At 42.5% G+C, this 72,089-nt stretch overlaps 2 protein-coding genes across 2 annotated transcripts; both read left to right on the forward strand.

Moving 5' to 3' along the window:
• Positions 1 to 39,419: 39,419 nt before the first annotated feature.
• Positions 39,420 to 42,194, forward strand: LOC122319761. The gene is made up of 4 exons (XM_043207476.1): positions 39,420 to 40,633; positions 40,730 to 41,178; positions 41,231 to 41,553; positions 42,018 to 42,194. The coding sequence occupies exons 1-4, from the start codon at positions 39,420 to 39,422 to the stop codon at positions 42,192 to 42,194; spliced, it is 2,163 nt and encodes a 720-aa protein (XP_043063411.1).
• Positions 42,195 to 47,616: 5,422 nt separating this feature from the next.
• Positions 47,617 to 52,136, forward strand: LOC122319762. Its single transcript, XM_043207477.1, has 3 exons — positions 47,617 to 47,698; positions 49,862 to 50,416; positions 50,488 to 52,136. The coding sequence occupies exons 1-3, from the start codon at positions 47,617 to 47,619 to the stop codon at positions 52,134 to 52,136; spliced, it is 2,286 nt and encodes a 761-aa protein (XP_043063412.1).
• Positions 52,137 to 72,089: the final 19,953 nt, after the last annotated feature.

Consider the following 72,089-nt stretch of genomic DNA (forward strand, 5'->3'; position numbering starts at 1 on the left):
CGGACATAAAGCACCGTGTGTACCACGTGCGGTAAATACGAGACCACACTCCTGTAACTTCACACGAGTGTAATCTCGTTCTTACCGCACTAGATACACAAGGTACTATTATCGGGTCTAAGGTGTCTCCTTCACTGCGTTGCAAACTTCTGGCCAAAATTATAATACCCTTTTGCTCTGCAAGGGTATAAAAATTATAACATCGACTATCAGCGATAGCAAAGAAAAGCTATCGTCGATAGTGCAGAGTACACTCAAAAAAAAACACCGGTAGCACTCCGGGAGTGCCGGCAGAAGTGAAAACTTCAATATTAACGTTGTGTTTAATTATAAGTATAAAAGTACTATCATTTATGAGAGAGGTAGAATACAATGTTTATTTATTGCGCTATCGTACACAAATATGGCAGTTTATATGTTGTTATTTATAATATTATATCGTTATTTATATATTACATTAAATTTTATCTCTCAGAAAAATCAACTTCCATCCATAATTTCGACGACTTTTACACCATCGTTATTATCAGAATCATCATCGCAAATTTTTACAACTGATACAATTGGTTTATGATAACTGAAGTAAGAAACAAACAGTTTTGATTCGAACCTATTTAAGTGTAAGTACAAGGTAGTCTCGTCGGCTTTTTTTTCCCCTGTTGGGCACTACAATGAGTGCGAGTGAGAGGGTGTTTTCCCGTAAGTGCGAAAGAAACAGACGAAGATGATGTCGTTTTACCCTTATGCTGTGCACGGGGTTTAAAAAGGACTGTTATATAACCATGAGTATTTATTTTTCCGAAATTGCCGAAAGCTGCCCTTCAGGACTCGCTCCCATATTGTTCACATTTCAAAATATTTTTCTGCAATATTACATGTTACGCCTTGTATGTGCTTGCTGCAATAATTGCAACAAGTATTTTTCACAAGCACACAAGGGTTAACGTTTTGAGAAAAAATCGTCCGCGGAAAACCTCTCACTTCGAAATCACGAGCGCACTGAACCATAGGGGGAAAAAACTAGAGGCTTGACGATCCATCGATGTTTTACCGATGTATCGATGTTTGAAAAAAAATATCCAACATCGATGCATAATTTCTAGCATCGATATAAACATCGATGTTTTTGTTTAACATCGATGGTTGAATTGAAATTTTTCCCGTCACTTTTTTTCACAATTAGAAAGAGCGGGAAAAAGGTAAGTACCAATAGCTGTGTAGTAATTTATTTTACTTTGAATATACTAATAACCCTCGATTTAAAAAAAAGATGATTTTTTACACTCTTTTAATGCCGACGAAGCTGCAAAGGCTTTAGAACAAGAACTTTCAGAAAAATTGTCCTCAATATCTTCAAATACGCATTCAACACCACCCGATCTCCCAAAGCGAGCACGTTTTGATATCCTTCAAAGCAAAATTTCGTCCAAGCCCAGCTCCAACAGAGCAGATGCTATTATATTGCTGAGACAATATTTGCTTAAAGCAAATGCCGATGAGGATCTGAATCCTTTACATTTTTGGAAGGTATTTTGAAAATTTTCTACAAGAGTACACAAATAATTATTTTCTTATTTTTTAGAACACGGACGAAGAAATGTGGAAATATATAATCAAGAAGTATATGTGCGTTCCAGCCACTTCTTGCGACTCCTAAGGTGCTCGCTGAAGCCTGCCGTAGTAGACAAATTACTTTTTATGAATAGAAACTTTGATCTCAACATGAATTAATTGTTACTTTATTTTAAAACTCAACATGAATTAATTGTTACTTTATTTTAAAACTGAAAACTTGAATACATTTTTGTTACTTTGTTTAAAATGTGTTCGATGTATCGATTAGTATCGATGTTTTCGCTCCAAAACATCGAAAATTTCGATGTTATAAAACATTTTGTTAGAAAACATCGGTGTTTCAAATCTTGTTATTGTCAAACCTCTAGCACTGAACCATAGGGGGAATAAAACAGAACGATTTTGCAGCCGACGAGACTACCTTGTATAATTCTACCATGACTCATACAATGTCATTTCATTTCCATCATTCCACTCACTCCATTCTATTCGATTCGAATGTATTCATTTAGACGTATGTTATGAATGTAATCATGCAGACGTCTAATATATATGATGATATGTAAGGATTGACAATCTCCTAAAATTGAATTTTTGCTCCGGGCCCCAGACTACCTCTGTGCGCCCCTGCTTCTCGTTATTCTTTACGTTAACCAACAAGCACAAAAAAACAAGGACAATACTAAAAGGGGATTAAAGTTTTAAAACTGTGAAACTTTTACACTTTTCAAAAACAATTATTGTTTTGATTTTGCTCAAAACCTATTTATTAACATCCATTTTGACCCCATAAGGTTATCTCCTTTTAGATAGAATGTACTTATGCCAGCGGTTATGTTTATACTTTGCAAACTTCTAAAAAGTGCTTAAACGATTGTTAAAAACTATTTTCTCCAATTTTTGAAAAGTTCTCTTCGGCTTTTCACTTGATTTCAACACTAGCACGCTCTTGGTCATTAATGCTACTTACTTTTGAGACCAAATAGATTCGTGAATGCCATAGCCAACATTAGTGCCATGTAACACTTCATATTTGATATGAACAGACTATGTATGTATGTACATAAGAGTTCCCACGAATATTCGGCTACTATTCGGAATTCAGCCCATGATACAATTATACAAGGTATGTAGTCCACTCGGCAAAATCCATAGTCCCCTATTTTAGCTTTGACAAGTAAGTGTGAGTGAAACGGCTACATAGTGCTTCAGTTTGACAAACAGGGACGCACTGAAAATAAGGGACCAAACCCGAACGACTTCGGCAAGCCGAGTGGACTACCTTGTATAATTGTATCATGATTCAGCCTATTCGGCCACTTCGTTTTGTATTCTATTCGGCATTCGGCCGAACAGTACCTATTATTCGGCCGAATGCCGAATAGTACCAAATCAAATATGCACCTTGTATTTATAATCAAATTACAATATATTAATAAGTGAAATTCATCAGCGCGCTGCAGCGGTAAGTTGTGATGGATAAACACAAGTTTTTCAGCATTTGGCGGTAGTAAGAGATTACGCTTTTCGTCATAAACAATACCAGCTTCAGAAATCAACCTCTCACTATACACGCTACTCCCGGGAAAAGCAAGATAAATTTTAGCCAATTTCAAAATTTCAAAAAAGCTAGCAGCTTTTCTAGTTTTAAATATGCTAGAACTAGCTTATAATAAGCTAAACTGGCAACAATGTAGCATGAACTTTGTGCCTAATATTCGGCGCTTCGGCTTACAGCATTGCCGAACATTCGGTATTCGGCAATATCACTATTCGTGGCAACTCTAATGTACATCTCTAAGTTACCTTATAATTTTCGCATACGTTTTACCTGTAAATACAATATAGGTGTAGGGAAAAGAGCGTTTTCTTGCCGGGGTGTGTTTGGGCGGTGTGATTAGGTCGAGTTAGCGATTTGATTAAATAAAAACTCAGGTTGCGAATTGCGTGTGCTCTAAACGATCGAATTTTTAATAATGCCGGCGCAGCACGTGCACGAAACGTGCTGAATGCAAGAATGCGAGAATGGTGAATACAAAGAATGCAAGAATGGTGAATACAAAGAATGTATGTAGAAATAATACGCGGGAGATTTAAATACCTTTCAAAAGGTTTATTGAAATTAATTATAAGTTTTAATTGAGATGTTTCTGCGATGATCCAACATCCCGGCCCCATTGAAATTACACTCGTGAATTTCAAAAGACAGGTAATAGTGCCAGTTTATGTATAGGACGCCTGATGATGCTCTTGAATGTGCGAACGTCAGCCACTCTAACTCGACGATCGTTTCCTGACGTAGTAGCTTCAACTCGACCCATTATCTAGCGTTGTAGAGCCACGTTGTTTTCATGGACGTGACCATGCTTCCTATGGCCACGTTATCCATCACCTTGTTCCAGCTCGATCGCATCTGCAGCTCTGCTACGTACTCGTGGAGCCAAAAATTAAAAAAAAAACACCGGTAGCACTCCGGGAGTGCCGGCAGAAGTGAAAACTTCAATATTAACGTTGTGTTTAATTAAAAGTATAAAAGTACTATCATAAATTTTTTTTTTTTCCTTGAGATATATGCATAATTACCACGTACAGTGGCTCGAAGCTTATTTCGTGCAAGAACAAAATAAAATTTCAAATCGACATTGCTGCCAAACTAAAAAAGATATCAAAAAAATTTAAACGCAGTAATTTAAAGAAACTCTTTATTAACTACTAGAGGTCCTGTGTCCGCTTCGCTGGTCAACACAATTTAACAACATAAAAGTCAATGTTGCAACATTTTTCAAATACAGGGTGGGCCATTTAAAGTTGACCCACTTGATTCTTAAAACAAAAACAAAAAAAGTTGACAATTTTTTTTTTATTCCAAAAATCATTTATTTGGTCCAAGGAGATTTTTTACAAATTATTATTAAAAATGATATCACGTTAATGGGCACCTTTAGCTCTGACAGCCGAATGCATTCTTTTTTCAGCATTTTCCATGACTTTGGTCAATGTTTCAGACGATATGGCGGCTATTTCACGTCTAATGTTGTCTTTTAGTTAACTTAAGGTTTTTGGTTTATTAGCGTATACCTTGCATTTTAAATAATTCCACAAATAAAAGTCTGGTGCCAAATCTGTTGATGTTGGGGGCCAGTCAAAATCACCACTTTTCGATATCAACCGCCCAGGGAACAATGTTCGCAATAAATCGATTGTTGCTCTAGCTGTATGGCAAGTTGCCCCGTCCTGTTGAAACCAGAAGTTATCCATGACATTTTCACGAATAATAGGCATCAGAAATTCGGTTATCATTGCTCGATAACGCTCACCATTGACGGTTATCGTGGCTCCATCATTGTCTTCGAAAAAATACGGTCCGATGATCATATTCGCGCAAACACCGCACCAAACTGTAACTTTTTGGTCGTAAAGTGGCTGTTCTTCGATTAATTGAGGATTTTCGGTGGCATAAAATCGAACATTTTGCTTATTTACGCCTCCATTCATCAAGAAATGTGCCTCGTCTGACCCACGTTGGGTTAACACAATTGAGAATTTATTTTCAATGTAGAGCTGAACAATTTGAGCGCGTTCCTTTGGAGTGTATTGTTCCATGGTATCAATTGTCTTCGAATGACGCTTCCAACGTGGTATGACATTTGACGATCTGTCGACGCTGTCAAAAGTTACAGGGTTGCCAAATGGGTCAAATTTAAATGGCCCACCCTGTATATGGAAGTAAAGAAAGATGGTGATTTAACACTTTTCCAGTTTGACTTTTCCACTTGCGCAGCACAATCCAGCCGTTTCTCTTTTAAACTTTAACGCACTGCAATATCGGTATATAGTCGCCATTGGTCCAATATCTAAATTTTCATTATCACTGTAGTTCGCAGTGGGGTCATATTGGAATGCCAAGCGATTGAATGATGTCAATGATCTCCATGAGCTCATTTGTCTTTCTTCGCTTAAGTTTTGTGAATATACTTGTTGCTGGCTTGGATGTCTGCGGCCAATGTTTGCACGTCGTCCTCTAAGCATTTTGGGAAGAGTGGTTAATTTATCCTCAAATGCACGATCCACATAATTTTCACAGTTCAACTTAAATTGAATAAAAATTCTTTTTTTTCACAATTTCACAGTGAACACAAAAATTAAGTTAAAATGCTATGGGAGCGTGTTTGTCAGTGTGATGAGGTAGCAACTCACTTTATATGCGACAATATTGCAATTTTCTTATGGATCCCTAATTTTTTCAAAATAAATTATAGCCTATTTAACTCCACGATAATATAGGTGAAAGAATTTTTTAAATCGGATCAGTAGTTCCGGAGCCTATTTGCTGCAAACAAACAAACAAACAAACAAACAAATTTTACCTCTTTATAATATTAGTATAGATTATGATAAAAAAAAATTTACTAATCTACAAAAACAAAACAACTTTTCATATAAAAATAAAAAAAACGAGGCACTTCTGACATCGAAGCTTATTTCGTGCAAGCACTTTAATGTTCAATAACTTAACTATTTCTTAATTTTTAAACTTTTTTTAGCTTCTATCCGTTTGTTAAGGGCTTTAAATTAATTTCATAAAGATTTCAACATTTTTCTAGTTGTTTTAACGGGTATTTTAGCCCACTTCTGCAGTAAAGAAATCTTCAGGTCATTTTCGTTGGAAAATCCACTTTTTCGAATCTCTAAGTCCAAAATTTTCAACAATTGTTCAATAAAATTTAAGTCTGGAGACTGTGTTGGCGTATTAATCCCATTGGGACAGTTCTAGATCAAGAAAGGGCTACAAAAAAGGGCCGGGTTGCACCAAACCAAATATTCAACGATCTCGAGGAGCGCTGTTTTGTCCGGAAAACTAAGGAACACCTCAAGCTATCGGTTTCAAAAATTGCTGCGCAGATTGAGATCGAAATTGTCAACAAATTTTACCTAAATACAGTTCGGAACATATTGCACCACCATAACTTTAATGATGAAGTCGCATGAAAAAATATATTCAAAAGTATACAAATATGATGCCTTGGGTCAAGTTCGCCATGGTGTTAGAAATTCGGCCGATTTATTTCTGGAATGACGAAATTTAAGCAGACGAATCAATTTTTAATTATTTTGGGTTGGTTGGACGCTAAGACGCTAAGTGAGGAGATGCTCCAATACGAAGATGGAAACTAAAAAGTTAAAAGCAATGCATTGGCACGGCGGTTCCAGCTCCACCAACATGCCCAATAAAAGCATAAAATTTGAAAGTATATGATCCCATGGGGGGGGGTCCGGACCCGAAAACCCCCCACCTCCCACCCCCCCGTGGATCCGCCACTGGTCTTGAGACTATTAGACGCTCTACCGGAAGATTTCCCATAATTTGTCCCTGCAGCTGTGGCTTAAAAGGAACGCAATGTATGCACGATCTAACAACGCGTCTGGCTGCATCTCGAGCATTTACAATCCAGAAATGAAGTCGAATGATAGCAACTAGTGCCTTCGAAACTGCGTGATAATTTCTGATGCGAAGATGTTTGATGTAGCACCGAACGAACTCGTCCTTGCTGCTGAGCAAGATTGCGTGTATTTGGGATTCTGGCAGATTCCATTTTTGTAGCCTGCCACCGACCTTCATTAGCGGAAATCCATCTATGGTGCCTAGAAAAGGGGTTAAAAACTGTGTAAAGATCGAAGCTCCTGAGAAAATGACTGCCCTTGTAGATTCCAAATAATGCAGTGGAATGCTCGATTCAGCTTTGTTGGCGACGGAAAGGTTGTATCAAATGATGATATTTTTCGTGATCTATATGCGAACCGAAGCATGCTACGATATGAAGGCAACGAAGATGATAGTTAGTGTTTTCGACTAAGTTGAGCAAGGGATTGTCATATATTTTTGCCACGAATTCTCACATGAGACTACTTCGGGATCTTTCTGACCTCGTTTGTCCTTTGGCCAGTAATCCATTGGTTGTTGTAGATAAGAGGATCCAGTGAACCAAATTGAGTCGGCTAGTCCTAAGAGGGTGCACCCTCTGGATACCATATCCGCCGGTTTAACCTTTGTCGGAACGTATCGCCAAGTACAATCAGCAGACAACTCCTGTATCTCGGACACACGGTTTCCTACGAATGTTGATAATGTAGCAGAGTGCTGTCCTAGCCAATATGGAAAGATTTGCGAATCAGGCCATAGAAATATTTTGCACCGATGATTTGTGAGGATTCCACGGATTCTTGCGATCAGCTTCGCCAAAAGATGTGCCCCTGCCAATGCCAATTTTGACAAAGACAGTTTTCGTGTAGGAGCACTCTGCCCTTTGCTGTAAACAATCTCACAACAACCTTGCCATTCGAATCGAATGCCATAGGCACGTATCAAGGCATCGCTAAATCCATGAAATTCGAATTCTTCCTCGTTTGGCTGTAAGCAATATCGCGGAACTGGGAGCCTTTCAAGTGACGATAACGATGATTCGATGAATGATTTCCACCCATGTTCGATGTTTTGTGGAACCGATTCATCCCAGTTCAGCTTCATCAACCATAACTCCTTTAATAAAATCTTTGCTGTTATGATGATCGGTGAAATCAATCCCAGAGGGTCGAAGAGTGATGACGAAATCGACAGTATGGCGCGTTTAGTCACCGAAACTGCCTTTTTAGGTGTGAAGTCAAAAAGAAATATATCATCCCTTTGGTTCCAATTCATACCCAGCGTAGTTGCGACTGCAGTGCCTTCTATGTTCAGAGGTTTCTAGTTATGGTCGTCCACGAATTCAATGTGATTTGAGTGCCATTTCCTTAGCTCGAAACCACCCCTGTTCAAAATGTCAGTAACTTCGCGTTTAATTTGCCTAAGTCCGTCTAAGGTATCATGACCACAAAGAAAATCGTCCATTTGAAACGACGACTTCAACGCTTCTGAACCAGCCTCATTATTTGCGCCGTACAAGTCGCCCAGATAGACCATGCTGCGGATGGCAAGATACGACGCTGACGCTGTACCGTAGGTGACGGTGTTCAATTGATACGTTTTTAGCTCCCTTTCTGGTGAGTCTCTCCAAAAAGAATATATTGAAATTTGCCATGTGGCGAATCAGTTAAGACCTGTCTAAACATCTTGACAACATCGGCAGTAACGGCATATTTGAAGGTCCGAAAACGAATAAGCAATGTATACAGATCACTCTGTATTGTTGGTCCCACCATAAGTAGGTCATACAACGATACTCCAGTAGAAGTCTTACATGACGCGTCGAAAACAACTCTCAATTTAGTTGCAGTACTACTTGACCTGAAAACGCAGTCGTGTGGAATATAGAAGTGAGGCTCATCTAACCTGGGCTTAGGCACCAGTGTTAAATGATTGCGCTCTTCGTACTCTCGCATACAGTCCACATACGCAGCCTTGACTTTAGGTGATCCCTTTAACCCTTATGTTAGTAACCAACTTTACCGACGTCTTTTAGCAACCGGGTACCCGGTTACTAACATAAGGGTTAAACGACGCTCAAGAGTTTCAAATCTGCGACGAGCTGTGTCGTAGGACTTGCCCAACATTGAAGGATTATCCTTAAACGGCAGCTGTGCGACTACTCTACAATTTCAGAAAGGCTTGCTCACGACTACGATGTTCGGGGGAGACCCTGTCTACCCTTTCTATTTCATTTAACTGCCAAAGTCTTTCCAGGTTTTTGTTTATCGATTCCTCTAATGTAAGAGAATAACAGTGCGATGTTGTCGGGCTGACTCGTTTACAGCGACCAGTGACCACCAATCCAAACAAGGTTTTTTGTAAGGTAGGAAGCCTAGGACCAAGTTTGATTTGTCCGACTGAAATTACGTCGAACAAGAAAGGCAAGCCGAAGCTTATATGTAGTCTTCAAAATATGTCGAACAAAATGCACAAAGGTTTAACAACATCGAAGCTAAGACGATTTTTCTATTCATTTTCCATATTTTCGACTATAGATATGGGAGCTATATGATATAGTTGTCCGATTTTGATCAAATTTTATTCGTAATTCAATAGTTGTTAGAACTTTATATTCCAACAAGAAAGGAAGCTAGCTTCGGCAAGCCGAAGCTTATATACCCTTGCAGTTACTAAATATGACGAACAAAATACATAAAAGCTAAAGAGCATCGAAGCTATAACGATTTTTCTATTAATTTTCCATATTGTTCATATGACAGCTATATGATATAGTCGTCCGATTTTGATGAAATTTAATTTGTAACTCAATACTCATTCAAAACTCTATATTCCAAAAATTATGATTGTCTGATGAAAAACAACGAGGTTATAATTTTATTTTCGTTATTTCTGTTGGGTCAGTAAGCTTTTTTACTAACCGTTACCTTGTGCCCAAGTAAATAAAAACGCACAAATTTTAGCTTAAATAATGCACTTATTTATTACTGGCACCAAGGCCTTAAATTCACAGAGTTATTGTTTGTTTGTAGATTTAGTTAGGCAGGCAGACCGAATTGTCTGTGCCTTTTTTGCAGCGAAAAGGTATTTTAGCAGGCAGACCGATTTGTCTGTGCTTTAGACGACAGTATATAAGCCGAGAGTTGGCACGCGATCAGCGATCGTGCCTTGTGCAAGCGAGTATCAAAATCGAACTGGGCTGAAGCTTGCCGTGGACTAAGGCCAGGAAGCGATAAGCGAAAGAGTGCAAAAGTAGTTAGAAATGACAATTAGAACAGTGTTGCCGCGCAGGGCAAATAGCAAAAAAAAGGCAAACATCGAAAATTTGAACCACGTTACGATTTGAATTAGTGGTTTGATTTAGGCTGCGCAGGGCCGTCGAGAGGGAATTTCGGGCCCGGGGGGTACAACTCACGGGCCCCCATATAATAAGAAATATTTTCGAAAATAACGAAAGTTTCAAATATATTTTATTTCTACTACTACTCGAATAATAAAGATCAATATAAAAATTAGAGTGTAATGTGAAATTTTATTTTCTGACAAAAATAAAGTGTTGCGAAATGGACACAATATTCGAGAATGGCGTGAACACAAAAGGCAAGGACTCGTAACATGACGGTTATAAAAAAAGGACTAATTTTCAAGTTATCGTCGCTATCACGGTTAGTTTTTATCCACTTAAATTCGCTTTTCGCGCTTTTGCAGAGGCAAAGGAATCGATTTACTCCGCCTACAAACATAAAATCGCCAGACCAGTTAGACGCTCTTGTGTAAGTTTTTAACTCGCGATAAAACACTGAAGGAGCGTTCTCCACTAGCGACACTGACAGGGAGAGTACAAAAAATTCTCAAAGCAACACAGACATTTGGAAAAAGATTCTGAAGATTTTTTGAGTACAGAGCGTTCAGCAATGCAAATGGAGGAAGGTTTTTTTCAAATTATCTACATATATATGTTTGAGGTGGACGATTTTATCTTTCAACTCTTCGGAAACATCAGCTACGTACTTCTTCGTGAATTCTACGGCAGACGTCTGAAGAGTATCTTCATCCAACGTGGTGAATTTCCATAAAAAGAGAACACTTCGTTCAAATTTCTTACTGCTTTGAATCTTTTTGTCATTCCTGCAATGACCGAATCGATGATGGTGAAGAAAATGCTGGTCTTGAATTTTTCTTCTTCAGATGTGATGTCGGTTTCTGGACTTGCGTCATCATCATTCAAAAATACTTTCGCACGTTTTCTTTTTCGAATTGTTGGTAAAGTTTCAGGAATGTTCCACCCTCTTGCAACAAGTTTACATTCACTCAGAATGAGATCCCATCGATTTCGTATGAACTGCAAATCTGAAAGGAGACCCTTCAGATTGTCAACTTCAACGTCTATAGTAGCTCCTCTTGCTTGAAGGACGACGTTTCTCTCATTAATAGCACCCAAAATATTGAACCAAATCGACGACATTTTTTTCTTTAAAACAGGGGTGCTCAAGATCGTCTTATGGCAGTGCGTTTACTAACACATCCACAAGAAAACGTGTACATATGTAGCGGCGCGTTTGTGTTGGGGCGCGGCTGTGCACTGAGAGAAAAAAAAAAGTTTTTACCTCCAGAACTACGAAGCATATTACGCATTGTACTTCGCATTTAAAGTTTATGCTAAAATAACTGCTCTCTAATTCATCACTCATTTTGATCCGCCAAACAATTTAACATAACACTTACGATGGTCCACCACGAAATAAATCAAAAGCCAACGCAGACAGAAAGATAAGTTTCAGTGCATGTGCTCGAGGAAAAAACAAAAACAAAATACATTGCGATCAGATAAGCGTGACGACGGACAGAGATGTAATGAAGAAACAAGCAAAATTGTTTTTGTTTCGCATGCAAATCGAAGCCCATATGCACGGTGCTTATGGGCGCACTACCCATAAGCACAGAGCTCTACAAAAACAAAAGTGCACTCGGTGCATAGGCGTTGAGCACCCCTGCTTTAAAATATCGCGGAGCCCTTTTTTGTACACAGTTTATTTGAGTTTTCGCCAAAAATCCGGGCCCCTCTCCGAAGTCCGGGCCCGGGGGGAAACACCCCGTCCCCCCCCCTGTCGCCGGCCCTGAGGCTGCGGCATGACCGAACATACTCCCCCCGTTGGAAGACCAGGGCTTTCAACCAGATCCAGCTTCGGTAGCACGCATAGCTTGCGTACAGCCCTTCGAGTGATTCGAGCCACACGAGCAACTCCATCGGATCCAGGCACAAATTCCATGACGCTGGCTAACGGCCATTGAAGCGGAGACAAAGTGGAGACGACCTCGTCGATTTGTAGCGCAGGTTTGGGAGTGCGCCACCTATGTCGTTGCTGCCAACATTGAAGACGCATGTAAGCGAGCAGCGCTCGCGAACCAGAATGCATGCTCTTCCGATGCAAGTCCAGTGTAGGATGCTGCGCATTGCGATTCTCGAGACGAAACGCTGGGCTGACGAACCAAAGGGCAGGTTCCAGAAGCTCTCTCGGGGAAGTTTATCTTGTCAAGACGTCGGCTGGATTGCAGTCAGCCGGAACGTAGCGCCAATTCATGCCACTGGATAGCTCTTGAATTGAAGAAATTCGATTAGCAATAAATACTTGGAAACGTGAAGGTTCATAGCTTATCGATGATAAAGCTTCAGCAGAATCCGACCAGCAATAATACGGGCAATCGAAGAGAAGTTGGACCAGTAACAAGGTAGCGTAGAACTCTAATTTGAAAAGCATGAGAGTCTTCAAAGGCGCCACACGAGACTTTGAATAAAGTAGATGCGCCTGTTGTTCGCCATCAGCATCTGGATCCAAAGCAGGTCGAAGAAACGACTTTTGCTGGGTATGACCCATGCCAGATAGCAACTTCCGCGATGAAGTGTTGAGTCCCTGGGGAACGCTCTCATCGTAAACCTGAGCAGTTGTGGATAACACCATTCTTTTGCATGGCTTTGGAGAGACCTGTATGGAAGAAAAAGAAGAACGAAAAACATCCGCTGCAGGATCCCAGGCTAGACCGAGCGTCTTGTCGTTGCCATCGTCAATCTTCAGGAATGTTCCATTTTCCGAGTCAGGAGTTTGATCACGAACGTCGTTGATTTCGAGGACCTCTTGTGTTGATTGCCCTCCTGTGATCAGATCATCAACGTCATCCATGCGAGCAGCAATTAATTTACGATGCACAGCTTGATCCTGTAATCCAGTTGCCTTGATAGGAGATGATCCACCTCCTGTTACGATCCAACCAAGCCTCGAATTCTGTAATAGGGGTAACCCAGCAGCTAACTTAATCTGCCCTACAGATAAAGGTTCAAAAAACATGCTTGCGCCAATGAGAATATTTATACGCTGAGATTTATAAAATTCAGGATCGGCCAACTGAATATTCGAGGGAATTTTCCACTCATCGGGCTTAACGTTCAAACTTGGTTGATTTTCAGTAATCGCTGGAGCAACAAGCGCAGTTGGGATGTGGAGTAATCGGAGATATGCGACTTTAACGTGATGCAAACAGAAGCTCCTTCAGAGTCAAATCGAGCATCTCCAATACCAGCGACTGTTACGGTAGACTTTGTTTTTGGCAATTCCAACTGGTGAGCGAGTCGGGAGGTCACAACGTGGACTTGTGATCCCGAGTCTAGCAGCGTGCGGCATGGGATCCAGGCACCTGATCGACTTTGTATGCTTATGACTGCAGTTGGAAGAAAAACACTATCAGAATCCAAATTCTGAGCCAGCAAAGAGGTAGAGGGGCTAGAGGTGATTGCGTTTGGCGTACTTAGTTCCGCCACGGGAGCTCGCTGAACATCGGTCGAAGGCTGAGAGCCAGGGTGCAAAAGGCTATGATGCTTAGACCCGCAAATTCGACAGCAGCCTTACCGACAATTGCGCATTTGATGTCCCTTCTTCAAGCAATTGAAACACAGTGCCAAGTCCCTTGCCTTTAGAATACGCTCTTGTGTCGACAGATTGGCGAATTGACCACAGCTAAAAATGGAATGACTGTTGTTACACACAACGCATGCATGTCCCGAAGTGCTGGTGGCAATTAAGATGCTTCTGCTGCGAGTGTTTCCTGATGAACCATTCGAATACAAAGCTGCAGTGTGCTCTATGTTCTCGAGTTTTTGACAACGCTTTGACAAGAAAGTAGTGAAATGATCAATCGAAGGAATTTCATCGATCGCCGCAGACTCCTTCCAATTGGCCTGAGTTTTGCTATCCAACCTTTGCAGTAGAACATGAACAAGAACGCAGTTTGCAATTTGCTCAACCGAACCCATAGACTGGAGAGCACGTAGATTTGCGTTAATTTTGTCGGACATTTCTCTCAGCTTCGCGGCAGACTGCATGTCCACCTTGGGGAGACTCAAAATTGCATTTATGTGGGACTGGAAAATAAGTCGCTTGTTATTGAAATGGTTGTTCAATAAATCCCAGGCTGCAGCATAATTATTTTCGCATATCTCCAATGAGCGCACTGTATCCAAGGCGGAACCCTTTAGGCAAGACTTGAGATGCTGGAGCTTCTCAATGTTAGAAAGCTCAACGTCACTGTCGATAATGGCCATGAACATTGACTGAAAGTCGGCAAATTCGGTATAGCCTGCAGAAAAATCAGGGAGTCTCAATTCGGGTAAATGAGATCTCCTAGCCGCTGACATGGAATGGAAATCCATGGAGGGCTCTGGCCTGAGTGTGGAGCTACGAATTGCCGGACCTTTTCGCTTACCCAACTCAATATTCAACATAACCTTTGTTGATATGGTTAGCTCCTCAAAATCGTCGCGAACCATGCTGCCGATTTCGCTTAAATCCAGTTCCTCAAGTTTGTCATGGACCTGGATAAATATCGCCTTGTTCTCGTCCAGACGTTGAATATGAAGTTTCAATTCTTCTTCCGTCATTTCCAGAAGCTTCTCGATTGTCAGGGTCTTCGCAAAGGCTTTAGCTTTAGAAAGCATTGAGCCAGCCTTCAATTTATATAACGTTGCTCCCGCAACTGGAGCAGAAAGCGTTGTGTCCGTTGACATGTTGATTTGTTTGGACTTTATAGTTTTAAGAATTTGTCACCTGCACACCGATCAAGTCCCACTGTGCAATGATTAGCGCCAAAATTGTGCGTCTATTTGAAAACGTTTTAAGCGGGAAGCTGGGGCACAAAGAGGAAACGAAAATGCACTTACGATGCGCGGGGGCGGGTGTGTGCGAGAGTCTAGCAGAGTTTCAGCTTGCGCTTATGTGCACAGAGCTACGAAAGTATGTGTGTATATGCGCGATCACCAACTTTAACCGAACGAAAATTATAAAATTATTTGTTTGGTTGCACTTTTAGTTTTGATTGTTCGAACTTCTATTGTTTCACGATCACGTCGGGGTCACCAAAATGTTGGGTCAGTAAGCTTTTTTACTAACCGTTACCTTGTGCCCAAGTAAATAAAAACGCACAAATTTTAGCTTTAATAATGCACTTATTTATTACTGGCACCAAGGCCTTAAATTCACAGAGTTATTGTTTGTTTGTAGATTTAGTTAGGCAGGCAGACCGAATTGTCCGTGCCTTTTTTGCAGCGAAAAGGTATTTTAGCAGGCAGACCGATTTGTCTGTGCTTTAGACGACAGTATATAAGCCGAGAGTTGGCACGCGATCAGCGATCGTGCCTTGTGCAAGCGAGTATCAAAATCGAACTGGGCTGAAGCTTGCCGTGGACTAAGGCCAGGAAGCGATAAGCGAAAGAGTGCAAAAGTAGTTAGAAATGACAATTAGAACAGTGTTGCCGCGCAGGGCAAATAGCAAAACAAAAGGCAAACATCGAAAATTTGAACTACGTTACTATTTGAATTAGTGGTTTGATTTAGGCTGCGGCATGACCGAACAATTTCTATACAGATTTTTCGATCTTTCCTATGGCAGCTATATGATATAGTACGCCGATTTTTATGAAATTTTTTTTTCAACTTAAGAGTATTTAAAAAAATCTTTATGTTCCAAAAATCATGTTCGTGGCATTAAGAACAACGACATTATAATTTTTTTCCCATTATTTATATATATACTAGTAAACCCGGCGAACTCCGTTCCACCACCAGATGGCGATAGTTTTCTGTAAAATTTCGTTTGGTGTTTAAAAGATAAAAAAATTTTTTTTTGTTTTATATATGAAAAGGAAAAATTTTATTTCGATACCATTAAAACTTTGGCCATTGCTGAGTGTTTTGCAATATTACACGTTGGTTCTTCAATAATTTAAAGATTTAACGGTAATTTTAATGCTGAATGAGCCGTTTGGCATCCTTCTAACAATATGGCTGCTATTCCCGAAGAAGCAACTGCAGCAGCTATGTTGGATCTCGCCCGAACATTTGCTAAAGCTAATGACTTGAGGAATGTCTTGCCATTTCCACCAGGGGTATCTAGGAAATATAAACCACCATTTTCTTCATCGATTGCCTTCATTAAAATATCATAAACTTTCTTCTGTTGAACTAATAAATTTAATTCCTGGTGATCATATTCACGTTCCCGTTCTAATTCTCGATTAAATGCCTCATTCATTTCACGATTTGGCGCTGGCATTTTAACCTGATTAATAAATTACCGCACATGAGGCAACACATATCTTCAATCAAGAGTAAAACCCGATTATGTACCTCATTCATCTCAATGTCGTGATTTCTGTCCAGTATCGCGACGTTTGAGCATAATATCTCGGTTTCCAAATCGTTCACAATCAGGATGGCGACTTCGTCTATTGTTGGAGCATTAACTGTCCTTTCATGTGTTCCAGATGGTCGTTTATCTGCTTTTATGACAACTTTATAGCCATCATTTTGCATGCGCTCTAAAGCACTCTTAAACAACCTGACCATCGCATGATGTTCATGAAGCAGACACTGCAAGTCTTGAAGAATTACTCGCTTCATCCCTTCATTGATCGCTAGACGTCGATCAAGTTGTTCTTCCATGTTGCCCATGAAATATATTTGTAAAAAATTTTTTTGTGTATCTTCGAAAGGTAGTAATGATCCAATTCGATGGTGAATCTGCCCTTGCATTTAAGATAAAGTAAGTTATTCTTTAACTAAATTCTATGTAATACCAAAAAAAAAACCTTAAATGTCGGATTAAACCTCGTTCTTCGATAAAATCTGCCCCAAATAACGTCATTTGGAAACAACCATTGTATTTTCGAGTATTTGCAGGAAGGTGGCGTGATTCTTGTGTTTCACCACAAAGCAGTGAATACAATGGCTCAGGTGGCGGAGTCAACAATGGCAATTTCACTTTACCATTAAAGCAGCATAATCCAGGCGTTTCTCCGTAAAACTTCAACGCACCGCAATACTTGCAAACAACGTCCATTTGCCCAATGCAAACGCTGGGATGTAAGCTGTAATCAGTGATGCAATCGTATTGAAACACTGCTCGATTCAAATCAGCAATTGATAAATATCTTTTGCGTCGCAAATTATCTGTTTCTTGACCTCTGTTGTAAGCTCGACGATTCTGCATTGTCAACCGAGCCGTGTTACGGGTTGCCTCACTTTGTTCTTCTTATTGAGAAGCTCGAAGTCGACCCATACAAACGCGGCGCTGTTCACGTGCAATGTTTTGTTCCCCTTCAGTCCTTTCATTTACAGTATTTTGTAGTCTTCTTGAATTACGGCTTTGTCGGGAACGATTCGATCGTCTTGGTTGCGGCATTATTAATTAAACTTCACTTCACTTCAATTCACTAAAACCACGAAAAACTTCACTTCACTTCAATTCACCAAAATCACAAATAACTTCAATTCACTTCAAAAAAATTGAGTTAAAATGCTATGGTAGTGTGTGCTTGTCAGTGTGATGAGGTAATAACTCAGTTTATATGCGATTTTTGGTATGTCGAACGGAATAAAAAGTACCCTAAGTCCTATTCCGGGCTCTAAGCTACCTTCCTACCAATTTTCAGCCAAATCTGTTCAGCCGTTCTTAAGTTATAAATGGTGTAACTAACACAACTTGCTTTTATATATATAGATTTTTTTATCTCTCCAATGGCAGCTATGTGATAGAGTTATCCGATTTTGATAAAATTTAATCCGAAATTCAATAGCAGTTAGAAAACGCCATCTAAAAGGAATCAAGTCGATCTGATCAAAAACAACGGAGTAAGAATTTTTTATTTCATTCTCTTGTATGGGATCTATCCGATATAGTCGGCCGATCCGGCTCGTTCCGACCTACATATATACTGCGTGCAACAACTACACAACTTTTGGGAAAGTTTCAGCGAGATAGCTTTAAAACTGAGAGACTAGTTTACATTGATACAGACAGGTAGACAGACAGGTATTTGCATTTTGATCGTGATGCTGATCAAGAATATATATACTTTGTGGGGTCTGAGGTGTCTCCTTCACTGCGTTGCAAACTTCTGACTGAAATTATAATACCCTTTTGCTCTGCAAGGGTATGAAAATGTTTCAGTTCCTAACAGCAAATCTACTGGGCGAGTTTTATAGAATGTATCGTCTGCTAGTGTAGTATTTCGAGGCAGTGGCGTAACTACCGGTGTGCCATGTGTTCCAGGAACACAGGCCCCCGAGCTTTTGGGGGCCCTTTCGGGGCCTGCAAGGCAGGAGCCTGGGAAATTTAGAAAGCTACACAAATTTTTGTGACCGTCACCTTTGTGGGCCCCGAAGGCGCCCTTAAATGCGTGTCGTGGATTACGGAAAATTAATGAAAAATTACATTTTTCGCAATTCAAATCTTTGGGGGCCCCTTCGATGCTTCAAAAGAACAAGATTACGAATGATTTTGGAAAATGAAATAAGATCTGATGTGAACGAAATTATTATACTATTGTATTAGTGGTCTTTTATAAGCTGACGATAGGTATGCAATTTCTAAAAAAGCCGCCATGAAGTAGTGCCATCTACCTCACTCAACTTTTTTGTCTGGTTATACCTAGGAAATATCGATCTCGTATTCGATACCCGAATTTCTAGTAATTGAACGTTGCGCATAACCTCATAATTGTGTTCTTTAATGTGAGTCACGTATATCCATATTTGTGCTTTGTGTTGTAGCGTGTAACGTTCGACTGAAGTGTTCTGAATCGAGGGTTCTGTACTTGCGGGGCACGCTATAGGGTCCGGCACTAACTCGTCGGCTTTGGGGGTGTTTTTCTTGCTTTGTACAGACCCTGACACTGTCTACACATTATTATTATAAGACTTAGAATTGAGCGTGCTTGCGACAAAACTATAAGTTAGTTAACTGAACCGGAAGAATTATAAATAAATTCGGAAAAAAAATAGGTTTTATTAGAAAGAAAAGTAAAGAAAGAAAAGCTAGAGAGAAAGTTTAACTCAGCGAAACACGGATGTTATAGTGCTCGCATGTTGCCCACCCTACCTAAGATCACCTGCCGCAAGAGCATGGCTCCGGTGACCCCTTCTGTACCCTACGACCGTGAAAACATCAGCAGAGTTCAGTAGACAATGGTTTAAATTTCCATTATTTAATTCACATAATCAAAAAAAAAATAAAAAAAAAAAAAGGAGAGGTATGTAAAGATGTTCAGAATTATAGCTAACAAGCTTTGAGATAATTATAAAAATAAAGTAAAAAGAAAGGATAATACATTTATAATATTGTAGAAATATAGGGAAATATAATTTTATAATCTAGTAGGAGTAAATATTATTATTATTATTAGGTGGCACTACAACCCGATTCGGTTTTTGGCCGACCTCAGCGTCTCCCTCCAGGCGCCTCTGCTCCTCGCGCGCCTCCTCCAATCGGAAATTCCCAGTGCAGTCAGGTTCTCCTCCACTTGGTCCTTCCATCGGAGCTTTGGTCGTCCCCTTCGTCGTCGCCCGTAGTCGACCCTCGCTTCAAACACCTTCTGAGCTGGAGATTCTTTATCCATACGCACAACGTGGCCGAGCCAGCGCAGACGTTGTATCGTGATGCGCCGGACCACGTCCACGTCGTCGTACAACTCGTACAGCTCGTGGTTCATCCGAATGCGAAAGTCGTCCCCAATCCGAACGGAACCAAAGATCTTGCGAAGAAATTTTTCTCTCGAACACTCCAAGCGCTGCTGCATCCGTCAGTGATATTACCCATGCTTCTGCGCCATATAAGGGCACGGGTAGGATGAGTGTCTTGTAGAGTGTTAGTTTTGTTCGGCGAGAGAGGTCTCTATTGCACATTTGCTTACTCAGACCAAAGTAGCACCTATTGGCAAGTGTGATTCTTCGTTTGATCTCCAGGCTGACGTCATTTTCGGTGTTAATGGCAGTGCCAAGGTACGTGAACTCCTTGACCACTTCGAAGGTATAGCTGTCCGCTACCACATGGGAGTCTAGGCGCCGCGCCTCCCTGCTTGTAGACAGCATATACTTCGTCTTGCCCTCGTTTAACGCCAAACCCACTTTTGCCGACTCTTTTTCGATAGCCGAAAATGCAGCAGTGACATCACGCTTGCTGCGGCCAATGATGTCAATATCATCGGCATACGCAAGGAGCTGGACACTTTTATAAAAAATAGTGCCAGATCGATGTACACCGGCTTTCCGCAGTACCCCTGCCATCACGAAGTTGAAGAGATCGCACGACAGGGGGTCGCCTTGTCTGAAACCTCGAACGGTATTAAAAGGTTCGGAGAGGTTCAGAGGTTCAGAGCTGATGGTACTGCTCAATGTCGTTCTGCAAAGCCGTATTAGCTTTGCAGGAATACCGAACTCAGACATGGTGGCATATAGGCGTTCCCTCGTCGGGCTATCGAATGCAGCTTTATAATCGACAAAGAGATGGTGTGTGTCGATGTTATTCTCGTGGGTTTTTTCCAGGATTTGGCGTAATGTGAAGATCTGGTCTATGGTGGACTTACCAGGTCTGAAGCCGCACTGATAAGGTCCAATCAGTGTGCTGGTATACGGCTTCAGTCGTTCACAAATTACGCTCGATAGGACCTTGTATGAGATGGTAATCAGGCTGATTCCCCGGTAGTTGGCGCATATCGTCGGGTCACCTTTCTTCAGTACAGGACAAAGGACGCTGAGATTCCAATCGTTGGGGATGCTTTCTTCTACCCATATTTTGCACAAGAGCTGATGCATGCACCTTATCAGCTCTTCGCCGCCGGCCTTAAACAACTCTGCAGGTAGACCATCAGCACCGGCTGCTTTGTTGTTTTTGAGCCGCGTTATAGCAACTCGGACCTCGTCATGGCTAGGTAGTGGTATATCCACATTGTCGTCGATTGGTGGTATCGGGCTGCTTCCTCCAATGGCGGGATTGGTGCCGTCATCGCCTGCTAGCAGCTTGGAGAAATGCTGCCTCCATAACCTCAGCGTGCACTGCGTATCCGTAACCAGATTTCCATTTTCATCCCGACAGTTAGATGCTCCGGTCTTGAAACCTTGTGTCAGACGGTTGACTTGTTGGTAGAATTTTCGAACATCATTCCTGTCTCGTAACACCTCAAGTTCCTCGCACTCTCGCTTTTCTTGCTCCCGTTTTTTCCGCCTGAAAAGTCGCCTCTCTTCCTTCCTTTTCTCCCTGTGAAGTTCACACGTAGCTCGCGTTGCGCCAGACTGCAGCGTTTTTCTGTGGGCGGCGTTTTTTGCTGCAGCTGCGACGCGACACTCCTCGTCATACCATTGGTTCCGTGTGGGTGGGCGCTTGAACCCAATGGTTGATTCAGCAGCAGCTCGCATGGAGTGGGAAATGTGCGCCCAGAGTCCGCCGGCGTCAACAGGGAGAGGGATACGTTGGTGGAGCAGTTCCGAGAGGTGAGTGGAGTAGGCCATTGCTGTCCGTTGTGATCGCAGCCTAGTGACGTCAAGCTTTCGTTGCGTGATGGGGCGTATGTTTTTCGCTCGGCATAGCCGCATGCGTATCTTGGCTGCGACAAGATAGTGGTCCGAGTCAATGTTGACTCCACGAAACGTGCGCACGTCCATCACACTTGAGGCATGCCTTCCGTCTATCACAACGTGATCAATCTGGTTGCGCGTCTTTTGATCAGGGGACAGCCATGTGGCCTTGTGGATATCGAGGTGCCGAAATCTGGTGCTACTCACTACCATGTTGCGCCGCGGCGAAGTCAATCAGCCTGAGACCGTTGTTCGAGGTGGTCTCATGGAGGCTGAATTGACCGACGGTGGGGTAAAAGATGCGTTCGCGCCTGACCTTTGCGTTGAAGTCCCCGAGGATAATCTTCACGTCGTGGTCTGGGCAGCGGTCGTATGTGTCCTCGAGTCTCGCGTAGTATGCATCCTTAACAGCATCGTCCTTCTCCTCCGTCGGGGCGTGCGCGCAAATTATGCTTAGATTGAAAAACCTAGCTTTGACGCGGATTGTAGCCAGTCGTTCACTCACTGGGGTGAAGTTGGAGACGTGGTGGCGAAGTCTCCGGCTTACTACAAATCCGCATCCAAATTCGCGCCTCTCCGCATGGCAGCTGTAGTAGATATCGCAGTTTGCTCGCTTGGAGCAACCTTGTCCTGTCCATCTCATTTCCTGGATGGCGGTAATGTCAGCCTTTAATTTTTCGAGGGCATCCGCCAGTTGGATAGAGGCACCTTCCCAATTAAGGGTTCGGACATTCCAGGTGCATATCCTCAAATCGTAGTCCTTTTTCGTTTTGCGGTGGTCGTCAACATAAGGGGGGGGTCTTCACTGGACTTATTTTTTACGAGGCGGGTTCCAAACCCTGCGCTCAACCGTTTAACGTCCGGGTGACATCGCTGCACACATTAGCTCACTATCTAGCGGATGCTAAGATAGCTACCCAGGATGTGCCACGAGGAGGCTGTGTGTCAACTTGCAATCATTCGAAAACAGAGATCGCACTGGCGGCCACCAAGTTGACCGCGATCAGAAAACTTTACTCTGTACGAATGAAAGCCATCCCATCCAAGGAGTAAATATATATGCATATAAAGATTTGGCCTAAGTACAAGTGTAAGTAATTCATATTAATTCGTATAAGTAATTCAAAATAATTCGGTATAAGTAATTCATATTAATTCAAATAAGTAATTTAAAAATAATTGGATATGAGAATTTTATAATTTGGACTTATCTATCTTTGACTTGATTATTCAGTAAATTCAGGTTGCTGTCTTTCAAAGTTTTTTCTTATAATAAAATCTTGTTTATAAATTCATTAATCAATTTAGTATTTTTTTTTTAAAAAAAGTTATCAAACGATATATGCAAGTTTACATAAGAGCTTTCTTTTAATACAATAGCAAATAGTTTAGCTTATCGTCAAAATATCGGAAAAAATAGAATTTACTTTAATTGATGGATGCATTTTTTTGCTTTCTCTCGTAAATGTATGTGAAATTAAACAAATGCTTTTAATAATGACTCACGCAATTTGTCCATCGGCGAAAGATCGATCTCCCGACGCGGCATGCTGAAAAAAAATGGCTGGTATGTTGCATAACAACACCAGGTTATGTAATGATTTTCACAATTCACTTTTGGTTGGGATAATATTCCAACTTTTAACAATTCCTTTCGCCCGACATTCTTAAACGCGCCTCACTATTAAATCTTACATATTTCGAATTGATTAGAATTCAAGAAAATTATTATACAATTAAAACTGGTAGTTAAAGCATTAATCGACTCTCATGCATAGTTAACTTTGAACTTTCATATTTCAACTTCTCATTGTATCATTTTTCAACAAAAAACATTTAATTTAATTTCATTCTTAATGACCATCCATGGCGGCGACGATATTCTTCTCGAACTTAAAAAAAAACAACGCTGATGACGGTAGGGAAATTTCCATTACATTCTGCTCCGCTTCTGCCAACTAAACTGCTGCTAAACTTGGGGCGCCTGCGCCTCGATGCGGCCAAAGGTTATGTGCAGGCCGGTGTGTGTGAGGTACAGGGCTGTGTCTGTGAGGTTATGCGTACAAGCTTGTGTGTGTGCGGAAGTCACCCTGCCGTTCCAAAATAGCTTTTTCCTATATGAAATCCGCGAGGAAGCACCGAGGAACCGGGGTACGAAGGCTAGGCCGCACCGAGGAATTGCGCGAGGAATTTTGTATGGGATTCAAGTTTTCTTCATAGGTGCAGCTCTCGATGAACTTTTTGGCCGTTTCATCGAACGATTCCTCGGTGCCTTATACGAATTTTATATGGAAAAAATTCGTATAAAGCATAGAGGAATTCGTAGCGGAAGTGGAAGCGGGGTTTTCCTCGAGGATCGCCCTTAGGGAAATCATATATGCCAATATTCAAAATTTCATCCCCAAATTCATATGAAAAACAATATATACATATATATATTTTTTTTATTTTATAAAATACCTTATTTTGTAACATAAGAGATAAGCACATTAAAAATATGAAATTCGAAAGTTTTTGTTTACCATTTATGTGGAGTATTTGCAGGACATCGGCTGTTTTGCGTCCATCTATGGTACAAAAAATATTTTCGTTATTACATATTATATATTACTTTTTTTAATTTAGCGCAAACTTACCTTTCAAAGGAAATTATCGGACATATGTACATGTGTATGGCTTAATCCTAAAAAGATTTAAATAAGTTTGTAGTAAAAAACATAATATTTTTGTAATATTAACGACACTTACATGATTTTTAAACATTTCCGCTTACCGTTGCACAAATTAAGAAATTTGACAACATATTGTCAACGCACTACGCAAAAGAATGACGCAGTTCAATTTTATTTTTCACCCTTTTAGTATACCCTTCTTTTTAGGTATAACCGACCATAAATGACACGCGAGTTATATTATATGTATCCACATACATTTGTAATCAATGTTATGGTTACCTTGGTTCCATAATTTAAATAATACTATATATATATATATGTATACATATATATAAATATTATATGTTATATTATATTTATATTTGAAGAATTTTAACATCAGAAGAGTATACATAAGTCGATCGCCCCTCAGCCGTATTTTCCATCGAAAACCAATCTTTTGTTTCTAACGGAGAATGACAACAGTGCAATTAGAAAAACCAAAGAATAGAAGACAAATTTGGAGTCGGGTGAAAGCAACGAAATCGTATTATAAGAGTGAGGAAGAGAGGGAAACATAGGAATATCCCTTTCCCTTTTCTACACACATGATTGGTAATTGCCAAAATTCTCTTGTGAACAGCCAGAACTGCAGGGTCAGTCGCGCAGGCCTATGAGTGAGCGGAACCCTGCAGTTCTGGCTGTCACCTGGTGTCTTTTGGCATACAAGCAATCAATGTGTAGGAAAGGAAAAGGGATATTCCTAAGTTTCCCCCTCTTTCTCACTCTTCGAATACGATTTCGTTGCTTCCACCCGACGGCGGCCCGACTCCAAATTTGTCTTCTATTCTTTCGTTTTTCTAATTGCACTGTTGTCATTCTCCGTTAGAAACAAAAAAATTGGTTTTCGATGGAAAATACAGCTAAGGGGCGCTCGACTTATGTATTCTCTTTTGATGTTAAAGTTCTTAAAATATTAAATATAATATATGTATATATAAAGTGATATACATATATAATATATTTTATATATACAACATTATTTAAATTATTGAACCAAGATAACGATAACATAACATTGATTGCAAATATAGATATAATATAACTCGCGTGTCATTTATCGTCGGTTATACCCAAAAAGAAGGGTATACTAAAAAGGGTGCAAAATAAAATTGAACTGCTCATTCTTTTGCGTTGTGCGATGACAGTTAGTTGTGAAATTACTTAATTTGCGCAACGGGCAGCGGAATTGTTTAAAAATCATGTAAGTGTCGTTAAGATTACACAAATATTATGTCTTTTACTACAAACTTATTTAAATCTTTTTAGGATTCAGCCTGTATGTACGGTAAATTCGTTTGAAAGGTAAGTTTGCTTTAAATTAATAAAAGTAATACATTTATGGTATAATATGTAATAATAAAAATATTTTTTGTTCCATAGATGGACGCAAAACAGCCGTTGTCCTGCAAATATTCCACATAAATGGTAAACAAAAAACTTTTAATTTCATATTATTTATGTACTTATCTCTTATGTCAAAAATCAAAAATAAGATTAATTAATAAAATAAAAAAAATATATATATACAAGTATATTGTTTTTCATATGAATTTGGGGATGACATTTTAGACATTGCCATAGATGACAACATTGCCTCCACGTCAGCAACGAAAGCATCAATAGCTTATACGAATTTTCTCCATACAAAATTCGTATAAGCCATCGATGCCACGTTCGATGAATCGGACAAAATGGTCATCGAGAGCGGCATGCATGTCAAATCCTTAAATGCTATACAAGAGCTTTATATGAAATGGCACCAGTGCGGCTCCAGGTGCTTCGGACACTCGCATCAGTGGGTAGTCGTCCATGTCATCTAAGACAAGGCACTTTTGGAACTGCAGGGAAGTTTCTCGCGCAGGCCTGTGTGTGCGGAAGTTTTACGCGCAGGCCTGTGTGTGTGCTGAAGTTGCGCGCAGGCCTGTGTGTGTGCTGAAGTTGCGCGCAGGCCTGTGTGTGTGCTAAAGTTGCGCGCAGGCCTGTGTGATGCGGTTATTCGCTCAGGCCTGTGTGCGTGATGAGGTTATGCACGCAGGCCTAGGTGTGATGATCTTATGCGTGCTGGCCTTTGTGTGTGTGCTGAGTGTGCATCAGGTGCATGCGCAGAAGTTATGCACACAGTTTTTTAGCCAGAGCAGGCCTCCTTGTGGACCTTGACTTGCCTTCTGCTTGCGGCCAAATCTGGCCAAATACCTGACGACTAGGGCCCTCAAAAGAAACAAATGCGTGGCTCAAAAAAAAATAGAAGGCTGTTTCTCCAAGTGCAACACAGCTCCCTTCTTGCAATCAGCAGCCTTGCTGAAACTTGCGCTGGGGTTCTAGTTCTCCCAAGTTAATTTTCTCCACTTAGTCACTCGATTTGCACTACTTTTATTTTTATCTCACAACACTTGCATCCGCACTCCCCGAGGATCGAAACGAAAAGAACTTAGCCGGATGGAGAAATCCTTGAGCTATGCTGTAAACGGAAATGCAAGGCAGCTAGCGATGGAACTATATGCAAAAATTTGGAGCTTTCCAAAACGTCCCTGACGCAGCTGACGCGATAGTCACGAACTACATTCTGGCAACTCCACCGATTAGCATTTCCTAAGCCGATCGTTATCAGCTATACTTTGAGAAATGCTTCTAGCTAGTTTTTTTTCTTTTAAGCTACGCTTACAGAACCCGTTAGTCGAAGCATACCTCTAGGCTGAACTATAAAACGTTCTTCAGGCGCCGCTACAGTGTACGATCCGTAGCACGTACAAAATTTTTCTTCGTTTGTCGGTCAAAAGTAAACAAGCATTTGGGTCGAAAAGGTCAGGTTTACGGCCTCAACCTCGCGTTTATTATCTTCGCAATACGATGGGAAAAAAACGACTGAGCTCTCTGGCTCTAATTTCAATCGAGATTGATATAGCGAAAAATATGGATGTAAAAAACTTGGTTACAGCATTTGCAAATGCAAAAAGTCGAAAAAAATCTTTTTTAATGTTATTAAACCTGTAATGTGGCTATCGGCTGTAAATAAACTTATGTTCTACTCTCAAAAATGTCGTTTTCTATAACACAAGTTTCACCGTCACCGAACACAAGTTTTTCTGACGTAGTTACGCCACTGTTTTGAGGCCAGTTCCAAGATGAGGTGTCAATATCGGCATCTGGCTGATATGCGAAGACACAAAATTCAAGCGAAAGCTCGAAATTGTTAGATTGCCGAGACTTAATTGCTGTTATTGCCAGTTGTCTTATCCGAGTTTGGCTGTCCCCGATGCTACAGATATATTGCTGTTACTCCGTGGTAACCGAAGGGCTTGAGCGAAATTATCAGAAAGAAAGTTAACTTGCGAGCATGAATCAAGTAATGCTCGACCAACTCTATAACCGTTTGCATCCCTTACCAAGACCATGACCGTGGCCAAGATGACTTGGTCATGTGAATAGCCTATATGAGTGTGAGAAACAACGTCAACGCTGGATGGTGGTTCCGAACGGGTTTGCTGAGCTAAATTTGTACTCTCACGATGAAGCAGGGTGTGATGTGATCGAGAGCACAAACGACATTTCTGGCTAGAAGGAAACTTGGACAGATTATGCCCCTTGCCTAAGCAGTTTAGACAGAGAAATTGTCCTTTAGCTACCTCATACCGCTGCAGGGCTGTAAGAGATTTGAATTGGGGGCAACTAAATATTTTATGATTAACATCGGAACAATTAAAGCTGGCCCCTAAACGTTGTCCTTGTTGATAGCGAAGTTTACCGCCACTCACTGCATGGTGCGCCTTCGTACTATTGGGTTGGCAAGAAAGTCATGTCGTCTTTTTTAGTAATCGTTTTTTATCTAATTTATTTACGACTAATCGAGCACCAGGGTCACACTTTTTAGTATCGTTTTAAAGCTTATTGTCTTAGGTACTATCGACGAAAATTTGGTAGTTATTCGATAACATTTGTGAAAGCTATAGCAAAGTAAACATGGAGGACCAAAGTGAGCATTTTCGGCATATTTTGCTTTTTTACTTCCGAAAAGGAAAAAAAGCGGTCGAAGCTCGCGAAAAATTGTGCGAAGTATATGGTAAAGATGCCATGAGTGATCGCCAATGTCAGCGCTGGTTTGCCAAATTCAGGCTTGGTGATTTTGGAGTTAAAGACGCCCCACGTTCTTTTCGACCATCGGCCGTTTTGACGAACAAATTCAGGCTTTGCTGGATGAAATCCGGCGTTATTCAACGCGGGAGATGTCAGAGAAGCTCAGTGTGTCGCATACAACGGTTGAAAACCATTTGAAGAAACTTGGCTACGTAGGCAAGCTCGATATTTGGGTTCCGCATAACTTAAAGAAAATTCGCCTAACTAAGCGTATCAACATCTGCTATTCTGTGCTGCAAAGGATTAAAAACTATCCTTTTTTGAAGCGGATCATTACTGGCGACGAAAAGTGGGTTGTTTACAATAATGTCCAACGAAAAAGAAGAAAGAAAGCAAGAAAGATGAGCCAGCCCAAGCCACATCAAAGGCCGATATCCATCAGAGGAAAGTTATGCTGTTTGTTTGGTGGAATTGGAAGGGTGTAGTGCACTTTGAGCTGCTGAGACGGCCAGCTATCCAATTTGACGAAAAAAAATAAAGAAAAGGAGCCGGCACTAGCTAATCGCAAGGGTATAGTCTTTCACCATGACAACGCTAGGCCCCACACATCTTTGGTCACTCGGCAAAAATTAACGGAGCTGAATTGGGAAGTGCTACCACATCCACCTTATAGTCCGGACTTAGCACCTTCAGATTACCATTTGTTTCGCTCTCTTTAAAACTCTTTGAATGGTAAAAACTTTGATTCAGATGAGGCTGTCGGAAACCACTTATCTCGATTCTTTGCTGGAAAAGACCAAAAGTTCTTCGAGCGCGGAATTGTGCAGCTGCCCGAGAGATGGTCATTAGTGGTCGAACAAAACGGCCAATACATAATTAATTAATTATAAGTCCTGATATAAATAAATCATCTTTGAAAATATTGAAAAAAAAAAACAACATGACTTTCTTGCCAACCCAATTCAATGCCTATCAATTAATGCTATACACTCACTCCATTTGGGTAAGCCCGTAAAGCTGGCAGGTTGAACAAGGATCATATACTATCTAAAAATACCAGAGTGGGGTTATCGTAGCGCTCCTTAAGGCGCTTTGGGTAATTATCGGGAGTAATTTGAAAGGCCTTGACTGTCTCTAAAGCTGCTCCAGACAAGCAACTGATAAGCTGATTGAATTTTTCAATATTCGATAAGCCCACATGTTGATCTATTATTTGCTTAAACGATGTAATGAAGTTTTTGTAGCCAGCATAATTCCGGTCAATACGTACGAAATACGTACGAAGGGAGAAAAGTAGTGGGGAGAGCGTTCTGAAAATACGTACAAATACGTACCCAAGATGACCGCTAATACAATGTGTAAGACAAGGACAGACACGCTGTCAGTTCTCAAATTTTATTAATCCAGGTTTTAGATACGTTAATTATGATGGTAAACAACAATGAAAAGGCAAAATATCTGTTTTACTGGTTGGTTTGGTTACTTTTAATTATGGCGAGCACTGAACGGGCAGTATGGGGCTGATATGGGCTAACTTTAACCATGCTACTGTACGATACTGTATACAGCATCGTTTTGATGTGTGCCACATGTATGCGTACATATATAAGCACATACTGCGTGAACAAGGCATAATCAAGATCTCTCCACCGATGCTAGGGAATTTTATTCTCGAAGGTGGCATCACGGTTAGGCTATATATATTATAACGCGCGCAAATCAAATAATAAAGAATTGAAAGAAAATTAAATGGACAATTCCGACTCGGGATTCCCGAGAAAAGAGTGTTTAATTAAATACGTACGAATATACGTACATAGTCGGCCTGAGCCGAAAAATACGTACATCTGGCAGCACTGATTCCGGTCAAATTTGGAGAGCTTGACTCTAGGTAGTTTCATTGACGATACAAGGAAATGATTGGGTGCCTTTCCAAATACAGTGGAGTTCTGAAAATCTTTTCCAAGCTGCTCTTTAATCCCAACTTTGAGTGAGTCATATAAATCTTCAAGCTCACCGCGCGATGAATTCGAAGGATGAAGCTCCTCTATTTTGGTTTGGACCGCCATCAGACGTTTGAAATATGCCTCCAAGATTAAAAAAAAAGCAATTTAGCTGACCCGTAGACATATCCGCCGAATTTTCATCCTCGTATGTATCCTGTAGTTTGCTACCGATCCGAGAAATTGTTACGAACTGCTTTATTGGGTGGGCAGCGCCGCTAGCTCAGCGATCTCATTTGGGCCAAGTTCTCCCCAATGCCCGCAGTCCGACAACATAAAATACAAACATCGATTACGGTCGTCAAACAACACTAAACTCTCTGCGATCACTAACAAAATGTAAGCAAACAAAAAAACGTAAACATTCAAATTCAAGGCGGCGGAAATTTATCCCCGCATCACCCATAATGGGTCAACACGTCACTCCAGGCGACTAACTTAACTCCATCTCCCCCCACAGAAAAAGGTCTAGCAATTCATCATCGTTGTCCGCGCCAAGACGGGACACTTCTTTATGGCAGTGTAACAATTAACAGACCAGAGAGCAGTTCTCTCCAGATGATCTCTCATCTCGCTCTCTTGGTCTGCTAATTGTCTCCACACCGCTCTGCCGCCCTCTCCTGGATTTACATCCAGTTAGTGTAAAAACCAACCTACGGCAATAAAGTGCAACTTAATTCGAAAGCCCCAGTGTTTTATTTCTGCGACGCGAAAGTCATATTTTCCGATTTCGAGTGCTTAATTCTTGTCAAAGAAGGAAATCCAAGTAGTAGAAGTTGGCAGTCCTTATTCATATCGATATGAGACTTCTTTCAACAGTCTTCAGCGATAGCCCATCACTCAGAAAGTAGAAGCGAGTCTTGGATCAGCGAAAAAGCAGAGAACGTGCAAAAAGTCGGCCGTAAAGTTGTAAAAGTAGTCAAGTCGCGCCAATCAGTTGCCAAATTGTTGTTCAACCTTTTTGAATCATTATAATCAACATTTTTGTAAACATTTATCCACATATCTATCCAAATAAACTTATGATAATAATCCCATTATCTTACATGGGGGCTCAACCGTGCCAAAAGTTGAAAGAGCAAAAATTATAGTGGTGTGCGTAAGCGTCGAGCGAAATCGGAAGAAAATTGAAATAAAACCAGTTGCAGTTGGATTAATAAAGTCGCAATAATGATGCGTTCAGGGAAGAAGAACAAAAATCAGAATCAAACGAAAACCCGAAGTGGACAGCAGTATGGGCAAAAAAGTCCGCAAAACGCCGAAATCGCGAATTTGGATTTGAACAAAACTTTTGTCTCGTCGCAGGAAATAGATGAGCAAAACCAAAAAGAAGAGGGAAACGAGAGGGAGGTGAATGAAGAGGCCGAAATATGCAACGAGTTGAAATTCACAGCTATACGCGAAGAGATGTGCAGCAACGAGTTAAGCGAGGTGCTCAAACTGCTTGCAACCAAAATTGGACAAAGCGAATCCAATAGGAATATTGTTCCGATCGAGAGTTTCGCTAAAGTGGTGCCCGAGTTCGATGGAGTTTCAATCCCAATAAGACAGTGGCTGAAATGCTTTGATGAAAACGCCGATGCCTACGAATTGACGAACAAGCAGAAATATGTGAACGCTCGGATAAAAATGAAGGGAACAGCTAAGTTATTTTTGGAGTCCCCCACCGTTTCAGATTATGATAACTTAACTGCTGTACTTTTGGACGAATTTGACAGAACGCTGACCAGCGCTGAGGTACACAAGCAGCTAAGAGATCGTAAGAAAAATGATAACGAAAATTTTCACGAATACGTATTGCATATGCGTAAGATAGCAGCTCTTGGAGTAGTTGAAGATGATTCGGTGATTCGTTACATAGCAGATGGATTAAAGCTTCGTGATGATCTTAAATATCCTCTTTACAGTGCCTCAACTTTCAAGGAGCTACGTAGTCGGTTTGAAACGATCGAAGCGATGACCAAATCAACAATGGGGCGAAAGCAAGCAATGCAGCAGAGTGACTTCAGAAAGCCAGGAACACAAGGAAGGCGATCCGATTAGCAGCCATCTCAGAATCAAAGGCATTGCTTCAACTGCGGCTCACCCGAGCATATGAGAGCCGAATGCAAGGAGGAAACTAAATGTTTTAAGTGTAATGGCAGTGGACATACGTCGCGGAATTGTCCAGGAAAGGGACCGAGTATCAGTGTGATCAGAGAATCAAGGGAGAAAACGCTCATGATCAACAACAAAAGTGTGTCCTGTTTAGTTGACACTGGAGCAGACGTATCTCTTATGCGTATGAGGACATAAAAAAACAATTTTGCTGAAAACCCACTACAAAAAAGTTTCGCTAAATTGTACGGACTCGGAAACATTGCGACTTCAGTGCTAGGTGCTTTGGATGCGAAGGTGGAGGTGGATGGAATTTCTAGTCAGCACAGGTTTCTCATCGTACCTGATAACAAAGTGAATGTCAACGTTATTATTGGCTTTGATTTTCTGAAGAAGTTTACTGTTGTGCTGGAGAATGGAAAATACGCATTTACAGGAGGAGATGACGTCGTCGAAGTCGTGGCTGACCGTAATGTTTACAACGTGGTAAGTCGTGATACAGAGTTAGACGTACCTCCAAAATACAAGCCGGCAGTCGAGCATTTGATTGATAACTACAAGCCATCGAAAGTGGAAAAATCATGTCCTGTTAAAATGACAATAATTCCGAACTGTAACAACATTGCATTCAGGGAGCATCCAGGCCGATCATCAGCTGCAGAGCGAGAAATTATTCGCAAACAGGTCGAAGAATGGTTGCAGCAGGGCATTATACGTGAATCAAGCTCGGACGTGGCAAGTAAAGTTGTGCTAGCAAAGAAAAAGGATAAGACGTATCGGCTGTGCATAGACTATCGTGTTTTGAATACAATGGTACTAAAGGACCGATTCCCAGTTCCACTCATAGACGAAGTGCTTGACAAGATGCAAGGTGCAAAGTATTTTTCAGTCTTCGACCTCAAGAACGGTTTTTTCCACGTCGAAATAGATGAACCCAGCCGCAAATACACAGCATTCGTCACAAAGGAAGGACTTTTCGAATTTAATAGAGCTCCATTCGGTTATTGTAATTCGCCAGCGGTTTTCGTAAGGTATGTCACATATATTTTTCAACAGCTGATCAATGAAAATATTATGGAAATGTACATAGACGACATTGTTGTTTTTGGGCGAACAGCGCAGGAATGTCTAAGCAACATGGAGCGAGTCCTGAAACAAGCACAGCAGTACGGCCTTGACATAAAATGGTCAAAATGCCACTTTTTGAAGGAGCGTATCAATTTTCTAGGCTACGAGGTAGAGAATGGGCAGATATGGCCTGGTAAAGAGAAAGTTAAAGCTGTTAAACATTTCCTAATGCCGGTAAATATCAGAGGCATACAAGCATTTCTTGGGTTAACTGGATACTTCCGCAAATTTATTAAAAATTACGCTAAACCTTTAACAGAGCTGTTGAAAAAGATGTCGTTTTCAAGATAGAAGGAGCACAGAAGCAAGCAGTAGAACAACTCAAAGCAGCATTACAAGAAGAACCAGTCCTGAAGATTTGGAACCAGAGCGCTAAAACACAATTGCATGTAGATGCATCGAAACATGGATTCGGAGGAACATTGCTGCAGCAGCATGATGGCAAGTGGCACCCCGTTTTCTACTGGAGTAAGAAAACAACGCCACAAGAGGAAAAGTTGACCAGTTACGTACTTGAGGTAAAAGCAGCGTACTTAGCAACGAAGAGACTTCGACATTACCTGTTGGGTGTACAGTTCGACTTGGTAACAGATTGTGCGGCATTTAAGCAGACGATTTCCAAAGAAGATATCCCTCGAGAAGTTACGCCGTGGTTGATGTACCTACAAGACTTTACCTTCAATGCAGAGCATCGCGCAGGAACCAGAATGCAACATGTCGATAGTCTGAATCGTTTTCCAGTGATGATCGTAACATCAGAAGTTCACACACAGATCCAAAAGGCGCAGCAGAATGATGAACACCTAATGGCTGTCAGAGAATTACTAAAGCAGAATCCTTATGCAGATTATATTGTCAAAAACAGTATAATTTACAAGCAAGTAAGAGGACAAGATCTTTTGGCGGTACCAAACTGCATGGAGAAGGAGATAATAATAAACTCACACAACTTTGGCCACATGGGAACGCAAAAAACGATGCATGCAATCCAGCAGGATTTTTACATACCGCACTTGGAGAAGAAAGTTAAGCAGGTAATTTCAAACTGTATCGAATGCATCACACATAACCAGAAGCTATAAAGGCGACACACCCCTTTCAACGTTGCATGTGGATCACTTAGGTTCATTGGACATGACGTCGAAGAGCTACAAATATATCTTCGCTGTAATAGATGGCTTTTCGAAATATACTTGGATATTTCCTATTAAGTCGACCGGCGCTGAAGAAGTTATCAAACACTTGGAATCTTGGGTAACAATATTCGGCAGTCCTCACAGAATTATAAGCGATAAGGGAGCTGCATTTACATCTCACTCTTTTAAAGAATTTTGCAGCAACAACAGGATTGACCACATCGAGACGACTGCAGGTGTGCCAAGGGGCAATGGCCAGATCGAACGGGTCAACAGAGTTATCATTTCAGTTCTCTCAAAGATGTCAGAAGCAGAACCAGCAAAGTGTTATAAGTTCACATCGCAAGTGCAGCAGGCCATAAACGCACACGTCCACGCTTCAACTAGTTTCACGCCTTTTGAAGTTATGTTTGGCAAACGTATGAGAAACAACTCCAGTCCTGAGCTTTTGAGGATCCTTCAAGATGAGATGCTGGTAAACTTGCAAGACGAACGCAATCAAATCTGGCAGGAAGCTAGATTACAAATCAAAAAAGCTCAAGACAACTACAAGAAAAACTACGACAAGAAGAGAAAGAATCATCATGGTTTCCAGCTGGGAGATCTAGTAGCCATCAAGATGACCCAGTTTATAGCCGGAAGAAAGTTGGCCAAAAAATACATTGGTCCATATGAAGTCATTCAGGTAAAACGCAACAGCAGATACGACGTCAAGAAGGCAGCCGACTTTGAGGGTCCACTACAGACATCTCCTAGCGCTGATTTCATGAAGCTGTGGCGCTATGCTGATTTAGAAGAAGATGACGACCTGAGCGACGAGGAAGCTGAAGCATCTGGGACAGATGTTTTGCAGGATGGCCGAATGTGAAGTAATGGCAGTAGTAGAAGTTGGCAGTCCTTATTCATATCGATATGAGACTTCTTTCAACAGTCTTCAGCGATAGCCCATCACTCAGAAAGTAGAAGCGAGTCTTGGATCAGCGAAAAAGCAGAGAACGTGCAAAAAGTCGGCCGTAAAGTTGTAAAAGTAGTCAAGTCGCGCCAATCAGTTGCCAAATTGTTGTTCAACCTTTTTGAATCATTATAATCAACATTTTTGTAAACATTTATCCACATATCTATCCAAATAAACTTATGATAATAATCCCATTATCATACATACATACATATATATACATAAGATCGCGACTTTGTATAAATTCCAATTGCAATTTTTTTCCAATTGCATTTGTTCGGAGCAGACCGCCGGCACCTAATCTGGTGCGCATAGGTGTACCGCTGCAGATACTTATTTGTAATCCGCTCTTCAAGCCTCTCTTTGGTTATCTAAGATTGTTATCTATAACCGTCAAGCGACGGTATAAAGAAGCCGCGCTTTCGGCTTATCCCACCTTCAGTCAAAGCAATTACCCACTCGCTATATACATACACACACTGTTCGCGCAAAACGAAAAAACATAAGAGTTGCAGCTTCAAATAAACATACTTTAATTAACTTAACCTATTCGTGCGTTGATTAATTACAAGGGTGGCATATTGGATGTCCTTCCCACAAACATTTTGGTGACCCCGACGTGATATTCGTTCACGTAATATTCGTTCAAATCGGAGTCTGCAACTTAACTTTCGTTTTGGTTTAATATCGTTTAAACATTTGTCGTCGTTTGCTGGCATTCGGTCACAAACACACAACAGTGAATTTTGTACATTTCGCGCTGTGTTTATCAGTTCCTTTACTTTTGCTAGTCGGGCAAAATCTGTGCAAGAACAACAACAACTTGTACATAGGTTCCGTAACCTTTTTGTGACGCTTGGTGCCTTAACATTTTCGCGCTTTAAGCCACAGGGTGTTTCGTGCATAGAAGACTCGTTCAGAAATTACTTTTTACCTTTTATTTTTTTTGTGAATAATAAAATGCAAAATCCGGTGAACGAGAGTCAGCCTCAAAATGGCCCAAATGAAATTGAATTCTTTCGGGCCAAAGTACAATCCTATTTTCGGCAAATCAACGCGATGAAGAATTATTTGATGGCCAACAATATCGACCAATTTGACGAAGCCGATATTCATGCGCGGTTAAAGTGGATCGAGGCACAGAACTTGGCGTTTGATTCCGCCCAGACAGCGCTGGAGAGGCTGGACTTGGCCGAGCTTACGGGCGACACAAGGATGGAGTTTTCAGAAGTCGTAATGGATGTGGAGGCTAAGCTTAATCGAGGCTTGGAGGCTCAGTGAAAATCGCAATTTGCTGGGGCCACAGCTGCCAATTCGACGAGTTTTGAATTAACAAATAATCCAGATTTTTCGTTGCGGTCTAGAAAACCTCGATTACCAGCGTTGGAGATTGCGCGGTTTTATGGATCTTACTCCGATTGGCCGGACTTTTTCGCCACCTTCAGCGCGGTGATTGGAAATAATGAGGAGCTGACTGGTATCGAAAAATTGCAATATTTACGGTCTAGTTTATGCGGCGTAGCTCTGGAGACCATACGCTCGCTAGAACCTTCGAACAAAAATTATGAAATTATTTGTTTATAAATCGCTTTGATAATAAAGTTTTGCATTTTCAGGCACACGTGAAGGCTATATTAGGGCTGAAGGGTGTCGAGGAGGGATCAGCAACGGGTCTTCGGGAGCTCAGCGACTTCATAAATTCACATCTCCGAACAAATTTTAGACGGATTTCTTATTTACATCGTCGCTCACAAGCTGGACCAGAGGACTCTAGAAAGATGGGAAGAGGCCTTGCCCATTGCTGAGCTTCCAGCATGGACTGCCATGGAGTTGTTTCTGGAGAACAGGTGCAGGATGATGGAGAACTTTGATCAAGCCTTGGTAATCCAAACACCAGACCAGATACCACTCAAATGCAATTCTTGCCTCTGCTACGACCCTAAATTCTACTGTATGTCTGTTTTGCAATGGTAAGGACCATTTCCTGCCGAAATGTTCGCGATTTTTAAATTTGAGTCCAAATATTCGATACAGAGAAGCAAAGAAGATGCACCTTTGCCTAAATTGTTTGCGCAAGGGACATAGTTTGCAACAATGTAAAGCTTAAGATTGCAGACATTGTCGGATGAGGCACCACTCATTATTACACATGGCCTCGGACCCCTCAAGTTCGAACTCAATCTCATCTCCATCATCCGACCCGCTCCTGAATTCTCAGGCATTACCTTCCATTTCGTCAGCATTAGTTTCGCGCTCACATTCGCAATCTAATCAACATTTGGCGAACCCTCCACCCAGAGCCTCAAATAATATGCCGACGGAATACGTGTTGCTTCCAACTGCCATAGTTTACGTCAAAAACAGAGTTGGTGCTCTCACACCTTGCCGAGCCATTCTAGATTCGGGTTCCCAATTAAATTTCATTACTTCGCGCCTAGCTAGCCAGCTTAATTTGAAGCACAGGCGATCGCTCACACTCGTTTCTGGAATCGGAGAATCTTCCATGAGCGCTGATAGGGCAGTTGATATTCTAGCGCAGTCACGGGATGCAGGCTATCGTGCAGCATTCACAGCTGTAGTGACTCATAGTATCACTGACTATCAGCCTCATTTTGACATAAATGCAGCAGGATGGAGGATTCCAAAGGACATTTCGCTCGCGGATCCTCATTTCAACGATTCACAACGTATTGACCTCTTAATTGGAGCTGGTCTGTTCTTCGAAATAATTACTATGGGGCAAATTCATTTGGAAAACAACTTGCCAACTCTGCAGAACACCAAGCTTGGTTGGATCGTTTCTGGAGGGATATCAAGCATTCCAAATCATAAGTCTGTTTTAGCTGCCGTTATTAAGGATCCAGTCAATCATTCTGATGATGAAACGCTTACTGCTATTGTAAAACGATTTTGGTAAATAGAAGACGTTAGCTCAGCGGAGCCAGTTTTGTTGCCTGAGGACTTGCGGTGCGAACAACTTTTTAAGGAAAACTGCACTAGGCTTGAGAATGGTCAATACTCTGTTCGCCTCTTGTCCGCTTCAGGATTCGAATCATTAGGTGATTCCTATTCCCTGGCTCGTCGTCGTTTCAAGAGTTTGGAAGCTAAGCTAGATAGGAACCCAGCCCTGAAGGTTCACTATTCGTCCTTTCTAAAGGAGTATATAAACTTAGGACACATGTCCCTCGCAGCAAAGGATCCTACGGTACCGCAATTTTTCTTTACTCACCATTGTGTACATAAGCATGAGAGCACGAGCACAAAGCTTCGTGTCGTCTTTGATGGTTCTGCTAAAACGACTTCTGGTACCTCCTTGAATGACTTACTTCTCGCAGGGCCGACCATTCAAAAAAAAATCTTTAACATATTGCTTCGCTTCAGATTCTTTAAAGTAGCTCTTTGTGGAGACATCTGCAAGATGTACCGCTGCGTACGTGTTTCGTACCCGGATGATTTTTGGCGAGAAAATTCATCGGATGAGTTGAGTGTTTACAAACTAAACACGGTGACCTATGGAACAAAGCCAGCTGCTTTCTTGGCTATAAGAGCCATGCATCAGCTCTCTTATGATGAAGAGGAATCGTTTCCAATTGGAGCAGAGATTGTTCGTAGAGATTTCTATGTCGATGATTTAATTTCTGGGGGCGAAACGACTGAAGAGGTGAGAGAAATTCGTCGTCAGGTAAAGAATCTATTGTCGCGAGGACATTTTCCAATCCGCAAATGGTGTTTGAATGAGTTAACTGCCCTCAAAGGAGAGTCAGACGGCGATAAAGAGCAGCTTATTAAATTTCACGATGGATCAGATATCGCCAAGGCATTGGGACTCGCATGGGATCCTTCTTCTGATCAGTTCCTGTTCAATTTTTCTCAGATATCGTCAGGTCATAGAGTCACCAAACGGATCGCGTTGTCAACTATAGCCAAATTTTATGATCCTCTCGGGTTAATAACGCCAATTGTTACCAAATCTAAAATCTTCTTGCAATCTCTATGGAAGTCTAATGTGGATTGGGATGACGCATTGCCAGAGCCCATTCTTTCGTCATGGGGGGAGTTGACCTCTCAGTTGTCGATCGTCCAGAACTTAAAATTTCCACGATTCGTAACGCGTCTGCAAGCGACCATCCAGTTGCATGGATTCTGTGATGCTAGCACATCAGCTTATGGAGCTTACCTATATTTGCGGTCGGAGGACAATGAAAGCACAAGAGCTTATCTACTCTGCGCCAAGTCGAGAGTAGCCCCGTTGAAGGCCTTAACAGTTCCAAGATTGGAACTTTCAGCAGCACTTTTATTGGCAGAGCTTATCTTAAGCGTCAAGGAAACCATAGATCTCGATTGCGCCTTTCATTGCTGGTCTGACTCGACTATCGTGTTGGCGTGGATTAGGCAGCCTCCTAGGGAGTTCAACGAGTTTGTGTCCAACCGAATCGCAAAAATTGATGTTCCGACCAACCTCAATCCGGCGGATGTCGTGTCGCGAGGATGTACAACTAAAGAATTGCTGGAGCATTCTCTTTGGGCGAATGGACCTCCATTTCTTTTGCAGAACTCATCAGAATGGCCTTCCCTGCTTGATGTAGCAAAGGATCTTCCAGAGCGTCGTTCCGCGACTCTAATTGGAACCGTGTGCGTTGACATTTCTGTTAACTGCAAATTCCTTAACACGTTTGATAAGTTGCAGCGTGTATTTGCGTACGTGTATCGATTTATTTCGAATTGCAGGTCCAAGCCTTTACCTTCAAATAGCCATCTTTCCGTTGAGGAGATCAACTCGGGGACCGTACTTCTTCTAAGGAGCATCCAGCAGATTCATTTAGCCAAGGAGTATGGATTTCTTAGCCAGAGCAAGCCGTGTCCACAGAAGAGCAAGCTGAGTTCGCTGAGGCCAATTCTTGGCACCGATAGATTACTTCGCGTTGGTGGAAGACTGCAAAACGCAAACTTGGACTATGATACGAAACATCCGATATTGCTTCCCAAGGACCAACCAGTCACCAAAGCAATTATCGTGTATTTCCATAAAAAATACATGCACGCAGGATCGCAGGCGTTGCTGGCCACATTACGACAAAGGTATTGGCCGATTGGAGGTCGGAAGTTCGTGGCTAGCGTCATCAATAAATGCGTCAGATGCTTTCGGATGAGGCCTGTGACTTGGGAGCACGTCATGGGTAATCTTCCAGCAAATCGAGTTCAACCCTAACCCAGCATTTCACACGACAGGAGTCGACTATTGTGGGCCATTCTATCATAAAGCAGAGTCCCGGAACAAGGCACCGCACAAGTGCTACATCGCCGTCTTTGTCTGCTTTTCCACGAAGGCCGCTCACTTGGAAGTCGTCCAGGACCTCACAACAGATTCCTTCATAGCAGCTCTGAGAAGGTTCATCAGCCTTAGAGGCAGTCCGCGGACTATCTGGAGTGATAATGCGACTAACTTTGTCGGCGCCAAGAGCGAGTTAGGCGAGCTGAAGGAAATTATTTTTGAGCGAGCAACATATAGCTTCGATAGCTTCTTCGTGCCTAGCGGACGGGATAGATTGGAAGTTCATACCTCCGCGTGCCCCACACTTCGGTGGCCTATGGGAGGCCGCTGTCAAATCGGCCAAGTTTCACTTCTACAGAGTCGTTGGTCCATCCATCTTATTCCTCGATGAATTGAGAACTCTTGCCTACGAGATTTCTGCTATCCTTAACTCACGCCCCCTCTGTCCAATTTCAGAAAACGCTGAAAGCCTTGAGGTGCTAAAGCCGGGGCATTTCTTAAAGGGTTCCAGCTACACCAAATTTCCTGAGCCGGATGTCACGCATCTCCTTGAAGGCCGCCTCAGCAGATGGCAAATTGTGACTCAAATGCAGCAACTATTCTGGAGAAGGTGGAGCAGCCAATATTTATCACTTCTTCAGGAAAGGAGCAAATGGCGTTCTGAAGGATCTAACATCAAGATCGGAAGCATCGTGTTGCTGAAGCAGGACAACATTCCATCACTAAAATGGCCACTTGGCCAAGCCGGACGGCGAGGACGGCAAGGACGGCGTCGTCAGAGTAGTCATGGTCCGTACAGCTACGGGCATCATCAAGAGAGCCGTCGCTAAACTGGCCGTTCTGCCCGTCGATTCCCATCAAGTTGGAACCGTACCTCTTCCAACGGGAGGAGTATGTTCGGAGCAGACCGCCGGCACCTAATCTGGTGCGCATAGGTGTACCGCTGCAGATACTTATTTGTAATCCGCTCTTCAAGCCTCTCTTTGGTTATCTAAGATTGTTATCTATAAGCGTCAAGCGACGGTATAAAGAGGCCGCGCTTTCGGCTTATCCCACCTTCAGTCAAAGCAATTACCCACTCGCTATATACATACACACACTGTTCGCGCAAAACGAAAAAACATAAGAGTTGCAGCTCCAAATAAACATACTTTAATTAACTTAACCTATTCGTGCGTTGATTAATTACAAGGGTGGCATATTGGTTGTCTTCCCCACAAACAGCATTCTTAAATACAGTCCACATCCCAAACCTTAATAAAACATTTACAATAAATTAAAGCTGCAAAATTTAAATTGATAAATATAGTGCTACACACATATTGTAGGAGATAAGTAGTATACATATACATACAAATATATATAAGCACCTATGTATACATCACACATTTGTAAATACACATAACATAATTATCTATAAGCATATCTGTAAATTATCCCTAAGCTTTAGCAACATGTTGTTAGGATATATGCATACACACAATAAACATGCATTCGCATTTTGACTAGCAACGAGATCGCAAGCTTTTGATTGATCGGCCAACAAACGCGTGATATTTATTGAACAGCCCACAATCTCAGAAGTGGGATAAATACCCAAAACCTACAAAAAAAGTGCGATTTTCTTTTTTCTTCCACCATCCTAAAAGTGTTTAAAGAACAATTTGCAAGTGTGTGGTATGAAAGGTGTGGACCCAAGAAAATACTCAGTTGAACAGTTAAAAAATTGGCTGGGCCACCTTAAGTTATCCACAAAGGGTCCTAAAACTACATTAGTTGCCCGCATAAATCGAGTCCCAATTTCGATTCGAGGTAGCCAACCGCCGTTAGTTGTGAAATTGCTTCAGGAAGAACAACGAAAAGAAGCTGAACAAAAAATGGAAGAACAAAGTGAGAATTTCACAACAGGCGACGATCAGGCGCCGACGTGCAGCAACGCCAAGAATAACGACGCCAGCAACAACGAAATTTGGACTTGCGAGGAATTGCGTGCGAGTAAAATGGAAAACGAGCAGATAGAAGCAGGCGAAGTGGGTAGCCAGAATGACGAACTACAGAAATTAAAGAAAAAAATGGAACAGTTACTAGAGGAGAATGAAGGATTGAAAAATACCGAAAAAGAGCGAGAACCAGTGGGAGCAGGAAACAAGGAGAGCATGATGCTGATGAGTGCTAGCTCTGTGTCGCTAAACATCATCAAAGACATGTTGCCAGAGTTTGGCAACAAGTCGCCAGTCAACATTTGGGTTGCACAGCTTAAAACTGTTGCTGAAATACACAACCTAGACGACAACATGTTGCGGCTGCTGATCATGACGAAGTTGAAGGGCGAAGCACTAACCTGGTTGTACGATACCAATGACCGACTCAGTTTCTCAATAAACGAAATTTTAATTCAAATGATGGCAAAATTCGGCACAAAACAAAACAAGATGTGCTTGAGACGGCAGTTTGAGAAACGCAATTGGCTCGTAGAGGAGAATTTTGCCGCCTATTATCACCAAAAAATTTCGCTGGCCTCACAAATTCAGTTGGATGAAGAAGAACTCCTGGACAACATTATAGAGGGCATCCCAGACGACCATCTACGTCAGCAGGCACACATGCAGTGTTTCAAGCAGCCGGCTCAGATGCTGAAAGCATTTGAAAAAATAACACTCCCGAAGAAGGCAACGACATCGGTGAATTTGGAGAAGGCGAAAGGCGATGGGCAGCGTTTAAAAGCAGCAATCCGCTGCTATAATTGCAACTCCTTGGGCCACGTCGCAGCAGAGTGCCGAAAACCAAAGAGAGAATACGGGGCTTGTTATGGATGTGGCAGCTTGGATCATCGCATTGCTACATGTGATCAGAAGAAGAAGTCGACCAACGAATTTGTAAGGTATTTTAAGTTACAATTTAAAGCAAAAATTAATACTAGCATTTTCGCAGCGTGTCTCATCGATTCAGGGAGCCCGATCAGCTTCATAAAAATATCATGTTTAAGTGAATATTTTAAAAAATACAATAATAATGTTAATCAATGTGAAAAGACAAATGTTAATTTTGATAATTTTGACGATCTGAAAAATCATTTCAATTTTGATGTTTTTGAAAAACCTGTTAAAAATTATGAACAAAATTCTTATTTCTTTGGTATAAATAAAAGTAAATTAAATATCTTCGATAAAATAATTTGTTTTATGCCTGGTAAATATAGAGAAATTGAAATTGAAATGTTTGTCGTGGCAAACCAATCGATGAGTTATGATGCAGTGTTAGGAAGAAATTTTATTAAAGCATTTAATTATAAATTGACAAGTTCAATAATCAATGATAAAGAATATATACAAAAGGAGTGCCCTGAAATTCCAAATTATAAGACAGATGAGTTACAAAGTATAAAGTTAGACAAAGAGTGCCAAAATGAGTGTTTACCAAATGAGTGTTTAGAAAATGAGAGTTTAGAGTTTAAAGAAAATGAGCGGTTTGCAAAAGATTGTTTAGAGTTTGAAAAAAATGAGTGTTTACCAAATGAGTGCATAAAAAAGAAAGGTGTAAATAATGAATATAAAGAGAATGAGAGTAATTTAAATGAGTGGTTTAAAAATGAATGTTTAACAGATGAATGTCAGAAAAACGAGTGTACAACGGATGAATATGTTTCTGAAACTATTAAAAATGAAGATAATGTAAATTTGTTTGAGATGCTACCAATTGAATATCCTGAGGCTAAAGATGAGGTAAAATTGTGTGTTGGAAAAAATTGTAGTCAGAGTTTAAGCAATCAATTACAATGTTTATTTAAAAAATGTTATGAAAATGCAAGCAGACCAAAATTACCAGAAATGAAGTGGGAAATGAAACTAAATTTTGACAATATAAAACCATTTCATTATTCTCCTAGAAGGCTATCGTATGTAGAAAAAGAACAGGTTCAAAAATTAATTGATGAGTATCTGGCAAAGGGATTTATTAGAGAGAGCGATTCTGAGTATGCATCTGCAATTGTATTGGTAAAAAGAAGAATGGTGAACCAAGAATGTGTGTTGATTACCGAACTCTTAACAAAAGTATGTTGAAAGATAACTACCCGTCACCACTTATAGATGATCTGATTGATAAGCTGGCAGGAAAAAAGTTTTTTACAAAACTAGATTTACGAAATGGGTACTTTCATGTATTTATGCATGAAGACTCAGTTAAGTACACTGCTTTTACAACCCCGTTAGGACAGTATGAATGGCTCAGAATGCCGTTTGGGTTAAGAAATGCTCCAGCAGTGTTTCAAAGATTTGTGAATAAAGTCTTTGCAGATATGATAAAGTCAGGAGAACTATTAGTGTATATGGATGATATCTTAATAGCAACAGAGAGCAGTACCAGCCATATGAAAGTATTAGAGGAGGTGTTCAAAAGATTGGTCGCGAATAAGTTGGAGTTGAGACTAGATAAGTGTGAATTTTTACAATCGGAAATTAAGTATTTAGGATATATAGTGACAGGAGGAGAAATAAAACCAGATGATAAGGGAGTGCAAGCAGTCAGTGATTTCCCGGTACCAAAGAAAGCAAGAGATGTTCAAAGTTTTTTGGGTTTATGCTCCTATTTTCGACGTTTTGTTAAAGATTTCTCGACAAAAGCAAAACCACTGTATGACTTGATAAAAAAAGATAGAGAGTTTAAATTCGGATTAGAAGAACTTGAGTGCTTTGAATTATTAAAGAAAAATCTTTTAGAAGGACCAGTTTTAGCCTTATATAACCCTGCTGATGAGACTGAATTGCACTGTGATGCTAGCTCTTTAGGATTTGGAGCGATTTTGATGCAACGGAAAGTTGATGGAAAGTTACATCCGGTATTTTATTTTTCAAAACGAACGACAGAAGCTGAGTCTAGGTACGAGAGTTTTAAGCTAGAGATGCTAGCTATAGTGAATGCGTTGCAACGTTTCAGAATATATCTTCAAGGTATACATTTTAAGCTAGTAACAGATTGCAATGCATTAACATTGGCTTTGAATAAAAAAATATTAAGTCCAGCAATTGATAGATGGGTCCTTGAACTACAGAACTACGATTACATTCCAGAACACAGACCAGGCAAGAGGATGCAGCATGTAGATGCACTAAGCAGGTGTGTAGAGGTATTAGCCATAGATACTAACACTTTTGAAGAAAGTTTAATAATTTGTCAAAGTAAAGATGAAAAAATAAAAAGAATTAGAGATAGTTTGCAACAGTCTGAGCAAAAGCATTTTGAAATGAGAAATGGAGTTATTTATAGGAAGACAGATAGTGGTAGCTTGCTATTGACAGTACCGGAGGAAATGGAAGGACATGTACTGTACAAATATCATGATGAGTTAGGACATATTGGAGTGAATAAAATGATCGAAATTATATTGAAAAGTTATTGGTTTTCTCACATGAAAAATAAAGCTAAACGCCATGTAGACAACTGCCTTAAATGTATTGCATATTCAGCAAAGAGTGGAAGGGAAGAGGGTTTCTTAAATAATATACCAAAAGAGACTAAGCCATTTCAAGTAGTTCATGTTGATCATTATGGTCCTGTGGACAAAGGTAGACCCAACAAGCATATTTTTGTGGTGATCGATGGTTTCACAAAGTTTGTCCGTTTATATCCAACAAAAACAACAAGTACAAAGGAGGTGAAGATAGCATTGGAAGACTATTTTAGGGCATATAGTAGACCACGGTGTATTGTATCAGACAGGGGTAGCTGTTTTACGTCAGATGATTTTGAAAAGTTTCTAGAACAAAATGAAGTCAAACATGTTAAAATTGCCACAGGATCTCCCCAAGCAAACGGGCAAGTGGAGAGGGTAAACCGTATATTGGGACCAATGATCGCAAAACTAGTAAATTCAGAGAAAGGGTTACATTGGGATATGGTATTAGAACAAGTAGAGTATGCACTTAATAATACAGTTCAAAGATCAATAAAACAGCACCCAAGCAAAATGCTATTTGGAGTAACGCAAAGAGGTAAAGAAATAGACAAACTAAAAGAGGAATTGGAAGAACTGAATGGAGTAACGGAAGATAGAAATATAGAAGAAATACGAGAAACGGCTAGAGTACACCAAGAAAAATTACAAGAATATAATAAAAAAGCTGTGGATGAAAAGAGAAAAGAACCACATAAATATGAAGAAGGAGATTTAGTAATGATTAAAAATTTTGACACTAATGTAGGGATATGTAAAAAACTTGTACCAAAATATAAAGGACCGTATAAAATAAGTAAGATTTTGAAAAATGATAGATATATATTGGAAGATGTAGACAATTTCCAACAGTCAAGGATACCTTATAAAGGAGTGTGGGCAGTGGCCAATATGAAGCCTTGGTTGAGGACAGAGGCACATAGAGAAGATGATGTTGGAGATCAGGAGCACTCCAGTCAGGATAGGCCGAGTTGTAGGAGATAAGTAGTATACATATACATACAAATATATATAAGCACCTATGTATACATCACACATTTGTAAATACACATAACATAATTATCTATAAGCATATCTGTAAATTATCCCTAAGCTTTAGCAACATGTTGTTAGGATATATGCATACACACAATAAACATGCATTCGCATTTTGACTAGCAACGAGATCGCAAGCTTTTGATTGATCGGCCAACAAACGCGTGATATTTATTGAACAGCCCACAATATATATATAAATTCCATTATACATATATGCATCCCGTTTTTAGTAACTATATACTATAACGTTCAATATATATATGTACATATATGTACATCTCTTCCAGCAAGTGAAAAGTGCAAAGAGCAATAAATCCCAAATTAAAATTATTTTGTGTGGGCAAATATTTTTTGTCCAGTGTGTTTTTATTCCAAGTGCAGTTACTTAAGCAGCAAGCAAGGAACGAAAGCTCTGCATATATGTAAGCACGTTATGCGTCCAGCATAATTAAAAATCAAAGAGCAATAAACAAATAAATAAAGAGTGTTGTGCGTGAGCTGGGGCAAACATTACGCCTGGGAAACAATCGATGGCACTATCGAAATTTTCGTTCCAAAATTTCTGTGTTCCCGCAACCTCAAAGGAGTCAGAGCGTATGTTCAGCAAAGTTGGATTCATTATAAGTAACCGGGGTTTCGCTTAAGGCGAATAATGCAGACATTTTGCTATTTTAACAAAGAAATGCATGATTCATATAAAAATGTCTTTAATTTTGTTGATTTTTGTTGAAATACCTTATATTTTATGTTGATGGTATAATAGAATAGTTTTGACCATTTTATTTCTGTTTGTAGTAATTTATACAGCACTAAAAACCTTAATAAGATAAGAATTAAATAAATATGCAAAATGCTATCGATACTATCGAATTTTCGCTATGAAAACATCGAAAATATCGAATGGCGCGACCATCGATGATTTTCCAGCTCTAGCAAACATATTTTTTGTTGCCCAGTATGTTTTATTCCAAGTGCTTTTTACATCCAAATATATATACATATGTACACGCACAAATGTATGTCAAAGCCCAAATAATAATAATTACACTATATTGGGGGGATGGTGGCCCAGCAGGTAGAGCGCTGGCCTCCGGTCCGGAAGGCCCGGGTTCAAGTCGAGCCCCAGGCTCCCCGAGAAAAAAGAAACGGTCTCTTTTTCCAAATCTCCACCACTTCTATGCTCTATCGCTCACTTAACATTAGTAACAAATTTCGGCTCCCCGGACCCGCACACCCCCTCGTCCACGTTACTATGGACCCATCAATAGAATTTTCGTCACTCCTAGATGGCGCCAGGTGGCAACCCCACCGCTAGGATAAGTCGCTACTGGCTTATCACCGGTACGATTGAAAATCAATGATAATGAATCCTCTACAAGAAATTGTAGAGGCTCTAAGCTCCCGGGTGGAGTAACAGAATGTAAATTTTTTTTCCACTAACCACAGCATCGATAAAATTCCGCATCACAAATCCATGCATGCTCTTGTAATTTTTTCCAGTTGATATTAATATCCATTTTATATATATATATATATTATATGTTTATTTTGCGTTTTAATATTTTCTAAAGGCGCAAATTAATTAAAGGAAAACTCGAGACACAAATAATAATACAAATACATACATACGAAACACAAATTAATAATACAAATTCATAAATACGATTCAGCAGTTAATAAATAAAACTGATTAATTAATAAAAAACATACGTCGAATCATAAATTAATAAATAAAGATAATTAATTAATCAATTCTTTTTTTCCAACCAGTTAAAGGCAGCACCAAAGAATTTTTTGCTGTTGCGTATGTTCAAAAAAAAAAAAAAAATCTTTTTATAAAAAAAGTTAACTGTTCCAGTCCACTTGTTCTCTCTGATATTTTTGTATTTTAAATTCAGAACATCTCCAAATAGTTTTAAGACGTTCCATTCCACGCGTTTCAAGGCCTTATTTTTGCCTTATCCATTCCTCTGATCGGATTAATTCAACCGTGTTGAAGTTTTTCCTCCTTCGGGCATTACGTTCCATTCCACGTGTCCCAACGCATATTTTTTCTAAATATACTTGGTCTCCTTGGGTTTTTTTTCGCAATCCACAGACGTAGCAGAGGCAGCCCTCAATAAGTTTATCGCAGTGACTGATCGTCTCAGTCAGTTTGAAGCGAGACTTAATGGTCCAGGGCCTTCTAACCCCTCTTTGCATATATGCAATGTCCGTCGAGACCAAGTCCGGTCACTCTGGGACAAAGTCAAGAAGGAATTCGAGATTTGTCTGGAGACCATTACGGCGGCAGGCGCGGGGACCTCAGTTCTCCATAACAAGTACGACTATTGTTATTCGGTGTACGAAACTCTGGCAGCCCAACTCAGCGAGCAAATAGAGAAAGCAACGGCTCCAACAACTTCCACAAACCCGCAAAGCTATATTCCCTCCGGATTTCGCTTACCTCCATGTGACACCGAAGTTTTTGAGGGAGACTATTTAAAATGGCCAACGTTCAGAGATCTCTTCACGGCAGTTTACGTGAATAATCCTAGGCTCACACCAGTTGAGAAATTATTTCATCTCAACTCCAAGAAGCGAAAGCGATTGTTTCAAAATCCCCGCTTACCAATGACGGCTTCGCGTCCGCCTGCATATCGCTCCGAGAGCGGTTTGAAAACAAAATGCTTTTGGTCAACAGCCAACTCAAACTTCTCTTTAACTTGAGTTCGGTTGGCTAAGAATCTGGTCGAGCGCTAAAGGAGCTGCAGAACACCATACAAGGGTGTTTAGTAGCGCTAGCGCACTCCAATATTTCCACGGAGAACTGGGATTGCCTGTTGGTGTTCCTGTGCGCCAGTAAACTGCCGAAGTTGACCCTTTCCTTATGGGAACAGTCTCTGTCATCCAAGTCCGATATTCCGACATGGGAAGAAATGAACACATTTCTCAGTGAAAGATATCGGACTCTAGAAGCCATCGAGGACATGAAACCGAGTATTAGCGGTATAGCCTCGAAAAATCCTGTAGCTTCCAAAAAACTCAATTCCTTCGAAGCGAAAGTGAGCACAAAACCGAAGACTTGTGATTTGTGTTCAAAAGAGAATCACCCGGTCCGGATGTGCTCACGCTTCTTGCAAATGTCCGTGGATGCGCGCAGCAGCTATATTAAAAAGAAGCAGCTGTGCCTCAATTGTTTCGCGCGCGGCCATCAGCTTCGCGACTGCACGAGCACACACAGCTGTGCTACGTGCCACGGGCGACACCATACGCTGCTGCATCGGGGCGTTCCTAGCCCTTTGCCACATTCCACAATTAACGTTTCGGCAAACACACAACCTCCTGCAGCACCTGCGACGACCAGCTCATCCGGACAGCCGCCAGCAGTGCAAAACTATTTTGCAGCTGGATCCACGGCGGTGCTGCTAGGCACGGCAATGCTGGATATTTGCCATCTCGGGACGAAATATAGGGCTCTCGCCCTAATCGATTCGGGCTCCGAGGCGACTTTTATTTCCGAACGCCTATTCAGGCTCCTCAAGCTGCCATTCCGTCTCATTAACGCCAAGGTCTCCGGTTTGAATCAGACCGTTTCCGCACAGTCGACCAGGCTGTGTCATTTCGCGATAAGTTCGCCCTCCAAACCCGGCCTGCAGCTAAATACAGAAGCTTATGTGCTGCCAGAATTGGCAGGCAATCTACCATCTTATCCGATTCCGAAAGAAGCGCTGACTGGTTTGCCTAACCTTCCTTTGGCAGACCCAACGTTCTTTGACAGTTCCCGAATAGACGTTTTGATCGGAGCTGATATATTGCCATCCGTGCTGCTGAGCGGAACAAGAACAAATATTTGCGGCTCTCTTCTCGGTCAAGAAACCATTTTCGGTTGGGTGCTTACAGGCCCAGTGTCCAGCACACCAAACCATGACAGGGTCTCAGCTTTTACAAGCCAGATCAGCGAAACGGCAAATAGAGAGGTATTACCCAAGGTTGAAGCATGCCTTAACTCCCGGCCGCTCAATCCAATGTCCGAAAATCCCTCCAAGTTTCTGGCATTAACGCCAGGCTATTTCCTGATCGGGCGTCCGTTGTTTTCCACAGCTGAGCCCGAAATCAAAAGGGAAGCTCGGTCGATTATAAATCGACGGCAACATTCGAAGGCCCAGCATCAGCAATTTACTGTGCGATGGAAAGAGGAGTATCTAAAAGAACTCCATAAGCGCAACAAATGGCAAGCTCCAGACCGGAACATCCAAGTTGGGGATATGGTGGTTGTTAAAGAGGACAACATACCATCCAACGATTGGCGACTCGGCAGTCGTGTCGGTCTATCCGGGAGCCGACAGCCGGGTTCGCGTCATCGACGTGTTTACTTCGCGGGGCACTATTAAGCGCCCAGTTCATAAAGTTGTGCTCCTTCCGACAGAGGCTCAAATTATTCCGCAGCCCAGTCAATAGTTCACACGTAGTCGCTAACCATTCCGCGCGCTTACAACATATTCCATAAGCTGATAACGTTTCTTTCTTATTTAATTTTCTATTATTCCATTCTTTTTTTCATGTGCCTAGCATCATCTCGTATCTGCATCCGCAATGGCTCCTCGTCCAACTCCCCGCTCTGCGCAAGCCCTCGAAAAAGACGTTCCCGAGGTACGCAGTCCTACCGTTGCCGATTCTGTAAGGGGATTCATCCTCTTCGGAAATGCAACCGATTCCTGAGGTTGTCCTCCGAGAAAAGGCTTCGAGCAGTACTGATCAACAAGTACTGCTCGAATTGCCTAGCGCATCAGCACTCGGGGGGCTTGCCGCAGCGGGGACAAGTGCAAAAAGTGTGGCCAGAACCACCACACTCTGCTCCACCTCCGTGAGCTGCCAGTGGTGCGACGCCCAACGTCACGCCCATCTCTACGGCCTCCACGTCTCCATCGCCATCGCCATCGCCATCTCCATCACCATCACCGTCATATTCGCCAAAATCGTCGGCTTCCAGGGCCCATCCATCGGCAGGAAGACGCAGGAGTCCCGTGCGATCTACGCGGCCTGCCGCGCCATCCGTGGTTTCCGTGGCTCTGTTGCTGCATATATTGCCAACGGCAATAGTGGTGCTGGATACTGGCACCACGAAATACGAGGTCGGTGGAGTCAATGAGCGGACTCCTGCACCGCAATGAGTGCCGCGGCGCTCCGCCTCACCACGACCAATTTGGGCGACGAACGCGTGTGTGCGGCAAGACGGGACACTTCTTTATGGCAGTGTAACAATTAACAGACCAGAGAGCAGTTCTCTCCAGATGATCTTTCATCTCGCTCTCTTGGTCTGCTAATTGTCTCCACACCGCTCTGCCGCCCTCTCCTGGATTTACATCCAGTTAGTGTAAAAACTAACCTACGGCAATAAAGTGCAACTTAATTCGAAAACAACAGTGTTTTACTTCCGCGACGCGAAAGTCATATTTTCCGATTTCGAGTGCTTAATTCTTGTCAAAGAAGGAAGTCCGCCCCCCTGCACAATCGTTATAAATTGGTCTTTAATACTTCAGGTAAGTTTAGGTATATTTAACATTTCGCATCTAATTAATTTTATCAAAATCTATTTGTTCATTAGGCCCCAGACTCACCAATTAACCGCCGGATAAATATTTAGCGGTCAAAGCGCTAAATAGCGCTAGCCTAGCGATAAGCAAGGATCAGACACTCGCCAGTAAAAAATGTTATGCCCCCTTGTATTGGCAGAACTCACTTCGCTAATACGGCTGAGTTTTTTGGTCACCTAATCCTAAGGAGCTCCATGGGAATAGAAAGGACGCCGAAAGGTATGGAAGATTCACTACACTAATCCTCGATCCTTTTTATTTATCGCGACCTTGTTTTGTTTTAACAAATCGCCGGTCAAACGCTGATCTTGGGACTAACTCGCATTGGTTTTAAGAAACAAGGTATTTAATGTCTTACATACATACTTCATTAATTGATTTTGAATTTTAGCAGGTGGTGGTTGGGCTCGGCCCACCAAGAAACCGCACCACCAGGAACTTGGAGGCGTATATGGCCCTTGCTGGCCAATCTCGTGGAGGCACCCCGACAAGGATGGATTCCCTCTTCTCGTTCTCCAATTCTTGCTTAAGCCAATCTCCTCCAGAAAAATGGTTCTTCCAAAATTGTTTTTGTCAAAAATAGTCTGTCGCCTCCGAAATAAAATTTATGATTCCTTCCGAAAATCATGTATGACTCTTCCAGAATATTTATACTTTCCAAAAATATTGTGTTCTTCAAAAAACATGTGGACGTCTTTCAAAGAGGTTATGGGTTCCTCCGAAAAGAAATTTTGGTTCTTCAAAAAAAAATCCCGGGGCCCTTTATTGTGGGACCCCGGTTTCCCTAAACAAAATAAACATTTATATTTCCAAAAGAAAAATTACACAAAAAAACTCCAACTCACTTTTTCACAAAATTTGCACAAAACCACTACGAGGTTAAATTACCAAGTCTATCGTGTCCGTCTTTTCTTGTAGTTTGTTTCCGGTTCCGTTGATCCTCCCAAGCAAGGATTTCGAGACGTGCTACACAGGAATTAAGCGGAACGATGAAATACTTGGTAGCTTTGGAGTCCTTGCAGGAATTAACGTACTCTGGTGGCTCTGTGAAGTTCGTACGGCGCCCTACGCGGGGCCCACGCTTGACGGGAAGTATTTTGATATAGCTTGTAACGAACTGTTTTTGTTGCTTTTATGCTCGCTACTGGAGTGTGCGGCTAGCTCAGTAATAGTCCCACCAAATTTATATGTTGTGATTGCCCCACCAGTGAATAAGAAGACAACGTTGATTTCTTGACTTCAAACTTGTTTATTGACTTCCAAAACTGACAATTTAATATACTGCTCGCCTCGGTATGATTCCCTCGATGCTTCCTCTTGGTTTGACGCCCTCTCCAGTGCTCCCGCTCGATCGTTGCCGTTGATGTCGGGTGTTTCACGTGATGGAGTCGAACTATCTGGGCTGTGGGAAGCATCACCGTTCCCAGACTAGGGTGAACAGGGGCCGTGTTCTCCAGGCGAATGCCTTTCGCAACCTCGACCTCCCGCCCCTTCCTCTGTCCCGGCCGGTCCACCGAACGCTCACCCAATTCTCACCGTCGGTCCAGGCGTACGCCGGGTACCCGACGAATGATCCTCTCGTGATACGATCAGTTCAGACGAACGTTCCACCCTAGTCCCTACTACTCCGTGCTGGGGCTGTTCAATCCTTGGCTCTCGGGACTGCTCCCGGACTCTGGCAGACACAGCAGGCTTCTCGGCGTGCACGCCTTTAACACCCGTGCCGTTCAACTGCGCGTCCTTCGCGGCTTGTCGCACCAGAACGCAACTTTCGCCACGAGACGGACCAAGCGTACGCCGGATCACGGTCTGGTAGACTCTACAGTATGCGTCTGGTTCTTGACCCTCCCCACCGAGGACACGTCTACTCGAATAAGGACTCGTGTGTGCCGACTTGGTTAGGACCCGCCGGGCAATACGCCAGGCTCAATGTCCCCAACCAGGGGTCGTTACAGGCGCCTAGTTCGACTCGTGTGCTGCCCACAGGACCTCAGCTACCTGTGTCTCAATTCGGAGACTTGCAACTTAAAGTCCCGAACGTCTCAACGTAGCAATCTTGCTCCTTGTAAACTGCCTGCTTGCTTGGGATCCTCGCGTCCTTCGTCCGCGCCGTTGATACTTTCTCCTCTTGTTCTTCGTGTTCGTCCTCGCTTGAATCCTTGCTTGTATCCTTGCTTGACTTCTCGCTGCCTGATGTATACTTGCGTTTCACTTCTATTTGACTGATCCCGGCTGACCTGCGGGGCCCGCTTATATAGGGCCCCTGGACCCGTTAATTCTCGGCGTCTCCTTTTCCTCTGGGTCCAAGGTCCACCGCGATCCCGTTACTTCTTTGGCTGGATGGCGTGACCGGGTCCAAGGTACACCGCGGCCACGATATCCTTTTATCCAGCCCATTATTATTTGTGGGGAGTTATCCAACTCCTCACATTCCCCCTTACTTCGGGAAGGAAAACGAAACTCGCGTCTGGTTGACAACTCCGGTTGTCTCCTCCTGTTTCCTTCGTCGCCGATGCATCCCTCGAAGATCCAGATGCCCAGAATTCCTCCCGAGACACTTCCCCCGTTGAACTCTGTTCGTAGACGTCTTCCCTCGTAGACTCTCCCCTCGTAGACATAGACGTTTCCCTTGTAGCCGTAGACGTTTCTCTCGTAGAAGTTTCCCTCGTAGACGTTTCCCTCGTAGACGTTTCCCTTGTAGCCGTTCCCTTCGTAGACGTTGACGTTTATCTCCGCAGATGTAGACGTTTTCTCGGCTCAAACTTCGAATTTGAATCTGCACGCCTTCTTGATGCAAACTGATAATTTGAATTTGCGCGCCCTCTGCCAATTCAAATTTGCGCGTCTTCCCGATGCTCCCTCTGGTCATACTGTCAGCTGGCTGATCTGTTCCCACCTCCCCATATCAAACGCCGGGTTGCCACTTTATCATGGCGCTTAGTGCAGTGCGACCCATCACTTATTGGCCCTCAGCCTATCGATAGTTCCGCCTGCCGATCATACTCTATCGAAACCTTCCCACCCCGAGGTCCACACCGGAATGGAAAAATTTCCATGGTAAGTTTACTCTTTCACTTTTCTCTTTTTCCATGTTTTCTTGCATTTTCCCCTACAGCTCTCCATGCTCTTGATTTGCCCTTCAAACTGGACCTCGGGTGGAAAAGGTTAATGCCCCCCCCCAAACCACAAGTACATGCTGCCCACGCTAATTACCCTCTTCTTCTTGCAGCTCACATCAAACGATCCCCCCCTTTTTTTTTTAAATTTTCTTTTAGAGTTTTAAATGTGTTACTGAGTGTTTTTTTTGTGCAAGTGCGTTTTATGAGATCGCCTAAATTCCCCTTTTTTCCCGTTGAGCTGGCCCCCGCAATCTTTTGTTTACATTTTGATTTTGATTCACGTTTCCCCTTCCCTTTTTTTTCGACTATTAAAACTCCGCTGAGGGTTTTTATTTGCTTCCCGTCTAACTTTCTTTTCCTCAACTTTCCTGTTTCCGTTTCTTTTCTTAGTTTATTATTATAAATATTGTTGTGCTGGGGCGTCCGACTGAAGGAAGCAAAACTCCTGGTGGGCAGCGACGGCTGGCGGTGTTAGGCTGTGGGGGGTGAGAAAGAAAACCACTCGGCGATCGCGAAAAGTAAAGACTTTAAACTTCGTAATGGCGCGGACCGGCCGGGCGTTTATTCACACGTTTGACGATTTTGCTATGCTATTCTAAGCTAGGCGCTTGGAGGCGCAGCGGAGACTTCTTGCACTCGGGGAGTGGAGAGCCTGGACGGCCGAGCGCGACATGCTCAAAGCTCCGGGAGAGGGAGAATGTGGTGTGGGGGGAAGCTCCGGGAGAGGGAGAGCGGGAGAGGCCTGAACATTCCGCCCCCCTTGCAACCGCTGGCGTTGCAACATAATCAGCCCTGGTTGCAGGCGCCGGACAGGATCCAGCCGAAGATGGTCTTCTGGGCTACTGGCAATCCCTCGGCGACCAGGTGGAATCCAGGTTGGATGACCTTGGCATAGACATCCGCACCCAGGATCATGGAGATCGACGCCGGCAGATAGAACCGCTTGTCGGCCAGCGGAAGATCCTTGTAGCGGCCGACGACAGATTCGTCGATCGCTCGGATGGGGGTGCGGACGCCGACGCCGGATTCGATCTTAAGGACGACATCCAACGCAGCTCCCTCGACGACTTTCGATCAGAGGATCGCCGTGCACACCCTTTCCTTTCCGACCTTGGTAGTCGGCAGACGTAGGCTGGACGCCAGGGTGGCGTCGATGCAGCTCTGAGGCGAGCAGGGGTCGATGAGCGCCACGGTGTCCACGATCTTCGGACCCGCCTCCAGGGTGATCAAAGCCGTTGGAAGGACGTTGACGACGTGGTGTTGAAGGAGAGTCGCTAGCGACGGAGCAGGGCGTGCTGCACGAGTCGAGGGCTCCGGTGACGAGGATGCTGAGCGCGGTGGAGACGCGAGCGCTCTGCGAGTTGGCGGATCTTGCCGGCGCGAACGCTGCTGAGAAGCGGAGCTCTTTTTGGAAGGCTCGGTGATGTGGAGCAGCGTGTGATGCTCCTCATCGCACGTTCTGCACCGGTCACCGCTACGGCAGTCCCCTTGCGAATGCTCGTGGGAAAGGCAATTTGCGCAGTACTTATTGACAAGAACTGCCCGTAGCCGCTTCTCCGCGCTCAGCTTGAGGAACCTCTGGCACCTCTTTAGAGGGTGGATCCCCCGGCAGACTCGGCACCGGTAGGACTGCGTGCCTCGAGTCCGCCTGCTCTCCAACACTTGAGCGTTTTGCTTACGCGGAGCCATTGCCTACGGATTTTGGCGGTGGAATATGAAAAGAGAAAAAAACAAAGGAAGATGTTTTATAATGGAATGATTCGGGGCTTACGGACTACGGATAACGACGTTTCGATTACTGGGTAGAAGTGCGGAAAGCCTCTCCGGGAAGGAGAACAGTTTTGGCTACTGGATGCCGGACAATGCCGCGCGCCGTCCGGATGTCGACTGCGCGGACGTTGCCATCGGCTCCAGGAAAGACGGAGTCGATTCTACCGAGTCGCCACTCATTTGAGGGCAGATTGTCGTCTTTGATGACGACCATGTCCCCGACCCGCATATTCTCGGTGGGACACTTCTACTTGTTGCGCTTGTGGAGCTCTTTAAGGTACTCGTCCTTCCATCGAGCGCGGAATTGCCGATGGAGAGCTTTCAAGTGTTGCCACCGGTTCAATATGGTCTTGGATTCCCCCTTTACTTCGGGCTCCCCTATGGATAGAAGAGGGCCGCCGACAAGAAAGTGCCCTGGTGTCAACGCTAGAAGATCAGTGGGATCCTCTGATATGGGAGATAGCGGTCTGGAGTTTAGACAAGCTTCAAGCTTCGCTAGCAGAGTGGCAAATTCTTCAAAGGTATACTTCCGCGTAGCTGTATATTTATAGAACAACGCCTTGAAGCTCTTGACACCAGCTTCCCATAGGCCGCCCATATGGGGTGCTCCTGGCGGAATGAAATGCCAGTCGAGCTGCTGATGACTATACGCATCAGTCACAGACTCTTTAACGGCCTGGAGAAAATCTCGGGACAATAATGTGGCAGCGCCAACAAAGGTCTTCCCATTGTCCGACTGCACTTGGCGAGGACACCCTCTTCTGGATACGAACCGAGCGATCGCCGCAAGCAATTTCTCGGTCGTCACATCTGAAGTAGGCTCCAAATGGATAGCCTTGGTGGAGAAACAAACGAAAACCAACACATACCCTTTTGTTATAAGACATGCTCTACCAGTGTAATTTTTTATATCGAAAGGCCCTGCGTAGTCCATCCCCGTGTACGTGAAAGGACGGGAGAATGACACTCGTTCTCTTGGCAAATTTCCCATCATCTAAACTTGCAATCTCTTTTTGTAGAAAACGCAGACCTTGCAGGCATTGATAACTGCCTTCGCCAAGTTTTTAATTCTCGGAACCCAATATCTGGACCGGGTGAGACGTACCACCAACTGATTACCTCCGTGTAGCGTTATGAGATGCGTGAACTTTACCAGAAGCCGAGAGAGTGAACATTCGTACGGGAGGATTATCGGATGTCGTTCATCGTAACGCAAACTTTCAGAGGCTGTGACACGGCCACATGCCCTTATCAGCCCCTCCTGATCTAGGAAAGGGTTTAAGGAGAGGATCGAACTGGAAGGGGGCACCGGAAGCTTCTGACTCAAACAGCGATACTCGTTAGTTAAATACCTGCGCTGAGTGCAGAGAATCATGAGCCGTTCGGCGGCGACAAGTTCCTTGGCCTCCAGACGGATCTCTGAAAGCGGCGATTGTTTTTTGCACTGATTGATAAATCGCTGGACATACGCAAGGACCCGCAGCGCTCTATCCAATTTTGAAAAACGATCAAGGATGTCTTCGTTCGGAATATACGCCACGTGGGCTTTGACTGCTCGCTTTTCGATCTTGGTCACGGGTAGGTCGGTTCCTTGGCTAGGCCATTGGGTGCGTGGTTTTTGCAACCAAGTGGGTCCATGCCACCAGAGAGAACTACCGACAAGCTCTGGAAGGGCCACCCCTCGACTAGCCAAGTCAGCGGGATTATGTTCGGATTGAACGTGTGACCAGTTGGCTGCCTCTGTGGACTGAGTGATCTTCGTCACTCTGTTGGCAACGAAAGTAGTCCAATGGCAAGCTGGCTTTGCTAACCATGCCAACACAATGGTGGAGTCGGTCCAGCAGTGGAGACTCGAATTCAGCATCGGCATGCTAGGAAGGATCGCTTCAGCCATTTCGGCTAGCAGTAAAGCTCCGCACAGCTCTAATCGAGGAAGCGACACAGTTTTGACTGGCGCAACACGCGTTTTGGCGGTGAGCAGGTGTACCATCGTGGTATGTCCCATCTCTACGCGCACGTAGATCGCAGCGCCGTAGGCTTTCTGCGAGGCATCACAAAATCCATGATGCTCTAAGCGGAATTCTGGACGAAAGGAAACCCTTCTTGGAATCCGGACCTGATGAAGGACCGAATAGCTCTGAAGAAAACTGTGCCACCTTTGGCACAACTCAGATGGCAGCTTATCGTCCCACCCCAGCTCCTGAAGCCAAATCTCTTGCATAAAGATTTTGGCACATACAACAAATGGTGCGAGCCAGCCCGCTGGATCAAACAGTTTGGCGATTTGGGAAAGCACCTGGCGTTTTGTGGGGGAGATTTCTGTGGGTAGTTTTGGTGGAACGAAGAAAAACTCATCGGACGTCGCTCTCCACCGTACACCGAGAGTCTTGGCTGTACTTTCAGTGTCGAGATCAAGGAAATCGCTGTTCAGAAAATGATCGGCTTGGATATGAGCTAACACCTCTTTGTTGTTGGATGTCCATTTCCTTAACGGAAAGCCCGCGGAGTCTAGGGCACTCTGTAACTCTTTTATTGTGAGCTGAGCATCTTCAGCAGAGTCAGCTCCCGAAAGGACATCGTCTACATACATTGCACTACGAATGACCTTGCTCGCTCTTGGATGGGTGAGCTGCACGTCAGTCGCCAGCTGTTGTAGGACTCGTATCGCCAGGAAGGGCGCACAATTAATCCCGAAAGTTACCGTCTTTAACTCAAAATCTCGAATGTACCCCTCGCTGTTTCGGAATAAAATGCGTTGGAACGGGGTATGCTTCGGGTCTACCCAGATCTGTCGGTACATTTTCTCGATATCGGCACTGTAAACGTATCGGAAATATCACCACTTCAGAATTTGAATGGTCAGATCGGACTGTAAGACCGGGCCAGCATGAAGGATATCATTTAGACTGACCCCATTGCCTGAAGGGTTGGAGGCATTGAACACCACACGAAGCTTGGTGGTCGTACTTTCCGCCTTGAGCACGGCATGATGCGGAATATAAAAACTCGCAGAATCATGGGTAGGAAAGACCTCTTTCATGTGGTTGAGATCAAGATATTCTTGAATGACGGTATCGTACTTCATTTTGTGTTGGCTGTCCCTCTTTAAACGCTGCTCGTTTCTGAAGAATTGAGCCAACGCGAAGGATCTGGAGTGTCCCAGGGTGGACTTTACTATCTATCTATCGTCTCTCGTGGTTGTCCGGAGGAAATTTTCCTCACAAGCCCAATCGGAATCTTTTGCCATTTTTATTGACAGATCCTCCACCTCCCAAAACTTGGTGCGAAGTTGATCCAGGTTTGAATCGAATATATGGGAGATTCGAGTGGAGAAAGCGGAAATTTGCTCTTGCCTAGCAGCTGGTACTGGTCAGGTAAGGATCCATCCGAATATAGTTTCTTGACCAAGAAGAGAGCCACAGATGTTTGCTCGGGTGCCGCTTAGGAGTAAGGAAGGCAGCAGATCAGCCCCGATTAACACGTCTATCTGTGCACTGTCATAGAATTTCGGGTCCGCCAAAGAAAAATCGGGAAGCTCCCGTAGGAAATGCTGCGAAATTGAGCAGGACGGAAGTTGACCAGCTAATTGTGGAAGGACATAGGCAGTCGCGTCTAGTTGCAGGCCAGGCCTGGTCGGAGAACGAATTGAAAACTGGCAGAGTTTTTTGGATTCTGCTGCCAGTGTTTGGCTTAAGCCGGAGACTTGGGCTCGAATGAGCTGATGAGGCAACTTAATCAAGTTGAACAGCCTCTCAGTCATGAATGTCGCCTCCAATCCAGAGTCGATCAAGGCACGAGCCTTGAAGGTTGATCCCAAATGACAAATGTCAATAATGGCGGTGCCCAGCAAGACGGATCTATGACCCGTGGCAAAATAATTTTGCACCGTGGACTTTGCGGCACTGGTAGTCGCTGGAGCGGTCGTAGTTGGTCTTGATCTGGGCGCGGAAGTTGGAGTTGAGGGCGTTGGAGACGCGTTACCTCGATGAAGTAGCGTGTGATGGCGGCCGCGGCATGTGAAGCAACTATGAGTGCTGTCACAGTCCCGTAGCTGATGTCCTCGTGCGAAGCAGTTCAGACACAGCTTTTTGCCTTTGATATATGCGGACCGCTCATCGACAGACATCCGGAGAAACCGTGCGCATGTCCGCACTGGATGGTTTTCTCTATTGCACAAGTCGCACCCTCTACCTTTGGGTACTACTCTAGCTTCATAGGAATGGATCCTACGTGCCGTGGAATTAGAGGCTGCTGCTCTAGGCTGAGGCTGGCTAGAGCCTGACGGACGGACGTCATCTATGGCCTCTAGTGTCCTGTGACGCGAGTGAGGAAATTATTTAACTCCTGCCAAGTGGGAACGTCGACCTTGTTGTGGAGCGACTGCTCCCAGAGGGAAAGTGTTAACTTTGGAAGTTTGGCGGAGACCATATAAACCAATAGGCAATCCCAATTGTCGGTGCTAATATCGCTCGTTTCTAAAGCGGTAAGACAACTCTGGATGGTGTCTTGAAGCTCTCGCAAAGCTGGCCCAGATTCCTGAGTGATGGACTGCACATTGAACAGTATTTTCAAATGACTGTTTACTTACAACCGTTTGTTTTTGAAACGCTTAGTTAGGTTATCCCAGGCTGAGCGAAAACCATCGTTAGTCAAAGGCGACTTTGCCACAATTGTGTGTGCTTCCCCACTCGTTTTAGAGTTCAGGTGGAACAATTTCTCGACCGGCGTCAATCTTGGATTGTTAATGTAAATCGCCGTGCAAAGATCCCTAAACGTCGGCCAGCGAAGATAATCGCCGGTGAAGACCTCGGTATCGCACGGAGGTAGCCGACAACCTAAAGGAACATAGGTCTGGGACGGATCAGCTTGTGTTTGGGGGGGTTCGTGGAGCTTGCGCAATAAGATCCTCTATGTTCGCACCACACCTTTCGTAGACGCCGTAGCAATAATTGTATTTCGCTCGGAGAATTGGCAAGCTGTCAGCTGCACTATCTCCGGCTGAAATCAGGCGTACATTGCACTCATCGTACTCTTTCTTGATGCGCTCCCACAATGCTCGGACCTCTTCGCGTCGGATATTTAGCATGGACATGCTCAGAGGAGTCGGTGCCGGAGTGTTGCATCTCGCTTCGAATTCACTGAGTCGATCTTAAACCTCAATGAACTGATTCAGTGCAAAATCGGACGCAGCTAGAGCCATCTTTGTGTCGGAACGGGTTAGCCTTCCTTGGGGAGAGGGAGTCTTAGTGGACGATTTAGGTGTGGGCGGCTTGACAAGAATCTTTGAAGTTTTTGCTGGTGGAATGGGAGATTTCTTATTCACACCTTCACTGGACATGCCAAAAAACGAAACCCTGATTGGAAAACGATTGTGTTGGTCGTAAGAAACAAATTTTAGACCTTTGCTCTTGGAGTTGCACTCTCGAAAAATTTGTCTTTAGCTGACTTGAGGAATTTGTCTCGCTAAAAGGAAACGGTCTATGGAAGCGACGATAAATAGAAAAAAAAGAAATATATGCCCAGTGGAAACGGGGTATATTTAAATTGCACAGGAGCGAATATTAATTGCCAAAAAAAACCCCCAGAATAATTAAATAATATTTATTCTTAATGTTTCGGATATGTAGAAAACGGGATTATTTTTTTTTGGTATGCTGGTATTTATTATTTTCTCTAAAGGAATTAAAGAAAATATTACCAACTGTGGAGAAGACAGAAAAAACCAAAAAGGCTAGTTTATGCGGAGAATGGATGTTATTTATTTATTCAAAAAATAATTTATTTGCAAAAATTTAATTTATGAGCGATCAACAATGGTGTGCCGTACGGAGTGACGTTCACACTTAAATTTTATGGAACCAGAAAAAGAAATAAATTTAAAAAAAAAAATATTTTATGTTGCTGGACAACAAAAAAAAAAATCAAATAATAAAAAATTAATCTCCAAGTAATTTGGTATTTTTAATTTAATTTGATTGTAGTATTAATCTTGTGTTGTTGTTGGAATTGGAATTTATTTATTACAGCTCAGAAATAATTTATTTTGTCTTTGGAAAAATTTTCTATGTTTAAGACCTTATGTCGTGTATAAAGCCCTTGCACTGGATGTCGTGCAACGGCTCCCTAATGGGTATGGGTGTGTACTAGACATCTGCATGAGTGGCAAAAAACCCACATTCAAATGCACAATGCTCAAAATGAGTTGAGTGAATTTGAGAGCAAAGCCAACATGAAGTGAGAGGGTTGACTCTCTTTCGCTTACTCATTTGCACAACTAGCAGGTAGAAGGAAACGAATTGAGTGAATTGAGAACGTTGAAAACAGAGACGTTGCATTCGAATGATTCGAGTTGCAAATGTAAATAAAAGGAAATAAAAACCAATTAAATGCAGTGAATTTTCCTCGAGTCCGAAAAGGCTTTATATTTATGGTTTTTTATTTTATTTATTTCTAAATTAACAATTACTTACAACTAATTTAAATTGGAATGCATAAACAGTATTTTGTTAATATTTTCCGAATTAGTGGCTATTTGACAACGATTTTGTGTAATTATTCTGTAAAAATTTCTTGCGTTTGAAAATGTACGTTCCGAAGCCGCGCTGCTCGCTGGAATGCAAAATTTTTTGACTTTGTGCTGCAGTTCTCAAGAAAGAAATGTACAGAAATCCTAAGCAAGAACTCGAATGATTCGAGTATTCAAGGCATAGCCAAATCTCTCATTTCACTTTTCGTTTCGTTCATTCACTCTCATTTCGTTTGACGTCTCAAATTAAGAGAGGAATGAGTGCAAGCCTGACATACAATGTCATTTCATTTTCATCATTCCACTCACTCCATTCTATTCGATTCGAATGTATTCATTTAGACGTATGTTATGAATGTAATCATGCAGACCCAGCGGGAAAGTGGGAAGGAGGTTTTTAGAGTACTTGAAAACCTGCTTCTTTTAGCAGGCGTAGGGGTAGGAGTAGAAAATTTCGGACCGCTAAATGGGGTGGGTTTCTGAATATGACCTTAAGTTACAACGAAGTTGTGACTAATTATTGTCTTTCTTCAGAATATGCACGGTCACATCAGTATAAAATGTCGTGCAAAATGTGTCAAAAGTGAAAAAAAGTTAAGTTTATTCTAAAAAACAAGATAAAGGTAAGTTATAACATAAATATTTTTGTTTGTATATCCTTATTTCAGCGTTACGGATATGGTGAACATAAGCATTTTTACGAAAACTAAATATTAGCCGCCAGAGGCGGTTGTCAAGTAAGTAAGTAAGTTTTTTATTTAAATTTATTTTTCAATTTCACAAGAACAAACAAATGTTTCTTTTCATAAAATTAGTAATAGATTCGACATCAAAGATTCTGGCCCATATGTCAATATTAATGGCAAATCTGAACGTGCGCAAGCGGACATTTCGATTTCGTCATTTGAAGAACTCGGCCACTTGGACTCCGATGCCGAAGCCAATCCAGAAGCATTTGTAAGTACTCACTACATTTTTAATAAATTTCAATAGCCATGCTTGTTACTATGTAATTACATTTTTTTCAACTCATATAATAATTTCTCCAAAGTACTGTATGGTAAGTATACTTGTTTTTCAAAATTTATCTATTTTTCCCAATACTTTTTATATATTTTTTGATTTGTATTAATATGTTATATATTAATATATTATGGTTTTTATTTTCAGAGTCACTCAGAAACGACAATTACAGTCTTCGCCAATATCAAGATGATCTGCGTTCATCGTTCACTGAGGCAAAAAATATAATATACAAAAATACTTATGACAAAGGCCCTTGGACTGTATATAGATTAATAAATGCATATACCAAATTAAAAAGTATTGTTTTTTACATGTGGAATTTCTGTAAAGCGGGAAGGCCAAAACCCAGTAGATTTTGGCCTGCATTCAGCAGCCGTAGGTCCAGTGGATTTTGGCCTGCATTCAGCAGCCGTAGGTCCAGTGGATTTTGCCCTGCAATCAGCAGCCGTAGGTCCACTGGATTTTGCCCTGCTTTCAGCAGCCAGAGCATCCACAGGTTTTTGGCCTGCAAACCTCCTTTACCCCTTCCTTTTGTGTGTCACCCCCGTGTATTTTGAAAGGAGAGACGGCAAAAATGTGAGGGGTGAAGGAGGTTTTTGCCCTTCCGCTTGTATGAAGAAACCACTGAAAAATAGCATATTTTCCACATCTTTTTCCCGCTGGGGACGTCTAGTGTGTATGTGTATGCCGTTGGGATGCTGGATTTGGATATAAATGTATATACACTGCCGCTCAACTGAATAGGTTCATGATCTCAGAGGAAGTAATTTGTCTATAATTCCTAAACCAGTGTACCGATTTCCATAATTTTTTTTTCTTTAACTCTTGAATCATTTTATAATAAAATGCTGAAGAAGGTTTTTCAAAAACATATTATTTATTCCTTATTTAATTTTTCTTCTGAAAGGTTAACCAAATTCATGATTTTTTTTGCGTCATCTGAATAGGTTCAACCTAAAACAATTAAAATTATTTAAGTAACTAAGGATAATTTTCATATTTTTTGAACTTGGCTGATACTTATGAACACTTTTAGAGTACATTTTACTAATTTTAATAAAAAGTGAACCCTTCGTTGTCCGATATAACATCATATACACGACCGGGAAGCGAGCTATACAAATTGTGCAGTATTTGCAGTGAAATGGTTGTCCAGGCTATTTTAATTGCCTTAACTAAAGTTGTTTTGCAAGAAAATTACCTGCCTCCTTCATATATCTTGCGCGATAGCAACCCCCATACGATTTCGATTATATTAAGGTCAGGTGAATATGGGGGCCGTTCAAGTAAGTCCACATTTTGAGCCTTAATCCACTCTTTTACCACCCTAGCTGTATGATGGGGGCGTTATCGTACTGGTAAGACCATTTGATAAAGTGAAAAGTACTTAAATAATCAGGAAACGCAGCCTTTATGATAGATTTGTAGGTTTCCGCGCTCGTTTTGCAAGTAACAAATTAAAGGTCGCAAGTGCCAAAGACTGATACCGACCCCCACACCAAAATCAATTTAATTTAGAAGCGTAAATCAATAGCTACAACTATTATTATCACGATCTTTAAAAGGAAGAGCATTTCCTTAGCCGTCGACATAGCTGTGAGGGTGGGGTAATGGTGTGGGGGTCGGTATCAGCCTTTGGCACTTGCGACCTTTAATTTGTTACTTGCAAAACGAGCGCGGAAACCTACAAATCTATCATAAAGGCTGCGTTTCCTGATTATTTAAGTACTTTTCACTTTATCAAATGGTCTTACCAGTACGATAACGCCCCCATCATACAGCTAGGGTGGTAAAAGAGTGGATTAAGGCTCAAAATGTGGACTTACTTGAACGGCCCCCATATTCACCTGACCTTAATATAATCGAAATCGTATGGGGGTTGCTATCGCGCAAGATATATGAAGGAGGCAGGTAATTTTCTTGCAAAACAACTTTAGTTAAGGCAATTAAAATAGCCTGGACAACCATTTCACTGCAAATACTGCACAATTTGTATAGCTCGCTTCCCGGTCGTGTATATGATGTTATATCGGACAACGGAGGGTTCACTTTTTATTAAAATTAGTAAAATGTACTCTAAAAATGTTCATAAGTATCAGCCAAGTTCAAAAAATATGAAAATTATCCTTAGTTGCTTAAATAATTTTAATTGTTTTAGGTTGAACCTATTCAGATGACCCAAAAAAAATCATGAATTTGGTTAACCTTTCAGAAGAAAAATTAAATAAGGAATAAATAATATGTTTTTGAAAAACCTTCTTCAGCATTTTATTATAAAATGATTCAAGAGTTAAGAAAAAAAAAATTATGGAAATCAGTACACTGGTTTAGGAATTATAGACAAATTACTTCCTCTGAGATCATGAACCTATTCAGTTGAGCGGCAGTGTATGTACGTATGTGCGTTCGTGCAGTTCGCGCTCACGCCAAAAAATGTTGGAAATAAAAACACACTGAAACCAACAAAGTTTTCCGAGTCGGTGGTGGATTGTAATTATTTATTTTATTCTACACGGAGGCCGACGGAAAACTTTTAATGTTGGTATATTTTCGCTGTAGGAAGTAGAAAATATGTATGTATATGGAATATATTTGGATATATAGGGGAATGTCGTCAAGGTTGGACAGTTGTCAGGGTCGGACAGTTGTCAGGGTCGGACACTTGCAATTTTTCTAATAAACCAACTATCGCCATCTGTGTGTGAATGTGGTATTAATTGTTTTCACTGTGGGAAACTTTTCATCCCAAGCCGCATTCCAGAACTGTTAATTTTCCTGTTTTGTTGACATAGTGTCGTGATAGTGACGAAAAAAGTATTGGAGAACGCGCAATAAAAGTGGCATAATTCAGCGGAAAATATGCCATCCGCAGGATAAGTTTAAAAATACGTTAAGTGGTTCCTCCTTAACGAAATTTGTTCTAAAAAAAGCGATTTGGTGGTTATGTTGTGCGGTAGGGTTATAACTCATGTTGTCAGGGTTGGACACTTTTTGTTGTCAAGGTTGGACACCCTTGGTTTTTTCCCTTTTGTCAGAATATTTTAATTTTTCCAATGTTTTTTACAGTTATTCACTACAAAACATGTAAATACATTCAATGAAATAATTTTTTTTCTATATTGTGAACAAATATACCTACATAATAATTAAAGAAATAGATTAAAGTTTTAAAAATAAAGTATGAGCTGCATGAATAAATAAATTTGGTAATTAATTACTTGATTCAACAAAAAGTGAATTAATTAGTAAATAAGTAAAAAAAAAATAAATCCTTTGAGTAATAATATATTTTCTCCCTTTGAAGAGGTTCACGCTACAAGCGAACGACGGAAAGAGGTAAAGTCGACTTGCATAATGCTGTCCTGTTTTGCGAATCTGATTAATTTTTTTTTTCATACTTGGTTGTAAAATTTGTTGTTCACAATAATTTTTATTTTTTATGGCGGAAAATTTATTAAAAAATATTGCCGGCGGGTATGTGTTGAGCTTTCGATTTTTATTTGGTGGACTGTATTAGAAGAAAAGGTGTGCAAAATATTTAGCGTAGGAGTACAGTGAAAAAAAAACACTTTGAAATTGGGGGCCCTTTTTCGGCAGAACACTTGGAATTTTTCACAGAAATTATTTTTTCACTGTTCACTTGGAATATTTTGCACACTTTACACTTTTCATTAAATTTTGGAATTTTCACTTTTTATTAAAGTTTGCAATTTTAGCTCTTTATTAAAGTTTGGAATTTTTTGCTCTTTGATGTATACTTGTATGTACATATGTGTACGGTTTTACTTTGATGTACGGGCCAAAGAGGAATTGGAAGAATATGGCGGCACGATCAAAGAAAATCGGAAAATGGAAGAGATCTTAATAATTACCGTTTTCGGATTAAATCGGACTTGGATTTTAGAAAAAATCATGCAGAAAGTCAAACGAAACAGTGTTTTCGAGTGGCTGACTGCAGCCCGGCAAATTAATATAGGTATGTATATCTTCGTACTTATCTTGAGCAATTTGAAGAACTCCTTCGGGCGCTGGGTCAATCTGGCTCGATAGGATCAAAAATGTTGTGCTGGGGCGTCTGACTGAAGGCAGCAAAACTCCTGGTGGGCAGCGTCGGCTGGCGGTGTTAGGCTGTGGGGGTGAGAAAGAAAACCACTCGGCGATCGCGAAAAGTAAAGACTTTAAACTTCGTAATGGCGCGGACCGGCCGGGCGTTTATTCACACGTTTGACGATTTTGCTATGCTATTCTAAGCTAGGCGCTTGGAGGCGCAGCGGAGACTTCTTGCGCTCGGGGAGTGGTGGGCCTAGACGGCCGAGCGCGACATGCTCAAAGCTCCGGGAGAGGGAGAATGTGGTGTGGGGAGAAGCTCCGGGAGAGGGAGAGCGGGAGAGGCCTGAACAAATATTTTTTTTTAGTGCTTCCAAAATCTGTTTTAAAACTTCCTTTTTTTCTTTTGAGGATTCTTTCGGTTCTCGTTCATGCCTCTTTTTTTTTTTTTTTTTTTTTAGATCTTGGGCTTATAAATCTTTTTCATTCCTTTTTTTTTCTCTACACTTTCCATTCCCCTCCTCCTTTTTTTTTTTTTTAAATTCAAGCTTCTTCCATTCTGCTCCGCCGTTTGGCTACTGGGTATACACCCTAAGGCCTCCTGGCCCCACTCGGACCCGGAACTTCACTGCCCCGCGCTGCACCATTACGCAGCGCCGGCCACCGCGCCTCCGAGCGGCTTCGACGGCTCCGCACGTCTCGACTCCCGCGGGCCACTGCGTCCTTGGCACCTCCAGCCATCTCCGTTCGTCTGCCGCCGCCACTCTGGTGGTCCAGACCTGGCCACGGGCAAGGATGTTTGGCGTCTGAAGCCGGGCCTCGACTCCACGGCGGCCGCCTCGGGCCACACCCACGGCCCCCTTTCCCACGGTACGGGTTCCTCATCCACACCCTCCGGTGCTGCCTCGGCTTCCTTTGGGGATTCCTCCTCCATCGGCGTCGCTTCCGTGGGCCACCTCCACTCCACAGTGTGCTGGCACCATCGCACTCCCTCCTCCACATACTCCTTGAGGGAGTGCGAGAATCTCGGCCCGCCACTCTGGCCGCAGCGGTCCCACACTCGCGTGTGCCTCCTTCGGTGCCTGCTGCTCCATCGGCGATGGCGGCCTACTAGGCGACGGCCGATCCTCTGCTGCCTCTTCTCTCCCCGGATGCGGCGTCGGCGGCCGCGCTGGCACCCATCGCGGGGGTGAGGGCGTGGCCTCCCAGGTTCGTCGTCCCACAGCCCTCCTGGCGTCGGCGGCCGTTCCGGCACCCACTCCGGCGACTCTGGTTTGGATTCCGGCGCCCGCTCCACCTCCTCGTTCTCCTCCACCCAGTGCCTGGGGGTTGGGGGCACGACCATGCCTGGCGTCGGCAGTGGCACCTCCCTCAACATTACTGGGCTCTCCCACAGCGCCCGCTCCTCTCGCTCCGCCTCCTCCAGCCTCGCCTCCCAGTTGGCGCGAGCCTCTCGCTCCTTCCTCGTGTCCGCCATTCTCTGCTTTAGCCCTTTGTGGTGGGCCGCGATCCGTTGCAGCTCCTCCAGCTACCTCTCCCATCTCCTTCGACCAGCTCCTGCTTGACGAGGGATCGGCGTCCACTCGTTCCAGAGGGTCCGACACAGCCCTAAAGCCATGTCGGCCCTCGTCACTACGTTGGCCCTCGGAGGCCCAGACGGCCCATCTGGAACTTCCGCTGTCCCGGCCGGGATCGAGCTGCCACTCCTGCCCGCTGCCTTCTCTAGACGCCACCTCCTGGCCTCCATCCGTGGGTCGTCGATCATCTCGACCTCGCTATCCGAGGATCCTTCAGAACCCGTCGGGAGGTTCGGGTAGGCCGGGTGCCGGGCTGGCTGCCTACTCCCGACCATCCTTGCCCCCCTTCGAGTCCTTTGGGATCCTTTTCGGCTTCCAGCCTCCGGCGTGCCTCTGCGCGTGTTATTACGGTGCTAATCTTTACGTTGAATTTTCGAATGTCTGTTTCCGGCCGACCGTCCTGCTTTTATACACGGGTCCTTCGCCATCTCCTTTTCGACGGTCCCGTTATTTCCCTCGGAGTCGCTCTCTTACGGCACCTTGACTTAAGAGTGCCGTCCTCTCTCTTTCCTCGGGAAGAAACCGTAAGCTTTCATTCTCCTGCGTTTCTACGGTTCTTGCAGCAGTACCATTGTGTTCCTGGCTCGTGCTTGTCGTTCTTTTTTTTTTTTATGACTCTGTTCTGTGTTAGAATTCTTTATTATTTGTTTCTGCTAAGATGAGTGAGAACTGTTTTTTTTGAAGT

This window comes from Drosophila ficusphila, unplaced genomic scaffold (assembly GCF_018152265.1).
Source record: "Drosophila ficusphila isolate 14025-0441.05 unplaced genomic scaffold, ASM1815226v1 contig_106, whole genome shotgun sequence".
NCBI lineage: Eukaryota > Metazoa > Arthropoda > Insecta > Diptera > Drosophilidae > Drosophila > Drosophila ficusphila.

What these genes read in the sequence shown, in the direction of transcription:
- LOC122319761 (XM_043207476.1), top strand. Translation starts at nt 39,420, where the DNA reads ATGTACCGCTGCGTACGTGTTTCGTACCCGGATGATTTTTGGCGAGAA. An exon ending in GACTTGGGAGCACGTCATGG is followed by an intron (nt 41,179 to 41,230) that starts GTAATCTTCCAG and finishes TTCACACGACAG; the next exon opens with GAGTCGACTATTGTGGGCCA. An exon ending in GCGGACGGGATAGATTGGAA is followed by an intron (nt 41,554 to 42,017) that starts GTTCATACCTCC and finishes CACTTGGCCAAG; the next exon opens with CCGGACGGCGAGGACGGCAA.
- LOC122319762 (XM_043207477.1), top strand. Translation starts at nt 47,617, where the DNA reads ATGAAGCCTTGGTTGAGGACAGAGGCACATAGAGAAGATGATGTTGGA. An exon ending in CAGTCAGGATAGGCCGAGTT is followed by an intron (nt 47,699 to 49,861) that starts GTAGGAGATAAG and finishes CGCAATCCACAG; the next exon opens with ACGTAGCAGAGGCAGCCCTC. An exon ending in TGCATATCGCTCCGAGAGCG is followed by an intron (nt 50,417 to 50,487) that starts GTTTGAAAACAA and finishes CGGTTGGCTAAG; the next exon opens with AATCTGGTCGAGCGCTAAAG.